At 39.7% G+C, this 70173-nt stretch overlaps 1 protein-coding gene and 1 non-coding gene across 2 annotated transcripts; both read right to left on the bottom strand.

The window, feature by feature from the left end:
- Nucleotides 1-12700: 12700 nt before the first annotated feature.
- On the bottom strand, nucleotides 12701-15142 carry LOC148547594 (uncharacterized). The gene is made up of 3 exons (XM_088495508.1): nucleotides 14335-15142; nucleotides 14098-14189; nucleotides 12701-13018 (listed from the first exon to the last, which is right to left on the bottom strand). The coding sequence occupies exons 1-3, from the start codon at nucleotides 15140-15142 to the stop codon at nucleotides 12701-12703; spliced, it is 1218 nt and encodes a 405-aa protein (XP_088351634.1).
- A 53038-nt stretch (nucleotides 15143-68180) lies between these two features.
- LOC148547593 (small nucleolar RNA R71) lies at nucleotides 68181-68288 on the bottom strand. Its single transcript, XR_015897830.1, has one exon. It is a non-coding gene; the product is annotated as a small nucleolar RNA R71 (small nucleolar RNA).
- Between the last annotated feature and the right edge of the window lie 1885 nt (nucleotides 68289-70173).

Genomic DNA, 70173 nt, shown 5'->3' with positions numbered 1-70173 from the left:
TTGGAGAGGAAATAGAAGTTCATGAAGTCATCTCTAATGAACTCTACAAAATAGCCAAAAAGTCATCCCCCATGGCAAGGCTAGCTTTTCCTCATCTTATCTGCCATCTATGTTACTCAGCTGGAGCTTTCATAGAAGGAGACATTCCTATTAAGGAAGAGAAGCCCATTACTAAGAAAAAAATGGAGCAAGCAAGAGAGCCCATTCATGGAGCTCAAGAGGCGCAGGAAGCTCATCACCATGAGATCCCGGAGATGCCTCAAATGTATTTTCCTCCACAAAATTATTGGGAGCAAATCAACATCTCCCTAGGAGAATTAAGTGCTAACATGGGACAATTAAGGGTGGAACATCAAGAGCACTCCATCATGCTCCATGAAATAAGAGAAGATCAAAAAGCAATGAGGGAGGAGCAACAAAGACAAGGAAGAGACATAGAAGAGCTCAAGGACATCATTGGTTCCTCAAGAAGGAAACGCCACCATCACTAAGGTGGATTCATTCCTTGTTCTTATTTCTTCTGTTTTTCGTTTTCTATGTTAAATGCTTATCTGTGTTTGTGTCTTCATTACATGATTATTAGTAGTTAGTAACTATGTCTTAAAGTTATGAATGTCCTATGAATCCATCACCTCTCTTAAATAAAAACTGTTTTAATTCAAAAGAACAAGAAGTACATGAGTTTTGAATTTATCCTTGAACTTAGCTTAATTATATTGATGTGGTGACAATGCTTCTTGTTTTCTGAATGTATGCTTGAACAGTGCATATGTCTTTTGAAGTTGTTGTTTAGGAATGTTAAATATGTTGGCTCTTGAAAGAATGATGATTAGGAGACATGTTATTTGATAATCTGAAAAATCATAAAAATGATTCTTGAAGCAAGAAAAAGCAGCAAAGAACAAAGCTTGCAGAAAAAAAAATTAGGCGAAAAAAAATAGAAAGAAAAAGAAAAAGCAAGCAGAAAAAGCCAAAAGCTCTTAAAACCAAGAGGCAAGAGCAAAAAAAGCCAATAACCCTTAAAACCAAAAGGCAAGGGTAAATAAAAAGGATCCCAAGGCTTTGAGCATCAGTGGATAGGAGGGCCTAAAGGAATAAAATCCTGGTCTAAGCGGCTAAACCAAGCTGTCCCTAACCATGTGCTTGTGGCGTGTAGGTGTCAAGTGAAAACTTGAGACTGAGCGGTTAAAGTCAAGGTCCAAAGAAAAAGAAGAGTGTGCTTAAGAACCCTGGACACCTCTAATTGGGGACTTTAGCAAAGCTGAGTCACAATCTGAAAAGGTTCACCCAATTATATGTCTGTGGCATTTATGTATCCGGTGGTAATACTGGAAAACAAAGTGCTTAGGGCCACGGCCAAGACTCATAAAATAGCTGTGTTCAAGAATCATCATACTGAACTAGGAGAATCAATAACACTATCTGAACTTTGAGTTCCTATAGATGCCAATCATTCTGAACTTCAATGGATAAAGTGAGATGCCAAAACTATTCAAGAGGCAAAAAGCTATAAGTCCCGCTCATTTAATTGGAGCTATGTTTCATTGATAGTTTGGAATTTATAGTATATTATCTTCTTTTTATCCTATTTGATTTTCAGTTGCTTGGGGACAAGCAACAATTTAAGTTTGGTGTTGTGATGAGCGGATAATTTATACGCTTTTTGACATTGTTTTTAGTATGTTTTTAGTAGGATCTAGTTACTTTTAGGGATGTTTTCATTGGTTTTTATGTTAAATTCACATTTCTGGACTTTACTATGAGTTTGTGTGTTTTTCTGTGATTTCAGGTATTTTCTGGCTGAAATTGAGGGACTTGAGCAAAAATCAGATTCAGAGGTTGAAGAAGGACTGCTGATGCTGTTGGATTCTGACCTCCCTGCACTCAAAGTGGATTTTCTGGAGCTACAAAACTCGAAATGGCGCGTTTCCAATTGCGTTGGAAAGTAGACATCCAGGGCTTTCCCGCAATGTATAGTAGTCCATATTTTGCCCAATTTTAGATGACGCAAACTGACGTTCAACGCCAGCTCTCTGCCCAATTCTGGAGTTCAGCGCCAGAAAGGGATCAAAAACCAGAGTTGAACGCCAGAAATGGATCAAAACCTGGCGTTCAACTCCACAAATGGCCTCTGCACGTGGAAAGTTAAAGCTCAGCCCAAGCACACACCAAGTGGGCCCCAGAAGTGGATTTATGCATCAATTACTTACTTCTGTAAACCCTAGTGACTAGTTTATTATAAATAGAACTTTTTATCATTGTATTCACAGTCTTGGTTACTCCGGTTCCCCTCTGGGGCTGAGACCAATGAACTCCATTCACTTATGTATTTTTAACGGTAGAGTTTCTACACTCCATAGATTAAGGTGTAGAGCTCTGCTGTTCCTCAAAGATTAATGCAAAGTACTACTGTTTTCTATTCAATTCATCTTATTTCGCTTCCAAGATATTCATTCGCACTTCAACCTGAATGTGATGAACGTGACAATCATCATCATTCCCTATGAACGCGTGCCTGACAACCACTTCCGTTCTACATTAGATTGAATGAGTATCTCTTAGATCTCTTAATCGGAATCTTCGTGGTGTAAGCTAGAATGATGGCGGCATTCAAGAGAATCCGGAAAGTCTAAACCTTATCTGTGGTATTTCGAGTAGGATTCAATGACTGAATGACTGTGACGAGCTTCAAACTCGTGATTGCTAGGCGTAGTGACAGACGCAAAAGGATAGTAAATCCTATTCCAGCACGATCGAGAACCGACAGATGAATAGCCGTGCCGTGACAGGGTGCATTGACCATTTTCACTGAGAGGATAGGATGTAACCATTGACAAGGGTGATGCCTCCAGACGATTAGCCGTGCCGTGACAGGGCATTTGGATCATTTTCCTGAGAGAAGACCGAAAGTAGCCCTTGACAATGGTGATGCATTACATAAAGCCAGCCATGGAAAGGAGTAAGACTGATTGGATGAAGATAGCAGGAAAGCAGAGGTTCAGAGGAACGAAAGCATCTCTATTCGCTTATCTGAAATTCTCACCAATGATTTACATAAGTATTTCTATCCCTATTTTATTAATTATTTTCGAAAACCCCATTACTATTTTATATCTGCCTGACTGAGATTTACAAGGTGACCATAGCTTGCTTCATACCAACAATCTCCGTGGGATTCGACCCTTACTCACGTAAGGTATTACTTGGACGACCCAGTGCACTTTCTGGTTAGTTGTGTGAAGTTGTGAACCATGGTATTGGCATCATGTTTTTGGCGTCATTACCAGGGAAAGAAAGAGCGATGAATTTTACATAATCAAAGTGTAATCACAATTTCTGCGCACCAATAACCCATCTTGATCCCATGACACTCTCCACTGCTTCCCTTGCTCAATAGCTAGCAACACCTTCGGTAACACATCATCGTTTTGATGAGCCTTTAGGAGTTTGGATTTAAAGTCACTTGAGATTTGTAATCGACTCAAACACAGAGTCCCTGACACTTCTTGAACACCGATCTTCAGACTCTCGAATGCCTTGAGCAACTCCTCTTCTCGAAGCATCATCCAAGCAGCATACAACAACTTTCGACTTAACACTTCCGCCACTACATTTGCTTTCCCCGGATGGTAATTCAACTCAAAGTCGTAGTCCTTCAGTAACTCCATCCACCTCCTCTGCCGCATATTAAGCTCTTTCTGATCAAAGAGGTATTTCAAGCTCTTGTGATAAGAGAAAACTCGGAACTTAACCCTATAGAGGTAATGCCTCCACACCTTTAGCGCAAACACAACCGCAGCGAGTTCCAAGTCGTGCGTCGGGTAATTGACTTCGTGAGGCCTCAACTGTCGTGAGGCATACGCCACCACATTCCGGTGCTACATCAGCACACACCCCAGACCCTTTAGTGAGGCATCACAATACACCTCAAATGGTTCACTCGGCTCAGGTAACACCAACACAGGCGCGGTGGTCAACTTTTGCTTCAATGCTTGAAAGCTCTCCTCACACTCAAAAGTCCAAACAAATGGCACGTCCTTGCGGGTTAACCTTGTCAATGGCAAAGCTATTTGTGAAAAGCCTTTGATGAATCTCCAGTAGTAGCCAGCTAAGCCCAAAAAACTCCTTATCTCAGTTACTGAGGCTGGTCGCCCCCACTCCATCACCGCTTCCACCTTAGCAGGATCTATGGCTATCCCCTGTTTACTCACTACATGACCAAGAAACTTCACTTCGTCCTTCCAGAATTCACATTTGGACAGCTTCGCATAGTTTCCTTTCCTTTAGTATCTACAACATGGTCCTCAGTAATATTTAGGACTTAAAGGGTGAGAATGGAGGCTTAGAAGTATGAAATTCGGCTTTAAAAACTCAAAAATAAGTTTTTTGGTGAAAACAGGGTCACGCATGCGCGTTGCCCATGCGCACGCGTGGAAAGCAGAAGAAGTAGAGTGACGTGTGAGCGTCGCCCATGAGCACACATGGGAAGCAGAGAGGTAGAGTGACGCGTGCGCGTCAGTCACGCGTACGCGTGGGTGTATTTTGTGCTCCTCGCACAAAACCGGCACGGTACCATCACAACTCTCTGGATTTTCTACTACGCACCTGCATCAATACAGCGACGCGTACGCGTTGGCCAGGCGCATGCGTGGGGGAATAAAATTGTGAGTGACGCGTGCGCGTGGGAGTACGATTTACCAAAATTTTTACTAAGTTTAAAAAGCTGCAGGATTACATTTTCAAACCCCAAACTTTCGATGGGTATAACTTTTTCGTTTCAAATCATTTTCCATCCGTTCTTCGAACGGCATAAACATCTCGGATCCAATTTTATTTCTAAATAAGTTTGACACAAATCGAGGATTCGGAGACCAAGTTATGCTCCATCAAAGTAGACTAAAAACCACAATTTCATACAAACCCACAAAATTCCATTTTCAAAACAAACCAATTTCACCCCTTTTCAAAACCAACCAAAACTTACCAAAAATCAACCTCAAGCCTCCTCAACTCATATGTTAACATTTTTATTAAATTCGCAATCCACGAATCCACCATTTTAACCAATCTCAATCAAATAATTCAATTCTAAACAAAATATCATATCATATATCTTTTCTCATCCCAAGTTCCAACAATACCAATTCCATCAATACATACAATCAATATCATCCTCACCATCAACATGGATTCACCCATAATTCAATCTCAACCAATCATTAAGCATATATGAAAACATGCATATCTCTCATACATCATACCATCAAAACATCAAAAATCCACCAATCACATACATAACAACACAATTCATCTCAACCAATCAACAACATCAATAGTTCAAATCCTATCTTAGGGTCTCTAGTCTAAGTTTTCACAGCACATTACATTTTAGATACAGGAAACCGAAACCATACCTTGGCCGATTCCCCACTCAATTCGGAACACCTCCAAATTACTTTTTCACAAGCTCTCAAGGCTTCAACACCTCCAAGAACATATTTTTAGCATACAAAAGCCCTTTTTCCAAACTTTCCAAGACTTCAATCATGCCCCAATATACATATATACACTACTTAAACCATAATACCACATTCAAACATATCCACTCAATACCCAAACATCATAAACCAATAAATTTTACTAGGTTTGAGAATCTTACTACACCCAAGGATCAAGGAGACAAGATTAAGCCTCTCCTTCAAGCTAGTTGGATCCTATAATATCAAAAGCTCACAAATCTCAACATTTTTCACCCAAAATTTTGAATTCAAGTGCTGGAAGAATAGAGATGAAATCGTGGCTTACCTCTAAAATAAAGTAATGGGCTTTGTAGAGCTTGACGCAGTGAACACGTGGCCGTAAACGGTGAGGCGATCGGAGCTCCGGATCAAAAGTTATGTCACTTTGAATCACAAGTGAGGGTTTGTGATTTTTGGAAGAAGGTTCTCCCTCCTTGGCTGCCCAGCAGCGTGTTTGAGGTTTAAGAGAGGAGAGAGAGTGTTATTTAAGGATTTTAGGCTGAGCTTGGTTGGGCCTACGGGTCTGGTTTAGACCCGGTTCGACCAGTTCGGTCCGTTTGGCACAATATTGGGCCAAATTCTTTAAAATTAGTGTCGAAATTCTCGTTTTAATTTTTTCTATCATATTAAACCATAAAAATCTCATTTTTAATTTTCTAGAATATATTTTAATTTACGGGTTAATTATTCGCTAATTATCAGGGTTTTACAGGAAACATAATCCATTATATAAAATCAAATTCGAATAGCTTTCTGCATAATGAACCGAACACGTACTCATAGTGAAACAATTGTATAGTATTGAGTGAATGAAACATAATCAATTATATAAAATCAAATTCAAACAACTTTGTGCATAATGAACCGAACACGTACTCATAGTGAAACAATTGTATAGTGCTGAATGAACGAAACATAATTCATTATGTAAAATCAAATTTGAAATACCTCTGTCTACAATTTAGAGATTATCAATTCAATTTAATTCAGATTTAGAACACCTGCGTCCATTCAATTCAATTGAAAAAATAATGTTTGTGTTGTTGGTGATGACGATAACGAAAGAGGAGGAGGAGAAGAAGAAGAAGAAGAAGAAGAAGAAGAAGAAGAAGAAGAAGAAGAAGAAGAAGAAGAAGAAGAAGAAGAAGAAGAAGAAGAAGGAGGAGGAGGAAGAGAAGGAGGAAGAGGAGGAGAAGCAGAAAAAGAATCTGCGTGCGCGAAGAAGAAGAAGGAGGAGGAAGAGGAGGAGGTATACGTAAATTTGAAAGAAGAAGAAGATAACGTATGCGTGTATTTGAAAGAAGAAGATAAAATGCGTATAATGACTCTCTTTTAATGAGAGTGGTTTTTGTTGGTGTTGGACCTACTTAGATAAAACTTGAATGGAAAAATACTTGGATGTGTAGCAAAACCCTTTAATCAATTATTTTCTGCATTAATCATTCTATTTATTTTGAAATTTTTTTAAAGTGATTTTATTCTTACATCATTTATAAATACATCTAGCTTTTCACACATCATTTCACTGGTGTTGCTAATGTTTGTACCTTTCTTTATTTTCCTCCTTAATAAAAAAATGAAAGAAAGTAAAGATTAAACTGTTATTTGATTTATGCATTTTTTGACCTTATGAACTTATTGATTTATGCTTTTAGTTTTTGGTATTTCTCTTGTTTTTTATCTTATATATGTTTTCAAATGATTTGGTACTAGTTTCTGATTGTTGAATTAACTTCTGTTTTTTTTTTAAAGTCAAACAAGCTCAACACACTTGGTGGAGCATACACCACAATGATACGAAGCAACTCCTATATCATCTCCAGCATAGCCATCAACAACATGAGGTACTTTTAGACCATTCCTTGCAACTACAGACTGATCTAGCAATGCATTCCACCACGACTGCTTCTTTATTCTGGAAGTTGGATTCATTTCTACACAACCAGATATTCTATATAACTGAGAAGAAACCAACTAACCATGTTTTATGCTCATCTTTTCTCATAGGCATCCTCCGCCAACTCTCAAAGTGTTCTTTTATTGACCCTGAAATGCACCAAACTTGACCCACATGAGCAATCCATGCGCACCATACCTGCTAAGTAAACTTATACGTAACAAATAGATGTTGTACAAATTCAACTTCTTTTTTACACATCACACAAACGTGATCATTCTGAGTAATTATGTCGAATCTACTCAAGCGATCCTTTGTATTAACTCGACCTATTAGCACAAACCAATTAAACAACTCAACTCTAGGGGTACTAGTCCTTTCCGAATTCTATTCGTGAACTTGTAGCTAAGGATATCATCCGTCACAGTCTGTTCCTGTAAAACCTGCACAAATGAGTTAGTAGTATAAATGCCTTCCTTGTCAAATTTTTACACCACTCTATCTGGTACACCTGCTATCAATCTCACAGCGTGCAAGATATCAAGCATTTGATTCAAACTATTCATCTCCCATTGGCGGAGTTCTCTCCTCCATTGGAAGTTCCACACCCACTCTATCCCGTCCCATGTAACACCCAAATTACCCAAAGCCTTACCTCTAGCCATAAGGCAAAGGTTAATCAGAGATTACGATAGTTCTAATGCTTATACATATTTATATATAGAAGGAAATAATATATTCTAGAAGCCTGATGAAGGATATAGCTCAAAAACAGGATTTTAAAAGCGCAAAACGAAATAACGAAGCGTCTAACTTAAAGCACAAGAAACAGGTGTGATATAATCAAGGATAATAGTATAATAACGTAATATCATAAGAAACTAGCCACGGCTCGCGGAGTTTAAGCCGGCTAGCCAAATATACAGACAAAAGGAAACTGAAGTTTAAAATGGCTTATATAAGTTTTGTTCTCTCTCAAATACAAGCCTCTAGGCCAAAATAAAAATACAAAAGTGAGAGACATATACAAATAAACAAAAGAGACTCAAAAGGAATTATCCGGATCCTCCGCTTCTCTCACCACCCCAACAACTCACCGAGGTGGGTTGCGACCTGCATCTGAAAAACACAACAAAAAATATGGTATGAGAACCGGAGGTTCTCAATATGGTAACAGTGCCCAGTGATGTAGGATATAAGACCTCGGGACGCCAAAGGCAACCCTAGACTTCATATCCATCACAAGATTCAAACGTAAGGCATACTAAAACAGATAAGCATGATTATATAAAACCTTAACAAAACTTAAACCATAGCACCATAAAAGGGTAATCTATCTCAGGGGATTTCTAATCTAATCAAACACCGCCGTCCCACAGCCTTCACCAACCGATCCTCCATGCGATCCCATCGCCACCGCCTTCTGAACCTCCTCAATCCCAGAAGAAATCACAATTATATACAAGGCAAGTAAATCACAAATAGAAGCATATATGGCAAGTAATTCAAATAGCAATTAGGCATGTTATACAATTAGGCAAGCTAGTACAAGTAGTCAAAGCATACAAACGGATAGTAAATGCATATGATGAATGCCTGCCCTACTGGCTGTGATATCACATTGTCGGTTCAATTGCCAACCCGACACATCTCCATGGAGACGTCACCCTTCGGAATTCTCATATAGGAACCCCTGAGATATAGTGCTCATATCCACCGACCTCACATCTAAGCGCAAGCGGGACGAACCACCACCCTTATGCCACCGCCGCTACCTCGAACAGGCGGGATCCAACCTCAGCCCCTGCCCGGGCGCATAACATCTCTTAGTTTCAATAAAAAGTAGTGTAGTGGTTTTCAAAACATTTTCAGTATATTATGGATCCTTCATCTCATTCAGAGTCTTCGACTCATCTCAACTACTGTTAATTCAACATTTCCATTCCTCATTCTCACTCTACCAACCCATCCTTAGTACACCAAAAACCTAAGCCTCCGTTCTCTAATATTTCATAATAATCATCGACTAAAACTCTTAGCCTATTTCCCATATTCCCATAGTTAAAATTAAGCTCAAAAGCCTTAAAATGGTATTATAGAAGCTTAAAACCTTGTTGGAAAGGTGAAATAGTTGAAAACAAAGTTAAATTTGTGAAACAGGGCGTGTGCGTCCGCACAGAGGTGTGCGTACGCACGCCCAGGAAAATTTTGGAAGTGTGCGTATGCACTATGCGTATGCACAGGTACTAAAATTTACAAGCCTGTTCACTCGCACAAGCTGTGCGAGCGACCCCAACAGACGACCCTTCCCGACTTGTGCGTGCGCACAGGACTGTGCGTCCGCACAGGTCGCAATTCTTTATTGATGTGCACGCACAAGCTGTGCTAACGCTGCAAGTAAAGAGCCTTTTCCTGCCTGTGCGTACGCACAAGTCTGTGTATTTGGACAGAACAAGAATTTTGCAGGATTGTGCGTTCGCACAAGGCTGTGCGTGCGCACATATCAGAAATCCTGAAATTTTGCAACTCTGCAGAATTTTAGATTTTCAACACCAACTTTGAATGATGACAACTTCCTCTAAAAAATTCCAAATCTTTCAAACTTTATATTGGTTTAAAGAGTTTTCAATGAAATTTAATTCTAAAAAAATTTCATTCAATTCTGAGAATCGAGGCAAAAGTTATGATCAGACAAAGTTCACGAAAAACCAACTTTTACCCAAAATCACAATTTTCACAATTTCATTGTAAAACCCAACCAAAACCAAACCAACCCAATCCAGACTCCACTTTTCATCACAATTAACCCTCTATGCCATATCATACCAAACTTACCACATTTTCCTTCAATTTTTCTCATCCACAACATCAACATCCATATCATATATTCATATATCAACACAAATCACTTCTCAACTTCACAAATCATTCATCATTAACTCAACCATGCTCATATTATTAATCAACAATGTTCAATCATCCAAATCCATCATATCTCAACATCATCATTTAACCATATCAACAATACCAATTTATTGTACACCATCAACCAACCAATCATCAATATCATATAAAATTTCAAACCTATCCTATGGGTCACTAGCCTAAGTGTCCATGAATATTATATACTATATGAAGGAAACCGAAACCATACCTTGGCCAATCCCCAATATGCACCAAACCCCAAATTGAGCCCAAAATAAGCTTTCAAGCACAATCTAAGCCACCAAGATTCTCCAACAAGCATCAACAAGCTCCAAAATCACCATAAACAAGCTATATGTACAAAAATCATCATAAATCAACCTAGGGCTCATTATAATTGAAATTTCACAAGAGTTTCAATGCCTCTTACCTTACCCAACAGTTTTGGAAGCCAAAATCAACATCAATCAAAGGCTAGAGTGTACCTAAACACCCAAAAATCACAAAACCTCACTTAGCCAAAACCCTAAAAACTCGAAACTTTGAGGAGAAGAACTGAGAGAGATTCGAGCTTGCCTTACCATTTTCTTGGGTGGGTTTTGTAGAGCTCTTCACAAGGAACGCGTAGACGCAAACGGTGCGGCGATCGGAGCTCCGTAGCTCAAGATATGAGCTTGGAAAAAAGATGATGAATAGTGCTCATGGGGTTTCTTCTCCTTCCTTTCTCAGCTGGGTGTGTGTGTGTGTGTGTTTAAGTGTGTTGTGTGTGTTTGGGTTCATTAATGAACCCTTATATATGTTTGGCTTGGGCCCAACTTGGGCCCGGTCCAACCCGTTAGCGTTTTGAGCCCGTTCGACCCAACTTTGAGCCAAACCTTTAACACTAACACCCGGTTTTCCATTTCTAATATTTTTCTAAGGTCTTGGACTATTTTTGACTTTTTCTCACGCAGCGTCGGGCAGACTTGAATCGGTTCAACTGGTTCGATAGGCGGTTCACAGTTTTTCATGGTTTTTTTTGCAGAAAAAACACATTTTCTGACTCAAAAAGACCTACTGAGTCCAAAAATTATTTTTAAATCCCCAAATTTTCATCCTAACTTTCCAAAATTTAATTTGGGCATTTAAATGATTTTATCTGTAAAAAATCCGGTTCTTACATCCTCCCCTCCTTAAAGAGATTTTCGCCCTCGAAAATTCGAATCACGCGATGTAACTTTACGAAGCATCCTACTTTCGACGTTGCCAACCCAACAAGTTGCCAAAACATCTCGTTCACCATCATCCTATCGTGTCGATGTTCTTTCTCACCAACTCCTCCATAGAATAGTTCACTCGGATAGGTAGAAAATGAGCGGATTTGGTTAAGCGATCCACGATCACCCAAACTGTATCAAATCCTGACCTAGTCCTCGACAAATCGGTCACAAAATCCATCGCGATTCCTTCCCACTTCCACTGAGGAATCTCAAGAGGCTGTAGCATTCCTGACGGCTTCTGATGCTCTATCTTCGCCTTCTGACACGTCAAACACTTGGATACCATTGTAGTTACATCACCTTTCATCCTAGGCCACCATAACATCTTCTTTAAGTCATGCTACATCTTCGCACTTCTGAGATGAATAGAAAATCCACTGTGGCGAGCCTCCGACAACAAGTCTCGCCTCAAACTCCCGACATCCGGTATGCAAATTCTCCCCTTATATCTCTACAATCCTTCACCATCCTTAGTGAATTCTTCACGCATCTTATCACCAACTGGTTGGATCAATTACTGAAGCTTCTGCTAATCTTGCTGAGTCCTCTAAATCTCTGTCTTAAACATGTATTGAAATCTGCAACCGGTTCAAACAAGCTTTTTCGGCAACCTCACTAATGTCCAGCTTAAAATCCACAAACTTATCCACTAGCTCCTCTTCCTTGATTCTCATCCAAGCAATTATTAAAGATGTCCGACTCAATGCGTCTGATACCACATTCGCCTTTCCAGGGTGATAACTCAGTTCAAAATCGTAGTCCTTAAGCAACTCCATCCAACTTCTCTAACGTGTACTAAGCTCTTTCTGATAAAAAAAGATGCTAAACCTCACTCCGTACAAGTGGTGCCTCCAAATCTTCAGTGTAAACACAATCACCGCTAATTCCCAGTCATGAGTTGGGTAGTTCGCTTTATGCGGTCTCAGCTGACGTGATGCGTAAGACACTACACTCCGGTGTTGCATTAACATGCAACCTATACCCTTCAGAGAAGCATCACAGTATACTTCGAATGGTTCATGCAGTTCCAACAAGATTAAAACAGGTGCTGAAGTTAACTTCTGCTTCAAAGTCTGAAAACTCTCTTCACACTCCGATGTCTAAACAAAAGGCGCTTCTTTTCTTGTCAACTTGGTCATCGATAGTGCAATCCGGGAAAATCTTTTAATGAATCTCCGGTAATATCCAGCTAAACCCAAGAAGCTCCTATCTTCCGTCACCGTTGTCGGTCTTTTCCATTCCATCACCATTTCCACCTTAGAAGGATCTATGCCTATTCCTCCTTTGCTCACCACGTGACCTAAGAACTTCACTTCCTCCTTCCAGAACTTACACTTCGACAGCTTAACGTACAACTTCCGCTGCGTCACTCTGATTGTCGTCATTAAAAATCCGAAAATTTTCCTTAAACCAAATACCTATTTTGTAATATTTGTCAAAATATTTAAAACAATTTCAATCTAAATGAGTCCATTGTTGAAACCTTATCAAAAGAGTCAAAAATCATTTATTTGTAAATCAATCATTTTAAAGCATGATTTTCCTAAATTCATTGAAACCTTTAAATCAAAACCTTTCCATTTGAATCCTTTTTGTTAAATTAAAATTTACAAACCAAAATCAAAAGTGAACAAAATCTTAGGACTCACTTTTCCTTTTTATATCGTATCATTTGATCAAAAGTTCTAATCTTAGTTTCAAAACCAAATCATTCGAAACAGTTCATTCTAGACCAGATCACTGTTGAGTTTTCGGAAAGGAGTCAAAATAGTTTACTCGAAAGTTGCCTACTTCAATCATGATTTTCTTAAATTAAAACTTTTCAAATTAAATTCCTTTCGATAAGAGAAATTGGAAACCATTTTCACAATTGAACAAAATCAGAGAACTCACTGTTCATTTAAACCATATCTCTTAAATCAAGAGTTTCCGACTAACTTTCAAAACTGAATCATTTAAGGCAAAGTTCCAAACCAGATTAGAAATCATCCTAAACCTTAAAACCACAAAATCATAGTTAAAAAAATCGCAAAGGCATCAGTCGGTACTTCCGTTGCCATTAGTGTTGAACCGCACCCATCACCCAAGCAGGGAACCGCCAAGACTTCTAGTCATACCTATAAACCATTCCGGCACGTCCACTCTGATCGTTCTTCATTACTAGTCCGAAATCCTCGGGTACCGCCACTAGAATCCTCCTTTCCCATGGTTCACTCCCAGCAAAACCCTAAGCTCTCGCAACCTTAATGATGACTTTGCAAAAGATAGAACCAAGCTATCCTCAGGTCCAGGCACTAAAATACTCAAAGCATACGCTTACCTCTCGTCGGAGGATCCAACCCCGTCACCTCGCGTGCTTCCAAAGCAAACACACGGCCTGACATTTAATCTAATCTTCCTAGTTCCAAATCCTTGTCTCCATCATAAGCTAATAAGAAGAGTCAAATTACAGTCCTCCACAACATGATTAAAACTAGGTTATCAATTTTATCATTACCTCGGGTTGAAGATCATTAACCCCGTTACTGGGACTGGCCTGCACCTTGGTCCTTTCTATAAGGACAGCGTCTAGAGATATGCCCTGACAATCTGCAGCGGTAACATCCACTGAATCCCATCATGCACGACTTTTCCGGATGGTATCTTCCACATCTCGGGCACCTTAACTCCTCTTGTTGAGCCCACGCCTGCTTTCCTACTCTTCTCGCCCGGTGATACTGGTCATGGTCAATACCTCCGATGTGTCTTTGAACTTGGTATTGCTGAGGGGCACGCCTACCCTTCTTGAAGTTCTGGCCCCTTGATGGAATATACTTCCCACGACTCCTGTTACTAGAACTGCCATGCTCATCTTTCGCCAAAGCCGCCTCCTTGGCATAATCTTCAATAATTGCTGCCTTGTCCACCAATTCAGAGAATGTCCCAATCTCCAATGGAGCCACAACACACATGATATCTTCCCTCAGCCCTACTTGGTATTTGACACATTTCCAGCCCTCATAGGACTCAAGAGTACCCTGACTTATTCTTGAAAACTTACAGAGTTCCTCAAACTTGCTGGTATATTCTGCTATAGTCATGGACCCTTGCTTCGGCTGTAAGAACTCCAACTCTCTGGCCTCCGTTATTGACTCAAGAAAGTACTTCTTGTAGAAAGTATCCTTGAATAACGCCCAGGTAATGTTCACATTCTGTTGGTGTAGTAATCGGCGCTCTCCTTGCCACCATTGCTGAGCTTCTCCCACTAGTTGATAAGCCGCATGCTCCACGAACTGGTCATACGGTATATGTTGAGTTAGCAATGCACGCTCCACAGCTTGGAACCAGTTGTTTGCATCAGTATGGTTTGTCGAACCATTGAAAATCGGCGGGCCAGCTTTTTGAAAAGCAGCTAGAGTTCTCAGAACACCTCTCAAGCTGTCCTCAGCACCTCCTCCCTTGTCGTTTTTGCTTATGGCCGATTGGGTTAACCTCTGCACAACTTGCAGAGTCGCAGCAGCATTCGCTTCCATGGTGTCAGCCAGGTTCGCCATCGCCGCCATGAACTCGGCATGGTTATCAGCCGGTTGCTCATTCCTACTCTCTCGTGAACGTTCTCAACCTCGTCCGCGAGTGGCCATTAGGTTTTCTGTCTACACCAAACAATCGATATCGAGGTGATCAATATTAATATCAAACGCCTAGTGTTTCAATTATCGCAAACAGGCACTCACAAACAAGCATGCTATGAAATATCAAGTAGATAACCTAATAGCATGAAAGAAAAGACACACAGAATATGCAATGAAGCACAATCGGTCTATCCCTCAGGCTTACAAGGACAAACTGCTCTGATACCACTAAATGTAACACCCTAATTATCCTAAGCCTTACCTCTAGCCGTAAGGCAAAGGTTAATCAGAGATTACGACAGTTCTAAGGCTTATACATATTTATATATAGAAGGAAATAATATATTCTAGAAGCCTGATGAAGGATATAGCTCAAAAACAGGATTTTAAAAGTGCAAAACAAACTAACGAAGAGTCTAACTTAAAGCACAAGAAACAGGTGTGATATAATCAAGGATAATAGTATAATAGCGTAATATCAAAAGAAACTCGCCATGGCTCGCGAAGTTTAAGCCGGCTAGCCAAATATACCGACAAAAGGAAACTGAAGTTTAAAATGGCTTATACAAGTTTTGTTCTCTCTCAAATACAAGCATCTAGGCCAAAATAAAAATACAAAATTAAGAGACATATACAAATAAACAAAAGAGACTCAAAAGGAATTATCCGGATCCTCCGCTTCTGTCACCACCCCAACAACTCACCGAGGTGGGTTGCGACCTGCATTTGAAAAACACAAAAAAAAAATATGGTATGAGAACCGGAGGTTCTCAGTATGGTAACAGTGTCCAGTGATGTAGGATATAAGACCTCGGGACGCCAAAGGCAACCTTAGACTTCATATCCATCACAAGATTCAAACATAAGGCATACTAAAACAGATAAGCATGATTATATAAAACCTTAACAAAACTTAAACCATAGCACCATAAAAGGGTAATCTATCTTAGGGGATTTCTAATCTAATCAAACACCGCTGTCCCACAGCCTTCACCAACCGATCCTCCATACGATCCCATCGCCACCGCCTTCCGAACCTCCCCAATCTTAGCAGAAATCACAATTATATACAAGGCAAGTAAATCACAAATAGAAGCATATATGACAAGTAATTCAAATAGCAATTAGGCATGTTATACAATTAGGCAAGCCAGTACAAGTAGTCAAAGCATACAAACGGATAGTAAATGCATATGATGAATGCCTGCCCTACTGGCTGTGATATCACATTGTCGGTTCAACTGCCAACCCGACACATCTCCATGGAGACGGCGCCCTTCAAAATTCTCATATGGGAACTCCCGAGATATAGTGCTCGGATCACTGTCTAGGTACCAGCGCCTGCACGCTCTATAGATCCGAAGGAATGTGAGCGGGATCTATTGCCACCGACCTCACATCTAAGCGGAAGCGGGATAAACCACCACCCTTACGCTACCGCCGCTACCTCGAACAGGCGAGATCAACCTCAGCCCCTGCCCGGGCGCATAGCGTCTCTTAGTTTCAATAAAAAGTAGTGTAGTGGTACCTTCTCAACCACTGTTAATTCAATATTTCCCTTCTTCATTCTCACTCTACCAACCCATCCTCAGTACACCAGAAACGTAAGCCTCCGTTCTCTAATATTTCATAATAATCATCGACTAAAATTCTGATGAGTTTGAAAAACTCTAAATTAATATTTGTGATGACTAAATATTATTAATTATATTAATTACAAAATTATTAATTCGATTTTCATTTAACATATGTTAATTGATAATTTTGTGATGCAGGTTTTCTTATTGGGCCGAACAGGAAAAGAATTATTGCCAGCCCAATATGTTTAAAACCATTCAGCCTTGTTTAATGATTCCTATATTATGTGGCTGAAGCAATTTGTGATTATTTGGGCCAGAATTCAAATATCATCATAAGCCCAAATTAAAGCTAACATTCAGCATTGATACAAAAATCCTTTTGATCCACATTGTTGAATTAATGGTAACAATACTTGGGCCAAAATTGCACTATTATTGCTACAAGCCCAAATTAATAATTATTGCTATATGACCCAATGCTTGATCCGAAACCTATTATGAAAGGAAGCAAAATTGCTTCATACCTCTAATGGATCCCAATCCTTCTCTTGGGATGGATTTCAAAATTTAATTTGCTAGCATTGGAAACATGAGAGAGAATGTCATTGATATGATTGATGGCATTAAGGCTACACGCTACTCAGGGAAGGAAAAGCAACTTCTATTCAATTAATTTGTTTAATTCATTTAATTGCTTCTCTTCCAATTGTTTCTTCTCTCTCATTCTTTTTTTCCTCTTTTTCGGACATTATCCAGCAAACCATGGAAGCTACATTGAGCTACCGAAAAGAAGGAAAGGCACGCCAAAAGACCATCACAATGATGGCAAGAAAAAGCAAACTGAAAGTATGTAGTGGCTGAGATTATCACCAAGAATGGTAAGATTTGGTGAGATAATCTTAGGCTCCACATACCCAAAAATAAGAAGAAGATCTCGGCCAACAGAGAAGAAGAATCTTGGAGGATGGATTGTCTCTGATTCTGCTCAACTATCACAGGAGGTAGCTAGAGTGGCTACGTGATGGAAGAGACAGAGATTGGAGCAGATGAAGCTATCATCATCATGAAGCATCAAGGGCCAGAAGTTCATCTTGGAGAGCAAGGAAGAGATGAAGGGCTCGGATTGATGAAGAGTGGTGACCAAGGAAGGACTAGAGGTAATTACATGTTGGGTTTTGCATGGGTTATCTCTTCTCTCTCTTTGGCCAAACCGGTTCAAGTTGAAGAAGAAGAAGATTGGCTTGGTTTGTTTGGTTTCAACCTTGGAGGCTTCTCCCTATTAGTAAGGGTGAACAGTTAGGGTTGATTCAAGGAGTGAGAGTGCAAAAGCACAGGGTTCTCATAGCTCTCTAAGCTGACAGAATTTTTTCTCCTTCAATGTTCTTATTTTGTAATTTTTCTGTTTAATTTTGTCATGTCTTGAGTCTCATGGAAAAAGGCAAACAGTGAGGTTTGTAATGAAAAAGCCTTAGAGCGAAAAAAGGCAGAGAGTGCAAAATTAAAAGAAAAAGCCATAGATGTCCTTAGAGTTCCTTTGTACATCTGTGTTGTATTTCATGATTATGTGGGAATTCCCTTGTAAGTTGGGTTAGCACTTTACAGTTGAAAGCTTGGCTGTGACCAAGTCAAGTTCAGTTTGGGTTTAGATTCTGGACTTGTCCCGGATAGGAAGGGTAGTTCCTAGGGAGAATTGGTATTTGTAATCAAGGATGATTATAGTGAAATTCCATCATTGTTGTGATGGAGACTGGATGTAGGCTGCCTTGCACTTAGCAGCTGAACCAAGATATATCTTGGTGTAATCTTCTCTCTCTTCTACTCCATTTCTGTTTCTGGTGACCAGGAGATAAAACTGAAAATATCTCGTGCTGACTGACGAGATAAAAAGAAAAGTCTCGTGGCTGGGGACGAGACAAAAGAAAAAGTCTCATGGCTAGCTACGAGATAAAAAGAAAAAAAAGTTTCCAAAAGTGGTTTCAAAAGCCAACAAACATTGTCAAGCAAAAAAGGGGGCTAAGATTCAACCCCCCATTTTCTTAGCCACTGATAACCATCAATTGGTATCAGAGCTTGGTCTCAAAGAGATCAAGCTTTGCAGCTTGGAGTAAAAATCCTCATGGCAGAAAACAGTGGCTCAAATTTAGTGTCCTACAATCTGACCGAAGGACAATCAAGCAACAGACCTCCTCTTTTCAATGGGAAAAACTATACCTATTGGAAGGAGAGGATGAAGATCTTTGTGCAAGTAGTGGATTACAGACTTTGGAAGATTATCCTGGAAGGCCCTCAATATCCAACTGTTACAAGTGCCGAAGGAGTTGTCTCTCCTAAACCAGAAGCAAGCTGGATGGAAGAAGATAGAAAAAAGATGGAGCTCAACGCCAAAGCTATCAATCTGCTCAACTGTGCTATCAGCTTTGAGGAGTACCGACGGGTATCACGTTGCACAACAGCAAAAGAAATCTGGGACAAACTCCTAGTTACTCATGAAGGAACAACCATTGTGAAGAAGACCAGGATAGATATGTTAAACAGAGAATACGAAATGTTTGCAATGAAGGAAGGAGAATCCATTGATGAGCTGTTTGAGCGCTTCAACACCATTATTGTTGGCTTGAATGCTATGGGAATCAAGTATCCTGAATCTGTGGTAGTGAGAAGAGTGTTGAGATGTCTCACAAAAGAGTGGGAAACAAAAGCTTTAATTATTTCTGAGAGTAGTGGTCTTGACTCTATGACTTATGATGATTTGAGAGGAAATTTACTTGCTTTTGAAAACACCTATTTGAAAAAAGATTCAAAAAAGAAAGGAATAGCTTTTTCATCTGTCACTAACCCTCTGGATGATGAATCCAGTGATAACTCATCTAAAAATGAATTTGTGTTGTTTGCAAAAAAATTCAAGAAAATGGTAAAGCTCAAGGAGAGAGGCAAAAGAGGCAGCTCAAGAAAACAGAAAAGAGATTTCAGCAAGGTGACTTGCTACAATTGTAAAGAAACGGGGCACTTCAAATCTTACTGCCCTAAGTTGAAAAAGGAAGAAAAACCAAAGAAGGGGAAGAAGAAGGGACTGATGGCATCATGGGAAGATCTTGAAAATGACTCTGAAGAAGATGAAGAATCTGAAACGAAGTCTCAACCATGCCTCATGGCTGACCTTGTTGAGCAGGTAATCGTTCCCAACCCTAACACTGAATCTCTTCATCTTATGATAGATCATCTTTCTAAAAAAATAAGATGTTTTTTGCTGGATAATCAAGAACTTGAACAAAAAATTATCATCCTTAAAGCAGAAAACGGATTTTTAAAAGAAAAGCTAAGGGAGGCCGAAACTGCTTGTGATCTTGTTGAAGAAAATAAGAAGTTAAAAGCCCAACTTAGGAGCTATGAAAGTGACCATTCGGTTGTTGCATATGTTGATTGTTTTAGAAGGAATGAAGAGTTGATTAAAGAGGTCAAAAGGCTTAAAGAAGACTTAGCCAAATTCACACAAAGTTCTGAAAATCTGAATCAAATCTTGGCTAGCCAAAAATCTCTTTATGATAAAGCTGGCTTGGGGTTTTATAAATCTGTTGAAAAATCTCATTTTAAAAATATTGCCTCATCTTCTAATGATACAAGATTTCAAAACCCAAGAAGCTTTAACAAAACAACAACTCCAAGATTTTGTAGACTATGTAACCGAAATGGACACTTTTCCATACAATGCTTTTTTGGTGAAAGGATGATAGGAGATAAAGTTTACAAGGTTGTTTTTTATTATAATGGCTTAGGACATAAAAGATGGTTTAACGTGAAAGGATCCAAGAAAATTTGGATACCTAAGGTCACTTGAGCTTGTTTTGTAGGTGTGCCTAGCATCCAAACAAAAGGAGAATATGTGGTATATGGACAGCGGATGCTCTAGGCATATGACCGGAAAGACAACCTTCTTCATAAAGCTTAATGAATATGATGGAGGACTTGTCACTTTTGGTGATGATGCAAAAGGAAAAATAGTGGCTATTGGGAAAGTTGGTAAAAACTTTTCATCTTGTATAAATGATGTCCTTCTTGTAAATGGTTTGAAACATAATTTACTTAGTGTTAGCCAATTGTGTGATTTAGATTTTGAAGTTATTTTTAGAAAATTTGTGTGTTTGGTTGTGTGTAAAAAAACTGGGTATATTTTATTTGAAGCTAAAAGGTGCAATAATGTGTATGGATTGACTCTTGAGGACTTGAAAGAACAAAATGTAACATGTTTTACCTCTTTTGAATCTAAAAAATGGCTATGGCATAGAAAGTTGGGTCATGCTAGCATTTACCAAATTTCTAAGCTAGTTAAGAAAAATCTGGTTAGAGGAATTCCAAACATCAAATTTGATAAGGATCTTACTTGTGATGCTTGCCAATTGGGCAAACAAGTGAAATCCTCTTTTAAACCTAAAGATGGAATCTCAACCAAAAGGCCATTAGAGATGTTACACATTGATCTTTTTGGTCCAACAAGAACTCAAAGTTTAGGAGGTAAATACTATGGTCTTGTGGTGGTAGATGATTACTCTAGATTTGGTTGGGTACTTTTCCTTGCTCATAAAAATGATGCTTTTCATGCCTTCTCCACTCTTTGCAAGAAAATTCAAAATGAAAAAGATTTAAAAATTTCTCATTTGAGAAGTGATCACGGAAGAGAATTTGAAAACCAAAATTTTGAAAAATTCTGTGATAACTTAGGAATTTCTCATAACTTTTCATGCCCTAGAACACCTCAACAAAATGGGGTGGTTGAGAGAAGGAATAGAAGCCTTCAAGAGATGACTAGGGCCATGCTTTGTGAGAATGAGATTCCAAAATTTTTATGGGCTGAAACTATGAATACGACTTGTTACATTTTGAATAGGACAATCATTAGAAAAGGGTTGAAGAAAACCCCTTATGAGCTATGGAAAGGAACCCCTCCAAATCTTAAGTACTTTCATGTTTTTGGATGCAAATGCTTTGTACTTAACAATAAAGAAAACCTTGGAAAGTTTGATCCAAAATCATATGAAGGAATGTTTGTTGGATATTCCACCACAAGCAAGGCATATAGAGTTTATCTCAAAGAGCATAGAACCATAGAGGAATCCATACATGTTACTTTTTGTGATTCTAATTTAATTCTCAGTGCTGTGATAGATAATAATTCAGATGGTGAAGAAGCTGGAACAAGTAAAGAAAATCCCAAATCTACTCAAAATGAAGAATCTGCCAATCCAGTTTTGTCTCGTCAGATTGAAGGAGACATTTCTATTTTATCTCCTGAGCAGACACGAGAAACTGAAACAGTGGGACCACCAGAAACTCATCAAAGCCCAACACCACTCCAGAAGCCTAGAGAATGGAAGTCTATGAGGGGTTATCCTCATGACTTTATAATTGGTGATCCCTCTCAAGGAGTAACAACAAGATCCTCCACCAAAAGGCAATCCGAACCAAGTAATTTTGCCCTCTTGTCACAAATGGAGCCTAACAATGTCAGACAAGCTCTTGAAGATCCATCATGGGTCAAAGCTATGTAAGAAGAGCTTGCTCAATTCGACAAGAATGAGGTTTGGACACTAGTACCCCATCCGGATGGTAAGAAAGTTACGGGTACTAAGTGGGTGTTTAAAAATAAACTTGGTGAGGATGGACAAGTTGTTCGTAACAAGGCTAGATTAGTGGCCCAAGGTTACGATCAAGAAGAGGGTATAGATTTTGATGAGTCTTTTGCTCCGGTAGCTAGAATGGAAGAAATTAGATTGCTTCTTGCCTATGCTGCCCATAAAGGTTTCAAAATATTTCAAATGGATGTTAAATGTGCTTTCCTTAATGGCTTTATTGATAGAGAAGTGTATGTGGCACAATCTCCCGGTTTGAAGATAAAGAGTTTCCAAATCATGTTTTCAAACTATCTAAGGCTCTTTATGGTCTTAGACAAGCTCCAAGAGCTTGGTATGAAAGGCTTAGTGCCTTCTTGTTGGAAAATCAATTTCAAAGGGGTACCACCGACACTACTTTATTTATTAAAGCATCTAATGATGATATACTCCTTGTTTAAGTTTATGTTGATGATATTGTATTTGGATCGGCCAATGTATCCTTGTGTGAAGAGTTTGGAAAACTCAGGACTAGTGAGTTTGAGATGAGTTTAATGGGAGAGCTAACTTTCTTTCTAGGCCTCCAAATTAAACAAACTCCTAGTGGTACCTTTATTCACCAAGGAAAGTATGCAAAAGAACTTATCAAAAAGTTTGGCCTAGAAAATTCCAAACCAATGGGTACACCAATGCATCCTAACACAAAACTTGAAAAGGATGATGATGGCCAAGATGTGGATGAAACAAGGTATAGAGGAATGATAGGTTCACTTATGTACCTTACCTCCTCTAGACCGGATATTGTCCAAAGTGTGGGTATATGCTCAAGGTTTCAATCTCACCCAAAAGAATCCCATCTTTCGGCTGTTAAGCGCATCATTAGATACATTAAGGGGACTTGTGATTATGGGTTGTGGTATCCTAAATCTGATGACTTTTGTACAGTAGGGTTTTGTGATGCAGATTATGCGGGAGATAGAGTGGATAGATGGAGCACATCCGGCATGTGTTGCTTCCTTGGAAGATCACTCAACATGTGGTCAAGCAAAAAGCAAGCCACAGTGGCTTTATCCACAGCTGAAGCTGAATACATTTCCGCATCTGCATGTTGCTCTCAATTAATTTGGTTAAAAACACAGTTGAAAGATTACAAATTAAAGATCAATAGTATACCCTTATTTTGTGATAATATGAGTGCTATAAATATTTCAAAAAATCCTGTTTTGCACTCAAGAACCAAGCATATTGAGATAAAATATCATTTCATTAGAGAACATGTGCAAAAGGGTACTATTGATATTCAATTTGTAAAATCTGAAGACCAACTTGCTGATATTTTTACAAAACCCCTCTGTGAAGACAGACTCTGCACATTGAGAAAAAGTTTGGGAATGTTTGATTTAGGTTCTATTGATAACTTATGAAATATTGATTCTACTCAGTTTTGTCTCGTAGGAATGGACGAGATAAAAATAAAAGTGTTGGAGGGGCTGTGATCAAGGGGGAGACAGTGCCAAAATTAATTCTCAAGGGCCCCACCAAATTTTCTTGATCCCATTCTGACCGTTTTGTTAGTTCCTCATTTTTGAAAATCACAATCCTTTTGTTGTCTCATCAAATCTTATTGGAAGAGGATAATGTCAAATCAAATCTTTCCTTCCAACTAATCCCTTGATTCAAGGAAACCACTTTTTCAATTTATTTCAAATAAATGGAAATCCCCTTGGTTAATAACCGCGCCCTCTTGATGGTTATTAACTCCCTCCACTATCTCTTTCCAATCCATATTTATTGCTTCTCTAACCTCCCTCCTTCCTCACTCCATTCGGTTTCAACTCAACCCCCTCATATCCCACTTCTCCATTTTCACTACCAAGAAAAAGAAAACTGCTCCCAGAAAAAGCGAACACATTCTCTTCTCTCAAAAACCGTCTACTCCACAATCTCATACTCACATCCATATTCACTCTACATCATCATCTTCTCCCTCACCTCCCTCAAAGCAAACCGACACCATGCGTAGGAAAGTCATAGCTACAAAAACTTCTTCAAGGAAGAAGAAAGAAAAAGTTCCCATGGAAGAAGAGGAAAAGTCTCACACATCACCCATTCCATCACCACCACCATCTCCAAAGAAAAAAGCAACACCCGAAAAGAGTGGCCAGAAATCAAAAGGATTTGCTTTGCACAACACCAAGGAACCTGCTAACCTGGAATCTTTGGACTTCAAGAACAAATTCAACAAGACACACTCTCACTATGACCCTGTCCGATTCAATTCCTGCGCTTCATATGAATTCCATAAAGAAGTCCTTGAGAAGCGTCATCTCTGTGCAACCTACCTTGTCAACTTGGATTCTCTCACCAGCAAGGGAATAAATGTGTCTCCTCTTTTTGAACTGCTTCAATGGACTCCTCTGCTTCACATCCAAAAGCCAGTTTACCCAGGTTTAGTTTGAGAGTTCTTGCCAACATGAGACTCATAGATGGTACCATACATTCATATGTGAAGAGAGTTCACATCACTCTTGATACCGCCACCATTGGAACGGCCTTGGGCTACAAGGAGGAAGGGCCGTAAGCATACATGGCCGAAAGGTGGGACTCACAAGTCGGGGTCACCTATAAGGTTGTTCTTCAACACATCTGTGAGAATCTCTCTGGTTTGGATGGCACTATTCCTACACATAAAGCTCTCGGACCAACCAACTCCTTGCTTCACAGGATTATCACACATATTCTGACTCCTCAAAGCGGCTCTCACAATAGAGTAACATTCTCTGATTCTCTAATCATCTTTGCACTTGTTACATCTACTCCAATTTCTTTTGGTTATCTCATGATCCGTCATATCTGGGATTCGGTAAAGAGTACCAAAAAGGCAAATCTGCCCTATGGTATGTTCTTAACCAGCATCTTTGAATTTTTTAAAATTGACCTTCTGAATGAGGCTGTAGAGAACAAAGTGTCAATGATAAAAGGAGGCGGCACTGTTAAAAAGGGAAAGAAATCTGTAGCTTCTGATGATGATTTTGAAAGTCGGCCAGAATCTCCAAGGCAACCGAATCTATCAAAGACATTCTCACAGAATTTTTAAACATGTCAGAACTCATGGTACAATTTTATAAGTCGGCATGCAAACTAGCCTATGAAAATGAGTCGGCTTGGAAGAAATGCAAAGATACGGTCGGTCTGATGCTGGAAAGCCTTGAGGATGAAGTAGGTAGTGAGGCAGGGGCTGAGGAATCTGAGTTTCATCTCTCTGATGATTAAACTTCTGTTTAGTGTTTGATATTGACACACTTAGGCTCAATTTGATACTCTGTTTTGGCTTGTTACTGTTAGTACTATAACTCTGTGATACTCTATGGACACTTTTGAAAATATTTTGGATATTCTGCTTGCTATGTCATATTCTTTTTGTAGGTGTCCCTTGATGCAAAAAGGGGGAGGAATAATTCTGAAAATTGAAACTGGAAAATAAGGGATGAAATTCTGTTGAGAATTCATGATCACCCTTGTTGAAATGATACACTTGATGCTTGTTAATGCATGATTGATAATGCAATTGCTTTGCCCTGTGAATGCTGCTGTTGCTTGATGTTTCTCTTAGTAAAATGCTTGGTTGAATATAATGGTGATACATTTGTCTTGGTATAATGATTACTGTCTTTGAACTTATTTTTGGCAATTCCTTTAAATTAAGAAATATGAAACTTACTATTGTCTGAGATGATTATGCTTGATGAGAAAAATTTTCTTGCTATGGTTAACTTGCTCTGATTTATACATTGAAAAATTCTTTTTTTTTTCAAAAAGTAGCTTCAGGAAACTTCAAAATTTGTTTGCATCAATTGTTTTGTAATTGAGCAGAAAACCATATTATTGATATCAAATGAGTTTTGACTATCATACAAATCTGCTCATAAATCAAGCATTCAGCATCATGTAAAAGATATGTTGAATAACATTGTTACTTCAGGCTTGATAAAAATCGTTACAGGTTAGAGCTTCCCTTGGTAATAATGGCATATATTAAGGGGGAGCCATGTGACAATTAGAAAGGGGGAAAAATTCAAAAATTCAAAGGGAGTATTCTATACTTTAATCTTTAATTTCTTTCCATTTCAATTTTAATAATGTTTGTCATCAAGGGGGAGATTGATGAGTTTGGAAAACTCTAAATTAATATTTGTGATGAGATTGATAATTTTATGATGCAGGTTTTCTTATTGGGCCGAACAGGAAAAGAATTATTGCCAGCCCAATATGTTTAAAACCATTCAGCCTTGTTTAATGATTCCTATATTATGTGGCTGAAGCAATTTGTGATTATTTAGGCCAGAATTCAAATATCATCATAAGCCCAAATTAAAACTAACATTCAGCATTGATACAAAAATCTTTTTGATCCACATTGTTGAATTAATGGTAACAATACTTGGGCCAAAATTAAACTATTATTGCTACAAGCCCAAATTAATAATTATTGCTACATGACCCAATGCTTGATCCAAAACCTATTATGAAAGGAAGCAAAATTGCTTCATACCTCCAACAGATCCCAATCCTTCTCTTGGGATGGATTTCAAAATTTAATTTGCTAGCATTGGAAACATGAGAGAGAATGTCATTGATATGATTGATGGCATTAAGGCTACACGCTACTCAGGGAAGGAAAAGCAACTTCTATTCAATTAATTTGTTTAATTCATTTAATTGCTTCTCTTCCAATTATTTCTTCTCTCTCATTCTTTCTTTTTTCTTTTTTGGACATTACCCAGCAAACCATGGAAGCTACATTGAGCTACCGAAAAGAAAGAAAGACACGCCAAAAGACCATCACAATGATGGCAAGAAAAAGCAAACTAAAAGTATGTAGTGGCTGAGATTATCACCAAGAATGGTAAGATTTGGTGAGGTAATCTCAGGCTCCACATACCCAAAAAGAAGAAGAAGATCTCGGCCAACAAAGAAGAAGAATCTTGGAGGATGGCTTGTCTCTGATTCTACTCAACTATCATAGGAGGTAGCTAGAGTTGCTACGTGATGGAAGAGGCAGAGATTGGAGCAGATAAAGCTATCATCATCATGAAGCAGCAAGGGCCAGAAGTTCATCTTGGAGAGCAAGGAAGAGATGAAGGGCTCAGATTGATGAAGAGTGGTGACCAAGGAAGGACTAGAGGTAATTGCATGTTGGGTTTTGCATGGGTTATCTCTTCTCTCTCTCTGGCCGAACCGGTTCAAGTTGAAGAAGAAGAAGATTGGCTTGGTTTGTTTGGTTTCAACCTTGGAGGCTTCTCCCTATAAGTAAGGGTGAACAGTTAGGGTTGATTCAAGGAGTGAGAGTACAAAAGCACAGGGTTCTCATAGCTCTCTAAGCTGACAGAATTTCTTCTCCTTCAATGTTCTTATTTTGTAATTTTTCTGTTTAATTTTGTCATGTCTTGAGTCTCATGGAAAAAGGCAAACAGTGAGGTTTGTAATGAAAAAGCCATAGAACGGAAAAAGGCAGAGAGTGCTAAATTAAAAGAAAAAGCCATAGATGTCCTTAGAATTCCTTTGTACATCTGTGTTGTGTTTCATGATTCTGTGGGAATCCCCTTGTAAGTTGGGTTAGCACTTTACAGTTGAAAGCTTGGCTATGACCAAGTGAAGCTCAGTTTGGGTTTAGATTCTGGACTTGTCCCAGATAGGAAGGGTAGTTCCTAGGGAGAATTGGTGTTTGTAATCAAGGATGATTATAGTGAAATTCCATCATTATTATGATGGAGACTGGATGTAGGCTGCCTTGCACTTAGCAGCTGAACCAGGATATATCTTGGTGTAATCTTCTCTCTCTTCTACTCCATTTCTGTTTCTGGTGACCAGGAGATAAAACTGAAAATATCTCGTGCTGACTGACGAGATAAAATGAAAAGTCTCGTGGCTGGGGACGAGACAAAAGAAAAAATCTTGTGGCTAGTTACGAGATAAAAAGACAAAAAAGTTTCCAGAAGTGGTTTCAAAAGCCAGCAAACATTGTCAAGCAAAAAAGGGGGCTAAGATTCAACCCCCCTTCTCTTAGCCACTGATAACCATCAAACTCTTAGCCTATTTCCCATATTCCCATACTCAAAATTAAGTTCAAAAGCCTTAAAATGATGTTATAGAAGCTTACAACCTTTTTGGGAAGGTGAAATAGTTGAAAACAAAGTTAAATTTGTAAAACAGGGCGTGTGCGTGCACACGCCCAGGAAGATTTTGGAAGTGTGCGTACGCATAGGGGTGTGCGTACGCATAGGGGTGTGTGTACGCACAGGTACTAAAATTTACAAGCCTGTTCACTCGCACAAGCTGTGCGAGCGCCCTCAACAGACGACCCTTCTCGACTTGTGCGTTCGCACAGGGCTGTGCGTCCGCACAGGTCGCAATTCTTCATTGATGTGCGCGCACAAGCAATGCCAACGCTGCAAGCAGAGAGCCTTTTCCTGCCTGTGCGTACGCACAGGTCTGTGCGTCTGCACAGAATAAGAATTTTGCAGGATTGTGCGTTCGCACAAGGCTATGCGTGCGCACATATCAGAAATCCTGAAATTCTGCAACTCTACAGAATTTTAGATTTTCAACACCAACTTGGAATGATGATAAATTCCTCTACAAAATTCCAAATCTTTCAAACTTTATATTGGTTTAAAGGTTTAATGAACTTTAATTCTAAATAAATTTCGTTCAATTCTGAGAACCGAGGCAAAAGTTATGATCAGACAAAGTTCACCAAAAACTAACTTTTACCCAAAATCACAATTTTCACAATTTCATTGTAAAACCCAACCAAAACCAAACCAACCCAATCCAGACTCCACTTTTCATCACACTTAACCCTCTATGCCATATCACACCAAACTTACCACATTTTTCTTTCAATTTTCCTCATCCACAACATCAACATCCATATCATATATTTATATATCAACATAAATTACTTCTCAACTTCACAAATCATTCATCATTAACTCAACCATGCTCATATTATTAATCAACAATGTTCAATCATCCAAATCCATCATATCTCAACATCATCATTTAACCATATCAACAATACCAATTTATTGTACACCATCAACCAACCAATCATCAATATCATATAAAATTTCAAACCTATCTTGTGGGTCACTAGCCTAAGTGTCCATGAATATTATATACTACATAGAGGAAATCGAAACCATACCTTGACCGATCCCCAATATGCACCAAACCCCAAATTAAGACCAAGATAAGCTTTCAAGCACAATCTAAGCCACCAAGATTCTCCAACAAGCTCCAAAATCACCATAAGCAAGCTATATGTACAAAAATCATCATAAATCAACCTAGGGCTCATTATAATTAAAATTTCACAAGAGTTTCAATGCCTCTTACCTTACCCAACAGTTTTGGAAGCCAAAACCAACATCAATCAAAAGCTAGAGTGTACCTAAATACCCAAAAATCACAACTTTTCACTTAGCCAAAACCCTAAAAACTCGAAACTTTGAGGAGAAGAACTGAGAGGGATTCGAGCTTGACTTACCATTTTTTGGATGGGTTTTGTAGAGCTTTTCACAAGGAACACATAGCCACAAACGGTGCGGCGATCGGAGCTCCGTAGCTCAAGATATGAGCTTGGGAAGAAGATGATGAATAGTACTCATGGGGTTTCTTCTCCTTCCTTTCTCAGCTGGGTGTGTGTGTGTGTGTGTGTGTGTGTTTAAGTGTGTTGTGTGTGTTTGGGTTCATTAATGAACCCTTATATATGTTGGGCTTGGGCCCAACTTGGGTCCGGTCCAACCCGTTAGCGTTTTGAGCCCCTTCGACCCAACTTTGGGCCAAACCTTTAACAATAACACCCGGTTTTCTATTTCTAATGTTTTTCTAAGGTCTTGGACTATTTTCACTTTTTCTCGTGCAGCGCCGGGCAGACTTGAACCGGTTAAACTGGTTCAATAGCCGGTTCACGATTTTTTATGGTTTTTTGCAGAAAACACATTTTCTGACTCAAAAGGATCCACTGAGTCTAAAAATCATATTTAAATCCCCAAATTTTCATCCTAACTTTCTGGAATTTAATTTGGGCATTTAAATGATTTTATCCGTTAAAAATCCAGTTCTTACATCCCGAAACCCACCGTCCCCGATTACGGATCCTTTGTTATTTGAAACCAAGAAAAGCCTTGGAAAGGAGTCTTTCAACTTCCCCGACTGTAGTCATGTATCCTCCCAAAATCTGGTTGATCCACCATCTCCTACTTCCATAGCAAGACCATCAATTATCTTCTGCCTGACAGTCTGCTCTTTTATTTGCAGGTTGCATATATATTTCCATGGGCCCCCTTTTGCCGGTATAGCTTGAGTAGACAATAACTGGTTAGGGTTCAGATTATTGCATGAGCACACAATCTTCTTTCATAGTGGGCAATCTTCTTTAGAAAATCTCCACCACCACTTGAACAATAAGGCGGCATTACGAACCATCGCGTCTCCTACACCTAACCCTCCCAGTTTCTTCGGTGTATGTATCATCTCCCATTTTACCAGAGCCAACCCGACTCTTCCATCGTCCTTCCCTTAAAAGAACCTCCGCTATGATGACAAGTCATCTTAGCCTAGTTTTACTAGCCTTTTTCTTTGATTTTATTAGGTTTTATGCACTTTCTTGCATTCTAAGTAAGTAATTTGGAATGAAAATGCATGGTTTCTTTGAATCAAATAACCACTATTTAATTGATGCTAAATCATGAGGTTTAAGCAAAATTTAATTGATTTTTAATGATTTATAAACCTTGTGAATTTGGTGATACTTTGATTGGTTGTTTTGATTACTTGTAGGTGAAGAAAAGAAAAAAAAATAAGAAAAGCGTAACCTAAGGAGCATGATCTAAGCAAAGAAATAAAGCGTGGCACAAGGAAAGGAAGCGTGGCTCAAAGAAGGAGAAGCATAAGTGCATTCAAGAAACAAGGGCACAAAACTCTTGCCAAGAGGTTTAAAGCTCTTGTGGAGAGCTTTCCTTCAAAGAATCAAGAGCCAAGCTCTTGGCAAAGAGCTTTGAAGCTCTTGGCAAAGAGCTTTGAAGCTCTTGCCAAGAGCTTTATCAAGAACACATGAAGAAGGAATCAAGAGCCAAGCTCTTGGCAAAGAGCTTTGAAGCTCTTGCCAAAGAGCTTTTTCGTGCATGCCTTGGAGAAAATCAAGAAGGAAAAGCCCACTAATGCACTCACCAAGACTTGAACCCATGACCAAGGGGAGGGGGCCAGCGCTACTTCACAAGGAAAAACAAGCCAAAATTAGCTTGTTTTCACTCACCAAGGTTCGAACTAGGCACCTCAAGAAAGCAAGACTTTGGGGGCTTCTCTAGTGCCAAGGAAATTAGCTCCACAAGTGCTCCACCCAAGATTTGAACCAATGACCTCAAGGACAAGTAAAGCTCTTGCAAAGAGCTTTGCTCTCTTGTCACAAAGGACCGTGCGCAACACATTGGAAGGAAAGGGGATCAAAGCTCTTGGCCAAAGCTCTTGCCAAGAGCCGAACTCTTCCCTGGGAGGTGCACCATGGGCTGAAAATTGAACTAAAAATCCAAATTAATTCATTTCTTCACCAAATCAAAAGTCCATCCAAATTCCAAAATCCAAGAATAGAAAGTGTATAAATAGGAGCTAGTTTGATGTAATTAGGAACCTTTTGACACCTCTAGATTTTACTTTGAATGTTCCTTTTGAACTTTGATTTTTATTTTTGAGCTTTTTACTTGTGAATTGGGATCTTAGAGAATTTGGAAGGAGAATTGATCTATCTTCTTCCTTGTTCTTGCTTGAGCACTCTTTTATTTCTTGCTTTTGATCTTGGGTGAAGAATTGAAGAACTTCTGTTTCAATCTCACCTTAAGATCTCTTGTTTACTTTCTCTACATAATTAAATTTCCATTTCTGTTTACTTTACTGCATCTTCTTCTACTCTTCTGCAATTTACTTCTACAACTTACTTTTTTTTATTTCTTTTGCAATTAATCTTGTTGGATCAAGGAAGGATTTGAGATCTAGACTTGTTATCTAGTCTCTTCCACACCTGAGATCTTCAACCATCTCTTATTTTGCTGCAAATTAAGCACCCTTTCTTTTTACTTCTCAAAGTATTTTACCTCTCTGTTTGAGATCTATTTCAATTCAACTCAACTTTTGCTCTTCTGTTTAATTGTAATTCACTTGTTCTTGTTTAAATTCTGCAATCCCAACTCCCAATCCCTTTTATAATTCAAGTCATTTACATTTCTTGCACTTTAAGATTCAGCCATTTACATTTTTTGCAATCTAAGTTTCTGCAATTTACATTACTTATTCTTTAAGATTCACCTTATTTACTTTCTTTGCTCTTTAATTTCCTGCAATTTACCCCTCTCCCTTTACATTTCAAGCAATTTAGTTTCCGTCAAATACAAACAACTCAACCAATACTTGATTCGCTTGACTAAATCAACCACTAAACTAAAATTGCTCAATCCCTCAATCCCTGTGGGATCGACCTCACTCATGTGAGTTATTATTACTTAATGCGACCCGGTACACTTGTCGGTTAGTTTTGTGTTGGATCGTTTTTCACACTATCAAGTTTTTGGCGCCGTTGCCGGGGATTGATTAGATTGACAATGATTAAGTGAAGTGGAGATCTAGATCAAGCACTTTTTATTTTTTTTCGGTTTTCTTTAATTTTTGACTAACACACTAACTGTTTGAATTTTTGCTTAAGCCAATTAACATTTCACTTCAGCCATGGATTGAAGTGTTATTGCTTTCTGGTGTTGTGATTCTTATGCCTTGGTTGTATGTCAGGTACAAGGAGAGTTATACCCACATTTTGTGAACAAGACGAAAGAACCCTCAGAAGATTAAGAAGAGCTGAAAGAGGGAAAAACATTATTGGAGAAGAAGAGTCAGAAGAAGAATTCCAAGATATGGAGGAACACTTAACAAACCCACCAAATGGAGCTGAAGGAACAGCCAATAACAACAATAATCCACCACAGAGAAGAGTTTTGGCTTCCTACACATGTGCAGATCCTAGACATTGTGGGAGTAGCATTCTTACCCCAAATGTTAATGCAAATAACTTTGAACTAAAGCCACAACTCATCACCTTGGTTCAAAATAATTGTTCTTATGGAGGAGGACCACTGGAAGACCCTAACCAACACTTGTCCACCTTCTTGAGGATTTGTGACACTGTCAAAACCAATGGTGTACACCCTGACAGTTACAAGCTACTGCTATTTCCATTTTCTCTCAGAGACAAAGCCACTCAATGGTTGGAATCCTTCCCAAGAGACAGCATCAACAATTGGGATGATCTAGTAACCAAGTTCCTTGCCAAGTTTTACCCACCTTAAAGAGTTATTAGATTGAAGACTGAAGTGCAAACATTCACACAAATGGATGCTGAACCCTTGTATGAGGCATGGGAACGATACAAAGCTCTAATCAGGAAGTGTCCACCAGGAATGTTCAGTGAGTGGGACAGATTGCAAAATTTTTATGAAGGCTTGACACTAAAATCTCAAGAGGCTTTGGATTATTCAGCAGGAGGCTCTTTACAATTAATGAAAATGGCAGAGGAAGCTCAAATTTTCATTGATATGGTGGCCAACAATCAATATTTCTTTGCTCACCAAAGGCAACGCCAACCATCACAAAGGAAAGGAGTGATGGAGTTGGAAGGAGTGGACTCAATCTTGGCTCAAAACAAAATGATGCAGTAGCAAATTCAACAACAATTTGAGCAAATGGCCAAGAGGATTGATAGTATCTAAGTTGCAGCAGTTAACACAAGCCAACCATCATCCACATGGGGGCAAAATGAAGAAACTCAAGAGGAGCAGCAGCAAGAACAAGTCCAGTACATACACAACCAAAATTCTGGGCCAAATGAAGTCTATGGTGATACTTACAACCCTTCTTAGAAGAACCACCCAAATCTTAGGTGGGGAGACAATCACAACCAGAATCAACAACCATGGCAGAGAAACTCAAATCAAAACACTTCAAGAAACAACCAAAACCACAACCAGCAGCAAACTAACCAAAACCCTTACAGAAAACCCCAAAACAACTACCCCAACTCCAACCATTACCCATCCAATAATCAAACCTCAAATCAAAACACTTACCCTCAACCCTTAACACCCCACAATCAACCAATCTCACAAGAATCTCAAAGGATTAACAACTTGGAGCTCTTAATGGAAAAGATGATGAAAAATCAAGAGATGACATTGAGGAACCATAAAGCCTCTATGAAAAATATGGAAAGACAAATTAAAAAACTCTCCAAGTAAATTGCCATCAAAAGGCCATCAAGCTCACTACCAAGTGACACCATTCCTAATCCAAAAGAGGAGTGCAAGGCAATACAACTGAGGAGTGGAAAAATTCTGGTGAAAAATGAAGAAGCGACCAAGAAGCCAAAGGAAAGTGACAAGAAACAAGCTGAAGAAGAGAAAGCCAATGATGAAGATGTAATAGCAAGCAAGCAGACCTCAGAAGAGCTCAAAGAAAAGGAAGATCAGTCACAAAAATCAAGGAAAGAGAAGGAAGCAATGAAAGAGCCAACCAAGGAACAAAGGCAGGGAGTGAACTTCACACCACCTTTGCCATATCCTCAAAGGTTCAACAAAGAGACTAAGGACCAACACTTCCCAAAATTTCTTGAAATCTTCAAGAAGTTGGAGATCAATATTCCCTTAGCTGAAGCACTTGAGCAAATGCCCCTGTATGCAAAGTTCTTAAAAGAACTCATCAACAAGAAGAGAAGTTGGCAAGTTAATGAAACTGTACTGCTTACTGAGGAATGCAGAGCACTAATCCAGAAGGGACTTCCTCCCAAACTCGATGACCCTGGGAGTTTCTTTCTACCCTGCACCATTGGCAGTATGACCATCAACAAGGCAATGTGTGACTTAGGAGCTAGTATCAATCTAATGCCTGCCTCTCTAGTGAACAAGCTAAGCATAAAAGAGGTGAAACCAGTACAGATGTCTCTAGAATTGGTGGATAAATCAGTGATATGCCCCAGGGGTATAATTGAGAACCTTCTAGTCAAAGTTGACAGATTCATCTTTCCTACAAATTTTGTGATCTTAGATTCAGACCAGGATGAGGGCGACTCCATTATACTGGGAAGACCGTTCTTGGCCACTGCTAGGGCCATCATAGACATAGAGCAAGGAGAATTAACCCTCAGGATGCATGATGAAAGTATCACTCTGAATGTACTTCCAGAAACACAGAGCAGTAATGAAAAAAAGAATGGTACAGAAACAGACAAAGAGAATCTGCAGTGGAAGGAGGGAATCAACAAGACAAACAACAACTGCCCTCCCAAGCAAGAGATAGATGATGCAGCTGGTCAAATAGAGAAAGAGACTGTGCAAAATAATGAAGAAGTTCAAGAAGACATTGGAGTAGTGGCAACCAAAAAGAGAAATCTCAAGGGGAAACCTATTGTCAAAGAAGAAAGGTCAACAAAAGGAGGGAAGAAAAACAAGAACAAAAGCAAAAAGGGTTGGACGAACAAAAAAATTCCAACAGAAGGGTTCTCCAAAGGTGATAAGGTGCAATTAGTTTATCAACAGTTGGGGACTGAGGATCACTACACCATTAATCAAATACTCTCTCTCGAGCATGTGGAAATTGAGCACTAAGGAACAAAGAAGAAGCTCACAATCAGAGGGAACAAGCTGAGGCACTATAGTCATCAACCACCATAAAAGAAGGGTTTAATGTCAAGCTAATGACAATAAAAGAGCGCTCCATGGGAGGCAACCCATGATTTAAGATTCCTGCTTGCTTTTAAATTCAATAAATTATGATCACCTTAGCATGATTTTGAATGTACTTGACAGATGCATAAATTGTTTTGAAACATATGCCAGACTTCTAAGTTTGGTGTGCTTGACAACACATAGAAGCTAACTTTTCAAACATATGCTTGGTCACTTCGATGAAGTATATGACCAAACATTAAGTTTGGTGTCGGCATATGTATCAATTATAAGAAAGATCAACTTTTGTTCAGAAAAGAAAAGAGACAACCAAAATCATGCAGAGATGAATCATGCATCATTTTATTCTAGGAATTTTTGAATTGAAATTCATGATGAAAGTATCAATTGTGACAAATGCTTGTTCTTAACATTAATCTCTTAGCAAGAGATAAGTTTGGTGTTCACCAAATCTTGGTTCACTAAGTAAGGGACACAATTGATCTTTCATGGAAAAAAAAAGAAAAAATAAATAAATAAATAATGCAATCTTTTTTTTTTCACCACCGTGCTTCAAGTGTATCCTAAAGCACATCAATTTTGTTTAATTAGAAAGAAAGGAGGCTGAAGCAAAGGCAAGGCAAGGGAACGGTTATGACAAGTCAAGAAAAGGGTCACATGTGCCTATGAAGGTGTGCCAACTTTGAACAAAAAAATCTGCATGCTAGTCACCTTGAGGAACGGACTCCATGCAACCAATGGGAGGAGAATCCTTGTCAACTTTCAAGAGAACATGCAAGCCGTTCATCTCATAGGGTCACTAGGTTGTTCAACTCAATCTCCACCCTTCATAATCTATGACCGAACTATTCCTCAAGTGTAGTCTTTGGCCAACACTTTTCTCCCTGCCTATAAATGAGTGGAGACATCTCTTGCAGCATATGTACCTACAAACTTTCTTTACAAACACAAATCTCTGCCTCCACCTTTTGCAATTCTATACATATACACCACCTCTCTCATAATAGCAACATTCCTCTCTACATCTCCTGTACATTGCTAAGCCGTGCCTCAACCAATCCCCAAGTCCATCCCTACTTCTCTGCTTTCTCTAAACCCATGGCCTCATCAAGTTCAAGGAGAAGACCAGGAAAAGAACCAATGGTAACAGAACCTCCAGCCTACGATGCAAGAAAATTCAGATCTCAATTTCATGAAGGAAGATACCACAGGCTCATGAAGTCAAAGCGCATTATTTATGAGATGGGCTTCGAGGTAAAGGGAGGGGAATACCCCATAATGAAGCAAATCACCAATGAAAGAAGATGGGAGCTTCTGTGCGATCCTCTCACTGATATTAGTGCGGTGATGATCAGAGAAATTTATGCAAACGCGGTGAAATAAAGCAAAGACAGTGTCTCCTACAAGAGCTATGTTAGAGGAGTTGAAGTGGATTTCAGTCCAGCATCCATTACAAGGGCCTTGAAATTGAGAACCATAAATTATGAAGAGCCCAGCTATGAAGCCAGACTGCGAAGGGAGAATGATCCCGATGAGATCCTACAGGGGATATGCTTGGAAGGCACGGACTGGGAAAGAGATTCAAAAGGAGCCCCAAGCCACTTGAAGAGAATGAATCTTACCCCTGAAGCCAAGGGGTGGTACGAGGTAGTAAAAAGATCCATACTTTCCACTGGGAACACCTCATCTGTTATAATTAAGCATGCACTCTTAGTATACTGTATCCTACATGGAGGAAAAATCAATTTGGCACAACTCATTGCCAACAGTATCCAAGAAATGGCTGAAAACACAAGCACTTCAAGTAGGCTTGGCCATCCAAGCACCATCCTAAGGCTCTGCAACAAAGCTAGAGTGATCTTTGAAGATGAGGACATGGAGAAAGTAAAGAAAGGGAAGGGAATTACAAAGAGAAGCATGGAAGGCATTAATGAAGAAGATGAGCAAGAAGAAGAACCCCGAAGGAGAAGAAGATCTCAAAGGGAAGGAGAACAAACTCTTGGTGCCATAGATTTAAGTCAATTGCAGAGAGCTCTTGAAGAAATATCACAACAAAATAAAAGAGCACAAGAACAGTACTCAAGGCAACAAGAGCAATATCTAGAGCACCAAGAGCAATATTTGAGAAATAGGGAGCAAAACGAAGCTTGGCAGCACAGAATGGAGGAAAGATTGGAGAGCTGGCAGCAACAATCAATGACCCAACAACAAGAATTCCAAGCCAAGATTCTTGAAGGACAAAGGGAACTCACAACAGGACTTCAAGAGTCATATGATAAGATGTTCCTGACCCAAGCCAAGTATGGGGAGTATACTCACAACCTGTATCAGTGGAAGAACATTCATCACACTATTGGAGAAGTTAGACATGTGCAACAATCAGACTGTAAAGAGGATGTGCAAGCAAGGTTGGAATATTTAACCCGCTGCATGCCAGTACTAAATCCACAAATCAAATTATTTGATCAATGCTAAGAACTTAGAGACCGCCAGGCAGCAAAGTCTCGGCTTAATACCCAGGTAGCATTCCAAAGATTAGAGGCAGTCGGGCTTTCAGGTCTCACAGATCCTGTTTGGGAAAGAAGATGTCCTCGTGAAGAAGCTCAAGATTATACACAGACGAGGAAGAGAAAGAAGGGAGAATCCAGCAAATCCAAAAGAATGGAAATGCTTGACAAATAGAGGTGGTGAAGCTCCTTTCCTTACTTTTACTTAAATAAGGAAGATGCATGTCTGAAACATGACATGCCTCCAATTGCTTTATGTTTTACTATTTCTTTTGTTTACATTAGCAGTTAGTTAAGAATAAAATATCTGCATAATGAGTGTCATCATTCATCAACTTGAATGCTTTGTTTTGTTTCCCATGCTGTCTGAATAAAAGAGAGATGCTTGATCTAGAAAAGTAATTGTTCAATGTTGCAAAAGTTAGAATGAAAGTTAGTGGTGGTGTGTGTTTGATTCAATTGATAGCTCATAGAATAAATGCTGAAGAATGACTTGTTACTTGAAGCTTAAGCCAGTTTGCTGCTATGATCCTTTAATTAATGAAAGCCCCTTGAAAATAAACCAAAACAGAAAGAAAAAGAAAGAATAAAAGCCAAAAGATGGCAAAGAAATAAACAATAAGGCTAGACACCAATAGCTTGGACCCTAGGACATATGCCTGTGGTGTTTGTGTACTAGGATATGCTTGGACAAGTAGGTTCTAAGGAGTATTTTAAAACTTGACAACTTAGATCAACTGATTTGGGATTGCCAACTGAAAGTCCACAATAAAGAGCAACCTAGCTACAAAACATTTAGTGATCCAAAGAGATGCTGGGCATCAATGATCCTAGGAAGAAAAAAATGAGCCATGTGTCTGTGGTGAAAAAAATGTTGAGTGAAAATAAGCCAAAGGCCACTGCAACATTTGCCACCAAGCCTTTAATAAGTAATAAGCTCTTTATGCAAAAGAAAGAAGAAAAGCTAACAAGGGAAATGATTAAAAAGTAAGGCATTGTAGCAGCAACCTTGGTGAACCCTTGAGGGAGCATTGTTTGTTTTGACAGCAAGTAATAAATGAGCTATTCTTGATCTGCATAAAACCCCATAAACCAAATTCAACTCTTTGCCTAATAAGGACATGCATACTTATCTATTTCATTCTATCTTATCTTATGTTTAAGTGCTTGCTTGGGGACAAGCAAGTTTTAAGTTTGGTGTTGTGATGACAAGTCATCTTAGCCTAGTTTTACTAGCCTTTTTCTTTGATTTTATTAGGTTTTATGCACTTTCTTGCATTCTAAGTAAGTAATTTGGAATGGAAATGCATGGTTTCTTTGAATCAAACAACCACCATTTAATTGATGCTAAATCATGAGGTTTAAGCTAAATTTAATTGATTTTTAATGATTTATAAACCTTGTGAATTTGGTGATACTTTGATTGGTTATTTTGATTACTTGTAGGTGAAGAAAAGAAAAAAAATAAGAAAAGCATAACCTAAGGAGCATGATCTAAGCAAAGAAAGAAAGCGTGGCACAAGGAAAGGAAGCGTGGCTCAAAGAAGGAGAAGCATAAGTGCATTCAAGAAACAAGGGCACAAAGCTCTTGCCAAGAGCTTTAAAGCTCTTGTGGAGAGCTTTAAAGCTCTTGTGGAGAGCTTTCCTTCAAAGAATCAAGAGCCAAGCTCTTGGCAAAGAGCTTTATCAAGAACACATGAAAAAGGAATCCAGAGCCAAGCTCTTGGCAAAGAGCTTTGAAGCTCTTGCCAAAGAGCTTTTTCGTGCATGCCTTGGAGAAAATCAAGAAGGAAAAGCCCACTAATGCACTCACCAAGACTTGAACCCATGACCAAGGGGAGGGGGCCAGCGCTACTTCACAAGGAAAAACAAGCCAAAATTAACTTGTTTTCACTCACCAAGGTTCGAACTAGGCACCTCAAGGAAGCAAGACTTTGGGGGCTTCTCTAGTGCCAAGGAAATTAGCTCCACAAGTGCTCCACCCAAGATTTGAACCAATGACCTCAAGGACAAGTAAAGCTCTTGCCAAGAGCTTTCAAGCTCTTGCAAAGAGCTTTGCTCTCTTGTCACAAAGGACCGTGCGCAACACATTGGAAGGAAAGGGGATCAAAGCTCTTGGCCAAAGCTCTTGCCAAGAGCCGAACTCTTCCCTGGGAGGTGCACCATGGGCTGAAAATTGAACTAAAAATCCAAATTAATTCATTTCTTCACCAAATCAAAAGCCCATCCAAATTCCAAAATCCAAGAATAGAAAGTGTTAAATAGGAGCTAGTTTGATGTAATTAGGAACCTTTTGACACCTCTAGATTTTACTTTGAATTTTCCTTTTGAACTTTGATTTTTATTTTTGAGCTTTTTACTTGTGAATTGGGATCTTAGAGAATTTGGAAGGAGAATTGATCTCACTTCTTCCTTGTTCTTGCTTGAGCACTCTTTTATTTTCTTGCTTTTGATCTTGGGTGAAGAATTGAAGAACTTCTGTTTCAATCTCACATTGAGATCTCTTGTTTACTTTCTCTGCATAATTAAATTTCCATTTCTGTTTACTTTACTGCATCTTCTTCTACTCTTCTGCAATTTACTTCTGCAACTTACTTTTCTTTATTTCTTTTGCAATTAATCTTGTTGGATCAAGGAAGGATTTGAGATCTAGACTTGTTATCTAGTCTCTTCCACACCTGAGATCTTCAACCATCTTTTATTTTGCTGCAAATTAAGCACCCTTTCTTTTTACTTCTCAAAGTATTTTACCTCTCTGTTTGAGATCTATTTCAATTCAATTCAACTTTTGCTCTTCTGTTTAATTGAAATTCACTTGTTCTTGTTTAAATTCTACAATCCCAACTCCCAATCCCTTTTATAATTCAAGTCATTTACATTTCTTGCACTTTAAGATTCAGCCATTTACATTTCTTGCAATCTAAGTTTCTGCAATTTACATTACTTGTTCTTTAAGATTCAGCTTATTTACTTTCTTTGCTCTTTAATTTCCTGCAATTTACCCCTCTCCCTTTACATTTCAAGCAATTTAGTTTCTGTCAAATACAAACAACTCAACCAATACTTGATTCGCTTGACTAAATCAACCACTAAACTAAAATTGCTCAATCCCTCAATCCCTGTGGGATCAACCTCACTCATGTGAGTTATTATTACTTGATGCGACCCGGTACACTTGCCGGTTAGTTTTGTGTTGGATCGTTTTCCACACTATCACGCTGCAATGAAATTAATTTTTTCACCACCGCAACAGGTATTTTATACAAACTGAGATAATAAATAGGCATACTATTGATAACTGACTTGATGAGGATCAACTTTTCTGCTTTACTGAGAACCTTAGCTTTCCACAAACTGAGTTTTTCCTCCACCTTATCTATTACCGGCTTCTATGTTTTTACCAGTCTTGGGTTTGCTCCTAGGTTAATACCCAGATACTTCACCGGTAGAGATGTCGCCCTGCATCCTAGTAATCCGCACATCCGATCCACCCACTCCTGACTGCAATTTACCGGTATTAGGCTGGACTTCTCAAAGTTAATGCTCAATCCGGATATTACTTCAAAGCACCGCAATAGTCTCTTGTAATTTCTCAATGTTTCCTCCTCCGGTGGACAGAACAATATAATGTCATCAGCAAATTGTAGGTGTGATAACTCTGTATTATACCTACCAACCAAAAGAGGAGATATTCTCCCATTTCTAACCGCCTCCCCAATCATCCTGTTCAACACATCTACAACCAGAACAAATAGAAACGGTGATAGAAGATTGCCTTGCCGCACCCCCTTTCCATCTTAAATGGTTTCGATGGTGACCTGTTAACCATTATGGAGATGGATGCTGACCTGATACACTCTGTAACCCACGCCCTCCACCTTCTTCCGAAGCCCATTTTTTCTAGTACAATATCAACAAAGTTCCACTTGACTCTGTCATAGGCATTTTGGAACTCCAATTTGATTATTTCTGATGCCCTTCTTTTCAGTTTTAGCCATTGTATAGTTTCACATGCGATTAATGCTCCGTCATGTATCCTCCTACCTTTAACAAAATCACTTTGTGATTCCCCAACTAAGCTTGGCATTACGCTCCTCATTCTTCTTGTCAACACTTTTGATATCACCTTATAGATGCATCCAACCATACTGATTGGTCTAAGATCTTTTATCTCCTTCGCACCCACAAATTTCGGTGCCAGCGCTACCTAAGTAACATTAGAGTTTACTGGTACCTTTGCCGTCTCAAAGAAGGTCATTACAGCTTTAGTGAACTCCACTCCAATCTCCTCCCAACACTTTTTTATAAAGTTCATGTTATACCCGTCACTACCCGGCGCCTTAGATGATTCGCAATCCTATACAGCATCCTTTACTTCCTCCTCCGATGGTAACATCTCTAACGCTTGAGCTTCCTCCATTTCCAGTCGATTGCCTAGACCATCTCGAAAGTTAATGTTTGGAGAAACTTCCTACTGGAACAGTTTCCTACAGAAATCTCTAACGGCAACCTTTATTCTCGCATGATTCCTTACCAACCTCCCGTTAATCACTAAAGACTCAATCTGATTATTCCTTCTTCTTGTTGAGGCAATGTTGTGGAAATATCTTGTGTTCCTGTCCATCTCCTTGGCGTGTTGAGATCTAGATATTTGTTTCCAGCGTATATCTTGTCTCGTATACCATAACTCACAGCACCTCACTAGCGCCTTCCTTCTTGCTTCTACTGTACCATCATAAACCCCGATACTGACCATGTCGTCTACTTTCTTTATCTCTTTCTCAAACTTTTTTATCTTTTCAGGTATATTCCCAAAGTGCTGCTTGTGCCTGATAAACCACTATTTTATGGTTTATAATGTGTTTAATTGTGTGGTTTTATCATGATCTTTACCCACTTATTCATATGATTAGCATGCATTTATAATTCCTTCCTAAAATTATTATATGATTAAAAACTGCTTCCTAGAGACTTTTAATTATGTATTTTAATTCTCCTTTATTCCATTCGACGACGTGATCTGTGTGTTAAGTGTTTCAGGCTTTATAGGGCATGAATGAGTTAGAGATTGGAAAGGAAGCTTGCAAAAAATGGAAGGAACACAAGAAGTTGGGGAGATGACTAGCGAGAAGTGACGCGGCCGCATGGCTCACGCGACCGCGCGAAAGAGAGGAAATCGCAGTGACGCGGTCGCATGGCTCACGCGACCGCGCGGATTGGAATAGCACAAGTGACGCGGAGGCGTGGATGACATGCCCGCGTGGCAAAGCAAAACGCCGAATGACGTGTCCGCATGAATGACGCGATCGCGTGACATGCGCGATCTGCATAATCTGCAAAATTTACTGGGGGCAATTTTGGGCCCTGTTTTGACCCAATTTTCGGCCCAGAGAGGCAGACTAGAGCCAGAGAACATGCAGAAACCAACAACAACATTCATTCTACACAATTTTAGTTTTTTAGATCTAGTTTTACTCCTCCTCTAGGTTTTTCTCTCTACACATTCATAGTTTTTAGGATTTTTATTTCTATTGCTTTTTGCATTGGGGTATAGAGAAGAGTTATTACCTCATCAAGACTTCGTCATTTTAGTTCGTTTTCTTTACTTGGCTTTACTCTTCCATGTCCTTTAATTTGTTCACTTTCACTATTGGATTATTTTAGAATTTATTAATACAAGAATTACTTTTATTTTTAATTGATTCCTTTGAGTTTTATTTATCATGTCTTTCTTTAATTCCCTTTCTTATGTTATGAGTTCTACATTCACAATGAGCGAGTAGTTCCCTAACTTGATGGGGAGTTGATTGAAAGAAATCCTTGAGTTGGGGTACTTAAAAGAAAAATTGTAATTGGGTTTATCGTTGGAATGCTCTCTAATCACCGACACTAATCCTTTTCAATTGAGCGGATTGGAACTTGTGAATAGAAACAGCATTCCAACTTGTTTAACCTTCCCTTATGGTGCACGAATTGTGAATCACACTTTTCACAACGCGTACCACTAACCAGCAAGTGCACTAGGTCGTCCAAGTAATACCTTACGTGAGTAAGGGTCGAATCCCACAGAGATTGTTGGTTTGAAGCAATCTAGGGTTATCTTGTGATTCTTAGTCAGGAAATCAATTATATTTATCAGTTGGATTGCGAATAAACAAGAGAGCATGGATTAAAGGTTACTTGTTGTGCAGTAATGGAGAATATGTTGGAGTTTTAGAGATGCTTTGCGTTCTGAATCTCTGCTTTCCTCTGTCTTCTGATTCATGCATGCACGTCCTCCTATGGCAAGCTGTGTGTTGGTGGATCACCATTGTTAATGGCTACCATCCATCCTTCCAGTGAAAATGGTCCGGGTGCGCTGTCACCGCACGGCTAATCATCTGCAGGTTCTCAATCGTACCGGAATAGGATTTACTATCCTTTTGTGTCTGTCACTACGCCCAGCACTCACGAGTTTGAAGCACGTCACAGTCATTCAATCCCAGAGTCCTACTCGGAATACCACAGACAAGGTTTAGACTTTCCGGACTCTCATGAATGCCGCCATCAATCTAGCTTATACCACGAAGATTCTGGTTGAGAGATCTACGAGATACTCATTCAATCTAAGGTAGAACGGAAGTGGTTGTCAGACATGCGTTCATAGGGAATGATGATGATTGTCACGTTCATCACATTCAGGGTGAAGTGCGAATGAATATCTTAGATAGGAACACGCATGTTGAATAGAAAACAGAAATACTTGCATTAATTCATCGAGGCACAGCAGAGCTCCTCACCCCCAACAATGGAGTTTAGAGACTCATGCCGTCAGAGAATACAAAGTTCAGATCTAAAAATGTCATGAGATACAAAATAAGTCTCTAAAAGTTGTTTAAATACTAAACTAGTAGCCTAGGTTTACAGAAAATGAGTAAACCATAACAGATGGTATAGAGATCCACTTCTGGGGCCCACTTGGTGTGTGCTGGGGCTGAGACTTAAGCAATTCACGTGCATAAGGCCATTTTGGGTGTTCAACGCCAGGTTTGGATCCATTTCTGGCGTTGAACTCCAACTTTTAATCCTTTTCTGGCGCTGGATGCCAGAATTGGGCAGAGAACTGGCGTTGAACGCCAGTTTACGTCGCCTATCCTTGAGCAAAGTATGGAATATTATATATTGCTGGAAAGCCCTAGATGTCTACTTTCCAACACAATTGAAAGCACGCCATTTCGAGTTCTGTAGCTCCAGAAAATCCATTTTGATTGCAGGGAGGTCAGAATCCAACAGCATCAGCAGTCCTTTTTCAGCCTGAATCAGATTTTTGCTCAGCTCCCTCAATTTCAGCTAGAAAAATAACTGAAATTATAGAAAAACACACAACTCATAGTAAAGTCCAGAAATATGAATTTTTCCTAAAAACTAATGAAAATAAACTAAAAACTAACTAAAACATACTAAAAGCTATATGAAATTAACCCCAAAAAGCGTATAAAATATCCGCTCATCACAACACCAAACTTAAACTGTTGCTTGTCCTCAAGCAACTAGACAAATAAAATAGAAGACTAATAGGTTGAGAAGCAATAATATCTCAGAGTTCTTGAGTGAAGCTCAGATTCTAATCAGATGAGCGGGACTAGTAGCTTTTTGCTTCCGAACAGTTTTGGCATCTCACTTTATCCATTGAAGCTCAGAGTGATTGGCATCTATAAGAACTTAGAATTCAGATAGTGTTATTGATTCTCCTATTTCAGTATGATGATTCTTGAACACAGCTATTTCATGAGTCTTGGCCGTGGCCCTAAGCACTTTGTTTTCCAGTATGACCACCGGATACATAAATGCCACAGACACATAATTGGGTGAACCCTTTGGATTGTGAGTCAGCTTTGCTAAAGTCCCCAATTAGAGGTGTCCAGAGTTCTTAAGCACACTCTTCTTTCTGCTTTGGACCTTGACTTTAACCGCTCAGTCTCAAGTTTTCACTTGACACCTTCACGCCACAAGCACATGGTTAGGGACAGCTCGGTTTAGCCGCTTAGGCCAGGATTTTATTCCCTTAGGCCCTCCTATCCACTGATGCTCAAAGCCTTGGGATCCTTTTTATTACCCTTGCCTTTTGATTTTAAGGGCTATTGGCTTTTTCTGCTTTTTTTTTTTGCTGCTTTTTCTTGCTTCAAGAATCATTTTTATGATTTTTCAGATTATCAATAACATGTCTCATGTTCACCATTCTTTCAAGAGCCAACATATTTAACAGTCTTAAACAACAAATTCAAAAGACATATGCACTGTTCAAGCATTCATTCAGAAGACAGAAAGCATTGCCACCACATTTAATTAATTAGAATTTCTCTTATTAAAACTCGAAATTTTATTGCCTCTTATTCAAAAGATCTACTACTTTATTCATGTTTGCTGATGATGAAAAAAATAAACTATAGCTTAATTGGAGAAAAAAATCAAAATAGACACTAGTTACTACTATATGACTCCTAAGGTAAACTTCTACAAGGACACTATCACAGAGTTAAGGCAGAAATTGGAAATTAACAACCTTTATTCTGGGAGAACGGGGGTTCCTCTGATCTTTGGGGTGCTTGGTCCTGCAAGAGATAACTTCTGGCACTTCAAGTCCCTTAAGTCACGCCCTTGCTCTTCTTGTTCTTTAAACATATAGGTAAGAATTTGACTGTGTTCCTTCTGTTCTTTTATGATTTGTTCCATAGCTTCCCGTATCTTGGTAACAGACGTCTCAAGATACTCCCAATATTCAGATTGAGGGATTTCTGGGAGAAATTCCTGCGTTTTCTTCTTGATGGGATCATCCTGTGCTTGTTGTTTTTCCATTGATGCCTTGGTGATTGACTTCTCAACTGAGATGTACTCAGTTATTCCCATCCTTACTCCAGCATCCTTGTAGAGTAGCGATATCACGCTTGGATAAGCCAACCTGGCTTCTTTAGAATTTTTGTTAGCAATTTTGTAGAGTTCAGCTGAGATCAGCTGATGAGCTTCCACTTCTTTTCCCATCATGATGCAATGGATCATCACTGCTCTTTTAACTGTGACTTCAGAACAGTTGCTGGTAGGCAACAGAGAATGCCCAATGAAGTCCAGCCATCCTCTGGCGACTGGTTTGAGATCTTCTCTCTTGAGTTGATTTGGGACACCCTTTGTGTTGGTGGTCCACCTGGCTCCAGGGATACATATGTCCTTTAGAATCTTATCCAGGCCCTTGTCTGTTCTCATCATTCTCCTGTTGAAGGAGTCTGGATCATCTTTCAGCTGAGGTAGCTTTAAGATCTCTCTGATCTTGTCAGGGGTGGTATGAACAATCTTTCCTCTGACCATGGTCCGATATTCATAGAAAGTAGTTCCAGATAGTTTTTGCTTGTCAGTCTGCCACATATTAGCATAAAACTTCTGGATCATATTCCTTCCCACTTTCGTTTCAGGATTAGCTAGGACTTCCCAGTTCCTGATTCGAATTTGCTCCTGGATCTCCGGATATTCATCTTCCTTCAGATCGAATATAACTTCCGGGATCACTGATCTCAGACCCATTATTTTATTATAATGGTCTGAATGTTCTTTAGATAAGAACTTCCCTTGATTCCAAAGTGGTTTTGGAACGCTCTCTTTCTTGCCTCTTGGAGTGGGTTATTTTCCTTTGGGAGCCATGATCTTAGTGATCGCGAATAAACACACTAAACTTAGAGGTTTGATTGTCCTCAAGCAAAAGAAAAGAAAGGAGAGGGAGAGAGGGAGAGCTAGGTGCAATTGTTGATGGGAGGGGAGGGAGGCCAAACTCAAATTTATAGGGAGGGAGGGTGGGTTTTTCGAAAAAGAAGAGATAAAGATATGATAAAAAGATTTATTTGGAAAAGATAAGATAGAAGATATGATAAGAGAAGATATAGTTTAAAATTGAGAGGATATGAAAGATTTTTGAAAAAGATAGATTTAGATTTTGAAAAAGATAAAGTGGAGGTTTTGAAAAAGATATTGATGAGTTGAAAAGATAGATTTGTAAAAAAAAGTTTTGAAAAGAGTTGGATTGAATTTGCAAAGAGGCCTGCTGCTAATGGATTAAAATACATTTGATATTTTTTTAGGGTAGGGTTTTTAGAAATTATGGAATTTAGAAATCAAGGTTCTTAACATGCTTATGTAAGAAATCATGAATTGAAGTATGAAAATCAAGATTTAGAATGAAAAAATTTGAATAAAAATGAGTTTTGCCTCCTCCCTGCCATCCTGGCGTTTGAACGCCCAAACACTGCCTGTTTTGGGCGTTCAACGCCCAAATGCTGCCCTCCTGGGCGTTCAACGCCCAGCTGCTGCCATTACTGGCGTTCAACGCCCAGTGGGTGCCCATTTCTGGCGTTGAACGCCCATATTGCTACCATTACTGGCGTTTTCTTGCCAGTGAGCTCTTTTTCTCTGTTTTGTGTGCCGAGTCCTTCTGTAACTCTGTGGACTTATACAAATGATTCCTCACCTTAGTGTCAGTGAACTTTATATAAACAAATAAAAATAAAAATAGGGCAAAATGCTTAGAGGATTGTTGCCCCATGGCTGGGTTCCCTCCCAGCAAGCGCTTCTTTATTGTCTTTAGCTGGACCTTGCTGAGCTTTTAATCTAGCTTCAGCCTTGAGCATTCTTGCTCAATGTTGCCTTCAAGATAATGCTTGATTCTCTGTCCATTGACAATGAACTTCTTATCAGAATCAATATCTTGAAGCTCCACATAACCATATGGTGATACACTTGTAATCACGTATGGTCCCCTCCACCGGGATTTCAGTTTCCCGGGGAATAGCCTGAGTCTAGAGTTAAACAACAGAACCTTCTGTCCTGGTTCAAAGATTCTAGATGACAGCTTTCTGTCATGCCACTTTTTTTATTTTTCTTTATAAAGCTTGGCATTTTCGAAAGCTGTGAATCTGAATTCCTCTAGCTCATTTAGCTGGAGCAATCGTTTTTCTCCTGCTAATTTGGCATCAAAGTTTAGAAATCTGGTTGCCCAGTAGGCCTTATGTTCCAGCTCCATGGGCAGGTGACATGCCTTGCCATACACGAGTTGGTATGGAGAGGTCCCTATAAGGGTCTTGAATGCTGTTCTGTAAGCCCACAGAGCATCATCCAAGCTCCGTGCCCAATCCTTTCTACGGGTATTTACTGTCCGTTCCAGGATTCTCTTTAATTCTCTGTTAGAGACTTCAGCTTGCGCATTAGTTTGTGGATGATATGGAGTAGCCACCTTATGGCGAATTACATACCGAACCATGGCAGAGTAAAGCCGTTTATTGCAGAAGTGAGTGCCCCCATCACTGATTAGTACTCTCGGGACACCAAACCTGCTAAAGATATGTTTCTGGAGGAACTTCAGCACTGTTTTAGTATCATTGGTAGGTGTGGCAATGGTCTAAACCCATTTTGATACATAGTCAACTGCCACCAGAATATAGGTGTTTGAGTATGATGGTGGGAAAGGTCCCATGAAGTCAATTCCCCATACATCAAACAACTCAATTTCCAAGATTCCTTGTTGAGGCATGACGTAACCATGAGGCAGATTACCAGCTCTTTGGCAACTGTCACAGTTACGTACAAACTCTCGGGAATCTTTATAGAGTGTGGGCCAATAGAAGCCACATTGGAGGACCTTGGTGGCTGTTCGCTCACCTCTGAAATGGCCTCCATATTGTGATCCATGGCAATGCCATAGGATCCTTTGTGCTTCTTCTCTAGGCACACACCTACGAATTATTCCGTCTGCACATCTCTTAAAGAGATAGGGTTCATCCCATAAGTAGTACTTTGCATCAGTAATTAGTTTCTTCTTTTGTATCCTGTTGTACTCCTTGGGTATGAACCTTGCAGCTTTATAGTTTGCAATATCGGCAAACCATGGTGTTTCCTGAATGGCAAATAAATTCTCATCCGGAAAAGTCTCAGAGATCTCAAGAGAGGGGAGGGGCGTCCCTTCTACTGGCTCTATCCAGGACAGATGATCAGCTACTTGGTTCTCTGTCCCATTTCTGTCTCTTATTTCTATATCAAACTCTTGCAGAAGCAACACCCATCTGATGAGCCTGGGTTTTGAATCCTGCTTTGTGAATAGATATTTAAGAGCAGCATGATCAGTATACACAATCACTTTTGATCCTACTAAGTATGATCTGAACTTGTCAATGGCGTAAACCACTGCAAGTAATTCTTTTTCTGTGGTTGTGTAATTTTTTTGGGCATCATTTAAAACGCGACTAGCATAATAAATGACATGCAGAAGCTTGTCATGCCTCTGTCCCAATACTGCACCAATGGCGTGATCACTGGCATCACACATTAGCTCAAATGGTAACGTCCAGTCTGGTGCAGAAATGACTGGTGCTGTGACCAGCTTAGCTTTCAGCGTTTCAAACGCCTGCAGGCACTCTGTGTCAAACACAAATGGTGTGTCAGCAGCTAGCAGATTGCTTAGAGGTTTTGCGATTTTTGAAAAATCCTTTATAAACCTCCTATAGAATCCTGCATGCCCCAGAAAGCTTCTGATTGCCTTAACATTGGCAGGTGGTGGTAATTTTTCAATTACCTCTATTTTTGCTTGATCCACCTCTATTCCCTTGTTTGAGATTTTATGCCCAAGAACAATTCCTTCAGTCACCATGAAGTGACACTTTTCCCAGTTTAAAACTAGGTTGGTCTCTTGGCATCTTTTCAGAACAAGTTTCAGGTGATCAAGACATGAGCTGAATGAGTCTCCATATACTGAGAAGTCATCCATGAAGACTTCCAGAAATTTTTCCACCATATCAGAGAAAATAGAGAGCATGCATCTCTGGAAGGTTGCAGGCGCATTACATAGCCCAAATGGCATCCTTCTATAAGCAAACACTCCAGATGGACATGTGAATATTGTTTTCTCTTGATCCTGGGGATCTACTTCAATCTGGTTGTAGCCTGAGTAGCCATCCAAAAAGCAGTAATAATCATGACCTGCTAGTCTTTCTAGCATCTGGTCTATGAATGGTAAAGGAAAATGATCCTTTCTGGTGGCTGTATTGAGCCTTCTGTAGTCAATACACATGCGCCACCCTGTAACTGTTCTTGTAGGAACCAGTTCATTTTTTTTCATTATGAATCACTGTCATGCCTCCCTTTTTTGGGACGACTTGGACAGGGCTCACCCAGGGGCTATCAGAAATAGGATAAATAATCCCAGCCTCTAGTAATTTGGTGACCTCTTTCTACACCACTTCTTTCATGGCTGGATTTAGCCGCCTCTGTGGTTGAACCACTGGTTTGGCATTATCCTCCAATAAGATTTTGTGCATGCATCTAGCTGGGCTTATGCCCTTAAGGTCACCTATAGACCACCCAAGAGCTGTCTTGTGTGTCCTTAGCACTTGAATAAGTGCCTCCTCTTCCTGTGAATTTAAAGCAGAGCTTATGATCACTGGAAAAGTGTCACCTTCTCCCAGAAACGCCTATTTCAAGGATGGTGGTAATGGCTTGAGCTCGGGTTTAGGAGGTTTTTCCTTTTCCAGAGGAAATTTCAGAGGCTCTTTCATGTCCTCTGAATCCTCTAAATCAGGCTGAACATCTTTAAAGATGTTTTCCAACTCTGATTCAAGATTCTCAGCCATGTTGATCTCTTCTACCAAAGAGTCAATAAGATCAACTTTGATGCAGTCTTTTGATGTGTCTGGATGCTGCATGGCTTTGACAGCGTTCAACTTGAATTCATCATCATTGACTCTCAGGGTTATTTCCCCCTGTTGGACGTCAATGAGGGATCGTCCAGTTGCTAGGAAGGGTCTTCCTAGAATGAGAGTAGCACTCTTGTGCTCCTCCATTTCCAGCACAACAAAGTCAGTGGGAAAGGCGAATGGCCCAACTCTGACAATCATGTCTTCAATCACGCCTGATGGGTATTTAGTGGAACCATCAGCACGTTGGAGACATATCCGGGTTGGTTTAACTTCTTCAGTTAAGCCAAGCTTTCTGATAGTGGATGCAGGTATTAGGTTGATGCTTGCCCCAAGATCGCATAAAGCTGTCTTGGTGCAATTACCTTCTAATATGCATGGTATCAGAAAACTCCCAGGGTCTTTAAGCTTTTCAGGAAAGCTCTTCAGAATGACTGCACTGTATTCTTCAGTGAGGATAACTCTTTCTGTTTCTCTCCAATCCTTTTTATGACTCAAGATCTCTTTCATGAACTTGGCATAAGAAGGTATTTGCTCAAGTGCTTCTGCAAAAGGAATCTTTATTTCAAGAGTCCTGAGATAATCTGCAAAGCGAGCAAATTGCTTATCCTGCTCCTCTTTCTGGAGTTTTTTTAGGATAAGGTATCTTGGCTTTATATTCTTCAACCTTAGTTGTTGTAGGTTTATTGCCTACAGAAGTGGTTGAAGAAGCCTTTTTAGAGGGGTTGCTTTCAGCATTTGTGTGTGTCTGATCCCTCACTGGCAATTGAGTGCCAGAGTTAGAGACTGGAGTAATGTTAGATGCCAACTCCTTCTCTGTTCCTGGCGTCTGAACGCCAGAATTGTGCCCATTTTGGGCGTTCAGCACCAGATCCTGCCCATTTTGGGCGTTGAACGCCAATCCTGCTTTGTTTCTGGCATTGAACGCCAGTTTTGGCCATGGTCTGGGCGTTCAGCGCCAGCCTTCCACCAATTTTCTGGCGTTTTAGCGCCAGAATTTTTTTTCCCTGGGCTCTTACTGTCCTCAGGTGAATCTTGGGTGGTTTGCTCATTTCTTGGCTTTTTGCTGCCTTGAGGTGGGTTATTTAATGTTTTCCCACTTCTTAATTGAACTGCTTGGCATTCTTCTGTCATTTGTCTTGATAGCTGTTGCTTTGTTTGCCTAAACTGTTCTTCCATATGTATATTTGCCATTCTTGTCTCTTGCAGCCTATCTTTAAATTCGGCTAGCTGCCTTGTTAGAAAGTCCAACTGCTGATTGAATTCAGCAGCTTGTTTTACAGGACTGAGTTCAGCAGTTGCTGTCTTAACCTCTTCTTTCATGGAAGGGTCACTGCTTAGGTACAGATGCTGATTCTTGGCAACTGTATCAATGAGCTCTTGAGCCTCTTTAATTGTCTTTCTCATGTGGATAGATCCACCAGCTGAGTAATCAAGAGACATCTGAGCTCCTTCTGCAAGCCCATAATAGAAGATGTCTAACTGAACCCACTCTGAAAACATTTCAGAGGGGCATTTTTGTAGCATCTCTCTGTATCTCTCCCAGGCATCATAAAGAGATTCATTATCTCCTTGTTTAAAGCCTTGGATGTCCAGCCTTAGCTGTGTCATCCGTTTTGGGAGAAAGTATTGATTCAGGAATTTTTCTGTCAGCTGTTTCCATGTCCTTATGCTGGCCTTAGGTTGGTTATTCAACCACCTCTTAGCTTGATCTTTTACAGCAAATGGAAACAGTAATTGTCTGTAGACATCCTGATCTATTTCTTTATCATGTACTGTGTCAGCAATATGTAGAAACTGTGCCAGAAACTCTGTAGGTTCTTCCTGTGGAAGACCGGAATACTGGCAACTTTGCTGCACCATGATAATGAGCTGAGGATTCAACTCAAAGCTACTGACTCCAATGGAGGGTATGCAGATACTACTCCCATATGAAGCAGTAGAGGGGTTAGAATATGACCCCAGAGTCCTCCTGGACTGTTCATTTCCGCTTAGGTCCATGATGGAGAAAGGGAGATGATATAAAAATTATTTTTATTTATTTATTTATTTATTTCAAAATCAAAATAAATCAAAATAAAATAAATAAAAATGAGTGAAAGATTTTCGAAAAAGTGAGGAGAGAGAAAGTGGTTAAGAGATTTTGAAAAGGATATGATGATTTTTGAAAAAGGTTTTAAATTTTGAAATAAAAATCTAAATTTTAGAAATAGATTTCGAAAAAGATGCTTTAAAATAGAGAGAAAAGATATTTTTGAATTTTAAGAAGAGAGAGAAAAATAATAAGATAGCACAAGATTTAAAATTTTTAGATCTAATGCTCCTTGTTTTCGAAAATTTTTGGAGGAAGAACACTAAGGAACACCAAACTTAAAAATTTTAAGATCAAGACACAAGGAAAACTCACGAACACTTTGAAGACTCACAAGAACACAAGAACATGAAGGAAGAACACCAAACTTAAAATTTTTAGAAAACCAAACTAAAATTTTTGAAAAACACAGAAAAATCAACAAGAAAACACCAAACTTAAAGTTTGGCACAGGATTTAATAGAGAAATTATTTTTGAAAATATTTTAAAAAGAAAATAAGGATTCTAAAATTTTCACATGACAATAATAAGAGACTCTAAACAAAAAAAAGGAATTTTTCCTAATCTAAGCAACAAAATAAACCGTTAGTTGTCCAAACACGAACAATCCCCGGCAACGGCGTCAAAAACTTGGTGCACGAATTGTGAATCACACTTTTCACAACGCGTACCACTAACCAGCAAGTGCACTGGGTCGTCCAAGTAATACCTTACGTGAGTAAGGGTCGAATCCCACGGAGATTGTTGGTTTGAAGCAATCTATGGTTATCTTGTGATTCTTAGTCAGGAAGTCAATTATATTTATCAGTTGGATTGCGAATAAACAAGAGAGCATGGATTAAAGGTTACTTGTTGTGCAGTAATGGAGAATATGTTGGAGTTTTGGAGATGCTTTGCGTTCTGAATCTCTGCTTTCCTCTGTCTTCTGATTCATGCATGCACGTCCTCCTATGGCAAATTGTGTGTTGGTGGATCACCGTTGTCAATGGCTACCATCCATCCTTCCAGTGAAAATGGTCCGGATGCGCTGTCACCGGACGGCTAATCATCTGCAGGTTCTCAATCATACCGGAATAGGATTTACTATCCTTTTGCGTCTGTCACTACGCCCAGCACTCACGAGTTTGAAGCACGTCACAGTCATTCAATCCCAGAGTCCTACTCGGAATACCACAGACAAGGTTTAGACTTTCCGGACTCTCATGAATGCCGCCATCAATCTAGCTTATACCACGAAGATTCTGGTTGAGAGATCTAAGAGATACTCATTCAATCTAAGGTAGAACGGAAGTGGTTGTCAGGCACGCGTTCATAGGGAATGATGATGATTGTCACGTTCATCACATTCAGGGTGAAGTGCGAATAAATATCTTAGATAGGAACACGCATGTTGAATAGAAAACAGAAATACTTGCATTAATTCATCGAGGCACAGCAGAGCTCCTCACCCCCAACAATGGAGTTTAGAGACTCATGCCGTCAGAGAATACAAAGTTCAGATCTAAAAATGTCATGAGATACAAAATAAGTCTCTAAAAGTTGTTTAAATACTAAACTAGTAGCCTAGGTTTACAGAAAATGAGTAAACCATAACAGATGGTATAGAGATCCACTTCTGGGGCCCACTTGGTGTGTGCTGGGGCTGAGACTTAAGCAATTCACGTGCATAAGGCCATTTTGGGCGTTCAACGCCAGGTTTGGACCCATTTCTGGCGTTGAACTCCAACTTTTAATCCTTTTCTGGCGCTGGACGCCAGAATTGGGCAGAGAACTGGCATTGAACGCCAGTTTACGTCGTCTATCATTGAGCAAAGTATGGACTATTATATATTGCTGGAAAGCCCTGGATGTCTACTTTCCAACGCAATTGGAAGCACGCCATTTCAAGTTCTGTAGCTCGAGAAAATCCATTTTAAATGCAGGGAGGTCAGAATCCAACAGCATCAGCAGTCCTTTTTCAGCCTGAATCAGATTTTTGCTCAGCTCCCTCAATTTCAGCCAGAAAAATACCTGAAATTACAGAAAAATACACAACTCATAGTAAAGTCCAGAAATATGAATTTTTCCTAAAAACTAATGAAAATAAACTAAAAACTAACTAAAACATACTAAAAGCTATATGAAATTAACCCCAAAAAGCGTATAAAATATCCGCTCATCACAACACCAAACTTAAACTGTTGCTTGTCCTCAAGCAACTAGACAAATAAAATAGAAGACTAATAGGTTGAGAAGCAATAATATCTCAGAGTTCTTGAGTGAAGCTCAGATTCTAATTAGATGAGCGGGACTAGTAGCTTTTTGCTTCCGAACAGTTTTGGCATCTCACTTTATCCATTGAAGCTCAGAGTGATTGGCATCTATAAGAACTTAGAATTCAGATAATGTTATTGATTCTTCTATTTCAGTATGATGATTCTTGAACACAACTATTTCATGAGTCTTGGCCGTGGCCCTAAGCACTTTGTTTTCCAGTATGACCACCGGATACATAAATGCCACAGACACATAATTGGGTGAACCCTTTGGATTGTGAGTCAGCTTTGCTAAAGTCCCCAATTAGAGGTGTCCAGAGTTCTTAAGCACACTCTTCTTTCTGCTTTGGACCTTGACTTTAACCGCTCAGTCTCAAGTTTTCACTTGACACCTTCACGCCAAAAGCACATGGTTAGGGACAGCTCGGTTTAGCCGCTTAGGCCAGGATTTTATTCCCTTAGGCCCTCCTATCCACTGATGCTCAAAGCCTTGGGATCCTTTTTATTACCCTTGCCTTTTGATTTTAAGGGCTATTGGCTTTTTCTGCTTTTTTTTTGTTGCTTTTTCTTGCTTCAAGAATCATTTTTATGATTTTTCAGATTATCAATAACATGTCTCATGTTCACCATTCTTTCAAGAGCCAACATATTTAACAGTCTTAAACAACAAATTCAAAAGACATATGCACTGTTCAAGCATTCATTCAGAAGACAGAAAGCATTGCCACCACATTTAATTAATTAGAATTTCTCTTATTAAAACTCAAAATTTTATTGCCTCTTATTCAAAAGATCTACTACTTTATTCATGTTTGCTGATGATGAGAAAAATAAACTATAGCTTAATTGGAGAAAAAAATCAAAATAGACACTAGTTACTACTATATGACTCCTAAGGTAAACTTCTATAAGGACACTATCACAGAGTTAAGGCAGAAATTGGAAATTAACAACCTTTATTCTGGGAGAACGGGGGTTCCTCTGATCTTTGGGGTGCTTGGTCCTGCAAGAGATAACTTCTGGCGCTTCAAGTCCCTTAAGTCACGCCCTTGCTCTTCTTGTTCTTTAAACATATAGGTAAGAATTTGACTGTGTTCCTTCTGTTCTTTTATGATTTGTTCCATAGCTTCCCGTATCTTGGTAACAGACGTCTCAAGATACTCCCAATATTCAGATTGAGGGATTTCTGGGAGAAATTCCTGCGTTTTCTTCTTGATGGGATCATCCTGTGCTTGTTGTTTTTCCATTGATGCCTTGGTTATTGGCTTCTCAACTGAGATGTACTCAGTTATTCCCATCCTTACTCCAGCATCCTTGCAGAGTAGCGATATCACGCTTGGATAAGCCAACCTGGCTTCTTTAGAATTTTTGTTAGCAATTTTGTAGAGTTCGGATGAGATCAGCTGATGAACTTCCACTTCTTTTCCCATCATGATGCAATGGATCATCACTGCTCTTTTAACTATGACTTCAGAACGGTTGCTGGTAGGCAACAGAGAATGCCCAATGAAGTCCAGCCATCCTCTGGCGACTGGTTTGAGATCTTCTCTCTTGAGTTGATTTGGGACACCCTTTGTGTTGGTGGTCCACCTGGCTCCAGGGATACATATGTCCTCTAGAATCTTATCCAGGCCCTTGTCTGTTCTCATCATTCTCCTGTTGAAGGAGTCTGGATCATCTTTCAGCTGAGGTAGCTTTAAGATCTCTTTGATCTTGTCAGGGGTGGTATGAACAATCTTTCCTCTGACCATGGTCCGATATTCATAGAAAGCAGTTCCAGATAGTTTTTGCTTGTCAGTCTGCCACATATTAGCATAAAACTCCTGGATCATATTCCTTCCCACTTTCATTTCAGGATTAGCTAGGACTTCCCAGTTCCTGATTCGAATTTGCTCCTGGATCTCTGGATATTCATCTTCCTTCAGATCGAATCTAACTTCCGGGATCACTGATCTCAGACCCATTATTTTATTATAATGGTCTGAATGTTCTTTAGATAAGAACTTCCCTTGATTCCAAAGTGGTTTTGGAACGCTCTCTTTCTTGCCTCTTGGAGTGGGTTGTTTTCCTTTGGGAGCCATGATCTTAGTGATCGCGAATAAACACACTAAACTTAGAGGTTTGATTGTCCTCAAGCAAAAGAAAAGAAAGGAGAGGGAGAGAGGGAGAGCTAGGTGCAATTGTTGATGGGAGGGGAGGGAGGCCAAACTCAAATTTATAGGGAGGGAGGGTGGGTTTTTTGAAAAAGAAGAGATAAAGATATGATAAAAAGATTTATTTGGAAAAGATAAGATAGAAGATATGATAAGAGAAGATATAGTTTAAAATTGAGAGGATATAAAAGATTTTTGAAAAAGATAGATTTAGATTTTGAAAAAGATAAAGTGGAGGTTTTGAAAAAGATATTGATGAGTTGAAAAGATAGATTTGTAAAAAAAAGTTTTGAAAAGAGTTGGATTGAATTTGCAAAGAGGCCTGCTGCTAATGGATTAAAATACATTTGATATTTTTTTAGGGTAGGGTTTTTAGAAATTATGGAATTTAGAAATCAAGGTTCTTAACATGCTTATGTAAGAAATCATGAATTGAAGTATGAAAATCAATATTTAGAATGAAAAAATTTGAATAAAAATGAGTTTTGCCTCCTCCCTGCCATCCTGGCGTTTGAACGCCCAAACACTGCCTGTTTTGGGCGTTCAACGCCCAAATGCTGCTCTCCTGGGCGTTCAGCGCCCAGATGCTGCCATTACTGGCGTTCAACGCCCAGTGGGTGCCCATTTCTGGCGTTGAACGCCCATATTGCTACCATTACTGGCGTTTTCTTGCCAGTGAGCTCTTTTTCTCTGTTTTTTGTGCCGAGTCCTTCTGTAACTCTGTGGACTTATACAAATGATTTCTCACCTTAGTGTCAGTGAACTTTATATAAACAAATAAAAATAAAAATAGGGCAAAATGCTTAGAGGATTGTTGCCCCATGGCTGGGTTGCCTCCCAGCAAGCGCTTCTTTATTGTCTTTAGCTGGACCTTGCTGAGCTTTTAATCTAGCTTCAGCCTTGAGCATTCTTGCTCAATGTTGCCTTCAAGATAATGCTTGATTCTCTGTCCATTGACAATGAACTTCTTATCAGAATCAATATCTTGAAGCTCCACATAACCATATGGTGATACACTTGTAATCACGTATGGTCCCCTCCACCGGGATTTCAGTTTCCTGGGGAATAGCCAGAGTCTAGAGTTAAACAACAGAACCTTCTGTCCTGGTTCAAAGATTCTAGATGACAGCTTTCTGTCATGCCACTTTTTTTATTTTTCTTTATAAAGCTTGGCATTTTCGAAAGCCACGAATCTGAATTCCTCTAGCTCATTTAGCTGGAGCAATCGTTTTTCTCCTGCTAATTTAGCATCAAAGTTTAGGAATCTGGTTGCCCAGTAGGCCTTATGTTCCAGCTCCATGGGCAGGTGACATGCCTTACCATACACGAGTTGGTATGGAGAGGTCCTTATAGGGGTTTTGAATGCTGTTCTGTAAGCCCACAGAGCATCATCCAAGCTCCGTGCCCAATCCTTTCTACGGGTATTTACTGTCCGTTCCAGGATTCTCTTTAATTCTCTGTTAGAGACTTCAACTTGCCCATTAGTTTGTGGATGATATGGAGTAGCCACCTTATGGCGAATTCCATACCGAACCATGGCAGAGTAAAGCTGTTTATTGCAAAAGTGAGTGCCCCCATCACTGATTAGTACTCTCGGGACACCAAACCTGCTAAAGATATGTTTCTGGAGGAACTTCAGCGCTGTTTTAGTATCATTGGTGGGTGTGGCAATGGCCTCAACCCATTTTGATACATAGTCAACTGCCACCAGAATATAGGTGTTTGAGTATGATGGTGGGAAAGGTCCCATGAAGTCAATTCCCCATACATCAAACAACTCAATTTCCAAGATTCCTTGTTGAGGCATGGCGTAACCATGAGGCAGATTACCAGCTCTTTGGCAACTGTCACAGTTACGTACAAACTCTCGGGAATCTTTATAGAGTGTGGGCCAATAGAAGCCACATTGGAGGACCTTGGTGGCTGTTCGCTCACCTCCGAAATGGCCTCCATATTGTGATCCATGGCAATGCCATAGGATCCTTTGTGCTTCTTCTCTAGGCACACACCTACGGATTATTCCGTCTGCACATCTCTTAAAGAGATAGGGTTCATCCCATAAGTAGTACTTTGCATCAGTAATTAGTTTCTTCTTTTGTATCCTGTTGTACTCCTTGGGTATGAACCTTGCAGCTTTATAGTTTGCAATATCGGCAAACCATGGTGTTTCCTGAATGGCAAATAAATGCTCATCCGGAAAAGTCTCAGAGATCTCAAGAGAGGGGAGGGGCGTCCCTTCTACTGGCTCTATCCGGGACAGATGATCAGCTACTTGGTTCTCTGTCCCTTTTCTGTCTCTTATTTCTATATCAAACTCTTGCAGAAGCAACACCCATCTGATGAGCCTGGGTTTTGAATCCTGCTTTGTGAATAGATATTTAAGAGCAGCATGATCAGTATACACAATCACTTTTGATCCTACTAAGTATGATCTGAACTTGTCAAAGGCGTAAACCACTGCAAGTAATTCTTTTTCTGTGGTTGTGTAATTTTTTTGGGCATCATTTAAAACGCGACTAGCATAATAAATGACATGCAGAAGCTTGTCATGCCTCTGTCCCAATACTGCACCAATGGCGTGATCACTGGCATCACACATTAGCTCAAATGGTAACGTCCAGTCTGGTGCAGAAATGACTGGTGCTGTGACCAGCTTAGCTTTCAGCGTTTCAAACGCCTACAGGCACTCTGTGTCAAACACAAATGGTGTGTCAGCAGCTAGCAGATTGCTTAGAGGTTTTGCGATTTTTGAAAAATCCTTTATAAACCTCCTATAGAATCCTGCATGCCCCAGAAAGCTTCTGATTGCCTTAACATTGGCAGGTGGTGGTAATTTTTCAATTACCTCTATTTTTGCTTGATCCACCTCTATTCCCTTGTATGAGATTTTATGCCCAAGAACAATTCCTTCAGTCACCATGAAGTGACAATTTTCCCAGTTTAAAACTAGGTTGGTCTCTTGGCATCTTTTCAGAACAAGTTTCAGGTGATCAAGACAGGAGCTGAATGAGTCTCCATATACTGAGAAGTCATCCATGAAGACTTCCAGAAATTTTTCCACCATATCAGAGAAAATAGAGAGCATGCATCTCTGGAAGGTTGCAGGCGCATTACATAGCCCAAATGGCATCCTTCTATAAGCAAACACTCCAGATGGACATGTGAATGCTGTTTTCTCTTGATCCTGGGGATCTACTTCAATCTGGTTGTAGCCTGAGTAGCCATCCAAAAAGCAGTAATAATCATGACCTGCTAGTCTTTCTAGCATCTGGTCTATGAATGGTAAAGGAAAATGATCCTTTCTGGTGGCTGTATTGAGCCTTCTGTAGTCAATACACATGCGCCACCCTGTAACTGTTCTTATAGGAACCAGTTCATTTTTTTTCATTATGAATCACTGTCATGCCTCCCTTTTTTGGGACGACTTGGACAGGGCTCACCCAGGGGCTATCAGAAATAGGATAAATAATCCCAGCCTCTAGTAATTTGGTGACCTCTTTCTGCACCACTTCTTTCATGGCTGGATTTAGCCGCCTCTGTGGTTGAACCACTGGTTTGGCATTATCCTCCAATAAGATTTTGTGCATGCATCTAGCTGGGCTTATGCCCTTAAGGTCACCTATGGACCACCCAAGAGCTGTCTTGTGTGTTCTTAGCACTTGAATAAGTGCCTCCTCTTCCAGTGAATTTAAAGCAGAGCTTATGATCACTGGAAAAGTGTCACCTTCTCCCAGAAACGCATATTTCAAGGATGGTGGTAATGGCTTGAGCTCGGGTTTAGGAGGTTTTTCCTCTTCCAGAGGAAATTTCAGAGGCTCTTTCATGTCCTCTGAATCCTCTAAATCAGGCTGAACATCTTTAAAGATGTTTTCCAACTCTGATTCAAGACTCTCAGCCATGTTGATCTCTTCTACCAAAGAGTCAATAAGATCAACTTTCATGCAGTCTTTTGATGTGTCTGGATGCTGCATGGCTTTGACAGCGTTCAACTTGAATTCATCATCATTGACTCTCAGGGTTATTTCCCCCTGTTGGACGTCAATGAGGGATCGTCCAGTTGCTAGGAAGGGTCTTCCTAGAATGAGAGTAGCACTCTTGTGCTCCTCCATTTCCAGCACAACAAAGTAAGTGGGAAAGGCGAATGGCCCAACTCTGACAATCATGTCTTCAATCATGCCTGATGGGTATTTAGTGGAACCATCAGCACGTTGGAGACATATCCGGGTTGGTTTAACTTCTTCAGTTAAGCCAAGCTTTCTGATAGTGGATGCAGGTATTAGGTTGATGCTTGCCCCAAGATCGCATAAAGCTGTCTTGGTGCAATTACCTTCTAATATGCATGGTATCAGAAAACTCCCAGGGTCTTTAAGCTTTTCAAGAAAGCTCTTCAGAATGACTGCACTGCATTCTTCAGTGAGGAGAACTCTTTCTGTTTCTCTCCAATCCTTTTTATGACTCAAGATCTTTTTCATGAACTTGGCATAAGAAGGTATTTGCTCAAGTGCTTCTGCAAAAGGAATCTTTATTTCAAGAGTCCTGAGATAATCTGCAAAGCGAGCAAATTGCTTATCCTGCTCCTCTTTCCGGAGTTTTTGAGGATAAGGTATCTTGGCTTTATATTCTTCAACCTTAGTTGTTGTAGGTTTATTGCCTACAGAAGTGGTTGAAGATGCCTTTTTAGAGGGGTTGCTTTCAGTATTTGTGTGTGTCTGATCCCTCACTGGCAATTGAGTGCCAGAGTTAGAGACTGGAGTAATGTTAGATGCCAACTCCTTCTCTGTTCCTGGCGTCTGAACGCCAGAATTGTGCCCATTTTGGGCGTTCAGCGCCAGATCCTGCCCATTTTGGGTGTTCAACGCCAGATCCTTGCCCATTTCTGGCGTTGAACGCCAATCCTGCTTTGTTTCTGGCATTGAACGCCAGTTTTGGCCATGGTCTGGGCGTTCAGCGCCAGCCTTCCACCAATTTTCTGGCGTTTTAGCGCCAGAATTTTTTTTCCCTGGGCTCTTACTGTCCTCAGGTGAATCTTGGGTGGTTTGCTCATTTCTTGGCTTTTTGCTGCCTTGAGGTGGGTTATTTAATGTTTTCCCACTTCTTAATTGAACTGCTTGGCATTCTTCTGTTATTTGTCTTGATAGCTGTTGCTTTGTTTGCCTAAACTGTTCTTCCATATGTATATTTGCCATTCTTGTCTCTTGCAGCCTATCTTTAAATTCGGCTAGCTGCCTTGTTAGAAAGTCCAACTGCTTATTGAATTCAGCAACTTGTTTTACAGGACTGAGTTCAGCAGTTGCTGTCTTAACCTCTTCTTTCATGGAAGGGTCACTGCTTAGGTACAGATGCTGATTCTTGGCAACTGTATCAATGAGCTCTTGAGCCTCTTCAATTGTCTTTCACATGTGGATAGATCCACCAGCTGAGTAATCAAGAGACATCTGAGCTCCTTCTGCAAGCCCATAATAGAAGATGTCTAACTGAACCCACTCTGAAAACATTTCAGAGGGGTATTTTCGTAGCATCTCTCTGTATCTCTCCCAGGCATCATAAAGAGATTCATTATCTCCTTGTTTAAATCCTTGGATGTCCAGCCTTAGCTGTGTCATCCGTTTTGGGGGAAAGTATTGATTCAGGAATTTTTCTGTCAGCTGTTTCCATGTCCTTATGCTGGCCTTAGGTTGGTTATTCAACCACCTCTTAGCTTGATCTTTTACAGCAAATGAAAATAGTAATAGTCTGTAGACATCCTGATCTATTTCTTTATCATGTACTGTGTCAGCAATCTGTAGAAACTGTGCTAGAAACTCTGTAGGTTCTTCCTGTGGAAGACCGGAATACTGGCAACTTTGCTGCACCATGATAATGAGCTGAGGATTCAACTCAAAGCTACTGACTCCAATGGAGGGTATGCAGATACTACTCCCATATGAAGTAGTAGAGGGGTTAGAATATGACCCCAGAGTCCTCCTGGACTGTTCATTTCCGCTTAGGTCCATGATGGAGAAAGGGAGATGATATAAAAATTATTTTTATTTATTTACTTATTTATTTTGAAATCAAAATAAATCAAAATAAAATAAATAAAAATGAGTGAAGGATTTTCGAAAAAGTGAGGAGAGAGAAAGTGGTTAAGAGATTTTGAAAAGGATATGATGATTTTTGACAAAAGGTTTTAAATTTTGAAATAAAAATCTAAACTTTAGAAATAGATTTCGAAAAACATGCTTTAAAATAGAGAGAAAAGATATTTTTGAATTTTAAGAAGAGAGAGAAAAACAATAAGATACCACAAGATTTAAAATTTTTAGATCTAATGCTCCTTGTTTTCGAAAATTTTTGGAGGAAAAACACTAAGGAACACCAAACTTAAAAATTTTAAGATCAAGACACAAGGAAAACTCACGAACACTTTGAAGACTCACAAGAACACAAGAACATGAAGGAAGAACACCAAACTTAAAATTTTTAGAAAACCAAACTAAAATTTTTGAAAAACACAGAAAAATCAACAAGAAAACACCAAACTTAAAGTTTGGCACAGGATTTAATAGAGAAATTATTTTTGAAAATATTTTAAAAAGAAAATAAGGATTCTAAAATTTTCACACGACAATAATAAGAGACTCTAAACAAAAAAAAAAGGAATTTTTCCTAATCTAAGCAACAAAATAAACCGTTAGTTGTCCAAACACGAACAATCCCCGGCAACGGCGTCAAAAACTTGGTGCACGAATTGTGAATCACACTTTTCACAACGCGTACCACTAACCAGCAAGTGCACTGGGTCGTCCAAGTAATACCTTACGTGAGTAAGGGTCGAATCCCACGGAGATTGTTGGTTTGAAGCAATCTATGGTTATCTTGTGATTCTTAGTCAGGAAGTCAATTATATTTATCAGTTGGATTGCGAATAAACAAGAGAGCATGGATTAAAGGTTACTTGTTGTGCAGTAATGGAGAATATGTTGGAGTTTTGGAGATGCTTTGCGTTCTGAATCTCTACTTTCCTCTGTCTTCTGATTCATGCATGCACGTCCTCCTATGGCAAATTGTGTGTTGGTGGATCACCGTTGTCAATGGCTACCATCCATCCTTCCAGTGAAAATGGTCCGGATGCGCTGTCACCGCACGGCTAATCATCTGCAGGTTCTCAATCATACCGGAATAGGATTTACTATCCTTTTGCGTCTGTCACTACGCCCAGCACTCACGAGTTTGAAGCACGTCACAGTCATTCAATCCCAGAGTCCTACTCGGAATACCACAGACAAGGTTTAGACTTTCCGGACTCTCATGAATGCCGCCATCAATCTAGCTTATACCACGAAGATTCTGGTTGAGAAATCTAAGAGATACTCATTCAATCTAAGGTAGAACGGAAGTGGTTGTCAGGCACGCGTTCATAGGGAATGATGATGATTGTCACGTTCATCACATTCAGGGTGAAGTGCGAATAAATATCTTAGATAGGAACACGCATGTTGAATAGAAAACAGAAATACTTGCATTAATTAATCGAGGCACAGCAGAGCTCCTCACCCCCAACAATGGAGTTTAGAGACTCATTCCATCAGAGAATACAAAGTTCAGATCTAAAAATGTCATGAGATACAAAATAAGTCTCTAAAAGTTGTTTAAATACTAAACTAGTAGCCTAGGTTTACAGAAAATGAGTAAACCATAACAGATGGTATAGAGATCCACTTCTGGGGCCCACTTGGTGTGTGCTGGGGCTGAGACTTAAGCAATTCACGTGTATAAGGCCATTTTGGGTGTTCAACACCAGGTTTGGATCCATTTCTGGCGTTGAACTCCAACTTTTAATCCTTTTCTGGCGCTGGACGCCAGAATTGGGCAGAGAACTGGCGTTGAATGCCAGTTTACGTCGTCTATCCTTGAGCAAAGTATGGAATATTATATATTGCTGGAAAGCCCTGGATGTCTACTTTCCAACGCAATTGGAAGCACGCCATTTCGAGTTCTGTAGCTCCAGAAAATCCATTTTGAGTGCAGGGAGGTCAGAATCCAACAGCATCAGCAGTCCTTTTTCAGCCTGAATCAGATTTTTGCTCAGCTCCCTCAATTTCAGCCAGAAAAATACCTGAAATTACAGAAAAATACATAACTCATAGTAAAGTCCAGAAATATGATTTTTTCCTAAAAACTAATGAAAATAAACTAAAAACTAACTAAAACATACTAAAAGCTATATGAAATTAACCCCAAAAAGCGTATAAAATATCCGCTCATCACCTTACCTAGTAAAGGATAACTAAACAGAACAACCTTCAATTATCAATTAATCTTGAGAGTACTGCAACAAGAATAGGGCTTCCAACTAATCTACTCCCAGTCAAGACTTTTATTTAAATTTCTTAATTTCTCCAATTTAATTTCCTATTTATTCAACTCAAACCCTTTTGAAAACATCTGATTAATAAAATAGCACACCTTTCTGCAAACTCGTTGGGAGATGACCTGGGATTCATACTCCCAGTATTTTAAATTTTAATTTTTTTGTGACAACCTTCTAAATTGATAAGCAGAATTCTGGTTGGTTAAGAACTATACTTGTAACGCGTATTTTATAACAATTCTTGACTCGCCAATTTCCGCCACGTCAATTTTTGGCGCCGTTGCCGGGGAGTGGAAATAGAGTGCTAAAGTTATTAATTGGAATTTATTTATTTGTATTTTATTTTATCTTGCTACTATGAGCTGCTTGTTTCCTTTCGCTAGATGACGCGTTCACTTCCTGATCCAAGCTTGCCAGTATTCGATCCTGAGATTAAAAGAACTATTTCACGAATAAGGCAAGCTCGGCTTCGGTTAGTCCTCTCTGAGGGCGGATCAAAAACGTCATTTGAGGAAGAAATCAGCCCCCGTTCTACTGATTCAGTTGATTTACGTGTAGGTGACATGGCAGAACCTAGGAGAGTTACTATCCAGGAGGCTGGAGCCCCTGATTTTACAATGCAACCGTTTCAAGCGCATCACCCAGCGGTGGCTACAGACTTTGAAATAAAGACTGCACTGCTCAATTTGATGCCCAAGTTTCATGGCTTACCTGCTCAAGAGCCTATCAAGCACCTGAGAGATTTTCAAGCAGCTTGTTCTACTGTCAGGCGTGACGGTGCAGATGAAACTTCAATTCTGTTGAAAGTTTTCTCGTTTTCTCTTGAGGGAAAGGCAAGAAAGTGGTACTACACTCAACCCGCAGCAACTGTATCCAACTGGGATACACTTAGAAGAGAATTTTTGGAAAAGTTCTTTCCAGCTGAAGTTACTGATAAACTGAGGAAAGACATTTCCATGATTGTTCAGGACAAATCTGAGACTCTCTATGAATACTGGGAGCGCTTCAATAATCTTCTGGAAGCTTGCCCCCACCATATGATTGACAAGATAGTGTTACTCGGTTACGTCACACAGGGCATGAGGCCCCAAGATAAGACCACATTGGAAAGTGCTAGCAATGGGTCTATGAAAAAGTACAAGACCACTGATGAGGCATGGCAATTAATTAGCGACTTAGCTGAATCTACTCAGAATCACAGGCAGAAACAAGACCGTTCAAAAGCCGTTGCAGAAGTATCCTCTAGCAGAGAGACTGCTGCTCTAACTCAGAGTATCTGTGAAATGACCAACTTGCTGAAGCAGATGCAATTGAATCAACAACAAGTTCAGCAAGCTCAACCTTCTCCACTACAGCAAAGTCAACAGTTAGTCCCACAGAGAGTTTGTGGAATCTGTACTGATTATAGCCATTATACTGACGAATGTCCGCAGCTCCAGCAGGACGACAATACCGTAGCAGCCACTCATAACTTCTATGACCGCCCCAACCAAGGGTACAATCAAGGTGGTAATTACAGCCATGGATGGCAGGAAATTCTAACCAGAATTGGAGGGACAACAACAATAGAGGAGGCAGAGACAATCAGGGAAATCAGAGGTGGAACAACAACAACAACAGGCAGCAGAACCAGAACCAGCCTTACAGAGCACCTCACCTGAGGCAATCCCAGGGACCACAGAATAACCAATAGCAGACCTCTCAAATTACATATCCTTCTTCATCTGCTAATGATGACTTACTACAATCTATTGATCGGAGACAACAGACCATGGAAAATAACCTTTATGCTACACTAAATGGTCTGAACTCTACTTTGCAAGCTCTTGTCTCACAGATTGGATCAATGAATAACTCCAATAACCAGCCCTTGAGCTCCAGTGGAATTCCCTCTCAACCATTACCCAATCCAAAGGGTAGCATTAATGCCATCACCCTAAGGTCCGGAACCACACTGCAGGAGAGGAATCAGGAGGAGCCAAGCCCACCAGAACACGCCTCAGCTGAAGAGGTAGTGGAAATAGAAGATGTTGAAGAGGAAGAGGACATACAGGACATAGCTGAAAAAGAAGAAGTTCAACCACAGGAGGAAGCACCAAAGGGCGCAGACACTGCAGAAGACACCACTCCCATTCCATTTCCACAACTTACAAGGAAGCCCAGGAAGCAGCTGGAACCTGATCCCAAAATGATAGAAATATTCAAAAAGGTTGAGGTAACTGTTCCTCTTTTTTATGTTATTCAACAGGTACCTAAATATGCAAAGTTTCTAAAAGATTTATGTATACATAAAGACAAAATTAATGAATTAGAAACTATTCCTTTAGGTAGTTCCATATCTGCTTTAATGGGAGGTTTACCTGAAAAGTGTAGTGACCCAGGTCCATGTATGGTTAATTGTACTATTGGTGGTGTAGTATTTTCTGATTGCATGTGTGATTTAGGAGCATATGTGAGTATAATGCCTTTGTCTATATATGATATTTTGAGGCTCCCTCCCTTAAAAAGGTCGGCAGGTCGTTTTGTGTTAGCAGATAAAAGCATTATTACAGTGGCTGGAGTTGCTGAAGATGTATTAGTGGGCATTAAGGGGCTCATATTTCCCATTGATTTTTATATCCTGGAGATGCCCCAAAATGACTCAGAGAAGCCATCATCAATCCTACTCGAAAGACCATTCCTGAAGACCTCGAAGTTCAAATTAGATGCTTTTTCAGGAACATACTCTTTTGAAATAGATGGCCGAGTAGTAATCTTCAATCTGAATGGAGTTATGAAGAATCCTCTGGAGGATCATTCTATCCTCCAATGTGACATTATAGATGAAACCGTGGCTGAAGTTCACCAGGAGGAATTTGAAGAGAAGTACATAGGACAAGGTCCAAGTGTGGGGACATTCTCAGAGGACAATTACAATGCTTTACCATT

The sequence above is a fragment of the Arachis ipaensis genome, chromosome B8 (genome assembly GCF_059453495.1).
Source record: "Arachis ipaensis isolate K30076 ecotype BB chromosome B8, ASM5945349v1, whole genome shotgun sequence".
NCBI classification, from domain to species: domain Eukaryota; kingdom Viridiplantae; phylum Streptophyta; class Magnoliopsida; order Fabales; family Fabaceae; genus Arachis; species Arachis ipaensis.
This window is presented reverse-complemented; position numbering and strand designations above follow the sequence as displayed.

Bases quoted from the DNA above. Each gene is read 5' to 3' on its own strand.
- LOC148547594 (XM_088495508.1), bottom strand. From the start codon at position 15,142: ATGGCGGCGATGGCGAACCTGGCTGACACCATGGAAGCGAATGCTGCT. The intron at 14,190-14,334 runs GTATTGACCATG...TTACCGCTGCAG, and splicing joins AGTTCAAAGACACATCGGAG to ATTGTCAGGGCATATCTCTA. The intron at 13,019-14,097 runs GTAATGATAAAA...ATTACAAAATAG, and splicing joins TTAATGATCTTCAACCCGAG to GTATTTGGTTTAAGGAAAAT.